At 41.9% G+C, this 72,089-nt stretch overlaps 1 protein-coding gene across 1 annotated transcript; it reads right to left on the bottom strand.

Annotated features, from left to right (window-relative positions):
• Window positions 1–27,171: 27,171 nt before the first annotated feature.
• Window positions 27,172–64,708, bottom strand: PDGFA (platelet derived growth factor subunit A). The gene is made up of 6 exons (XM_069084874.1): window positions 64,429–64,708; window positions 62,305–62,401; window positions 54,559–54,663; window positions 49,166–49,353; window positions 30,007–30,133; window positions 27,172–27,965 (listed from the first exon to the last, which is right to left on the bottom strand). The coding sequence occupies exons 1-6, from the start codon at window positions 64,489–64,491 to the stop codon at window positions 27,955–27,957; spliced, it is 591 nt and encodes a 196-aa protein (XP_068940975.1). The 5' UTR covers window positions 64,492–64,708; the 3' UTR covers window positions 27,172–27,954.
• Window positions 64,709–72,089: the final 7,381 nt, after the last annotated feature.

Genomic DNA, 72,089 nt, shown 5'->3' with positions numbered 1-72,089 from the left:
GAATTCTGAAGATAGTTTGCCAGGCATTGGGGAGTGAACAGGAGATAAGGAAATGAGACCCAGAACTTCAACTGTGAAAAGATAGTTTGAGTGGATAGTAGAGTTTAAATCTTTAATCAATCTGAAGGATTACAGTATCGGGACTATAGAATGAAGGCACACAATACCACACAGGAAACTCGTGACTGGCTAAAAGAATTGGTTGTACCTCTAGACCTCTGTTTCAAGCAGACCTGCACAATGTACAATCCACCAAAGGATTTCAGGGGCTGTGAAAACTGTAGGGTTGTCGCAGTGTACTCTCTCCTGTTTGTCACGTGACCCAGGGCAACCAACCATCCTCAGTCTGTCTCTAGTCTGAGCTATCTGTGTCTGAAAGAGTTTAGCCTGTTTTAATTTTGGTCCCCACCTACTGCCAAGTTGTGCAGGTCTTGGTTAGAGGATACTCAAGGGGGACTTTGAGGTATGGGAGAAGAAGGAACTCAAAATAGTTGATCTCCTCTTTGATAGTATAATAGGAGACAATCTGCTCAATTGGTTAATATTTTTCTAAATAGTGATAATAATAATAATAAAGCAACTAGAATTTTTATAGTGCTTTAAAGTTTGTATGGGGCGGCTAGATGGCACAGTGAATAGAACACCGGCCCGGGAGTCAGGAGGACCTAAGTTCAAATCTGGCCTCAGACCCTTGACACACTCTCTGTGTGACTTTGGGCAAGTCACTTAACTCCAATTACCCTCCAAAAAAGCAAAAAAAAATTGTAAAGCACTTGACAAATATCATCTCATTTGATCCTCACAACAACCCTGGGAGATAGACGCTATTATTAGCCCCATTTTATAGATGAGGACACTGAGGCAAATAGGAGGTGTGACTTGCCCAGGGTTATGCAATTAGTAAGTGTCTGAGGCAGGATATTATACCTATTTTGCAGATGAGGAAACTCAGAAAAGTGAAATGGTTCTCTCAAGGTTGCAAAATAGTTATTAGGGCCTAAAAGCTTGAGGGGATGAAATGCATATTGGTCTTAACAGTAACAGCCTCCCCTCCTCCCACAGTGTTAAGCAGGTAGGTAGCCCAATGGAGAGAGCACAGGGTCTGGAGTAAGAAAGACCTGAGCTCAAATCTACCCCAAATACTCACTAACTGCATTACGCTGGGCAAATCACTTATACACTGTCTGCCTCAGTTTCTTCATTTGTAAAATGGGCATCATAATAGTATTACCTCTCAGGGTTGATATGAGGTTTAAATGAGATGAACTATTTGTAAAGTACTTGGCACATAATAGGTGCTTTATTGTTTCCTTTTGTTTATTATATGTTTTATATTTTATCAATATATAGATATATAATATATAGTATATATGATATACAATATACAAATTTAAAAATTGTATTATATTGGGGTTTTTTTGTTTATTATATGCTTGTTTCCTTCCCTCCCCTTCTCTTTGCCTAATTCCATATATTTAAACATATAGCAAAGTAAATTAGTTAGAACATAGTGCTAACGAAGGCTCCATCTTAGATCTAACTTAATTAATCAAGCATCATATCCTCAGTATATATCCTCAATGCCATGCACCCAATAGGGGCTTCATAAAAGATGAAAAACAGCATACTCCACGCTCTCAGAAGAAAACACTTTTATGATTTGAGTTTTGATTTTTGAGTACTGGGTTAATTAAAAATATATGTGCAGAACCAGGGGTAACCCAGCTCCCCTGGGCATAACCCAAAGTGGGGTTCAATGAAGAATACCAGAATCATCTCTGATGAATGAAGGAAATTTTACTCTGCTAAAAAAGATTAAAGCAGTTATCACAGAGAGGTCAGGCAGGGTTCACCAGTGTAAGATGTTCCTGTGAGTTATGAGAATGCTTCTGTGTCTACTTTCAAGTTTGAGACTTGTACCAGGTGGTGGCTGCTGCTTTTAATGACAGTACATGTTTCAGCAAGCCTGCGGAGGCCTCCCTCCTTCCCTCCTCTCTCTCCCTAAAAATGCAGCCGCCGGCAAAGGAATGGAGACGTGTGGGTCATTTTTATTTTCCTCCAACACATCCATCACCCATCCTGGCAACCTCTGTAAAGAATATTTACCTTGCATTGTAGGTGGGTTAGATTAATACCATTATTAGCTTTCCCATTATGTATTAATATTCCACTGAATCTATTATCTCATCCATATGACCATTCAAAGTTATTGATTACAACCCGTCCAGGTCTACCTATCCTGGGTGAGTCTCGTGTATGATTTCCCATTGCAAATCACTTAACGTTTAAGTTCTCTAGACAACTCTTGAAGACCATAATGAGAAATGAGAAATAATGAGAGTAATGAGAAAGAGGCGAAGCTGCCCTGGTAGAGAGAGTTTCTTCTTCCAAGTGTTCCTTTCCCTGTGCCAGTGAAATCATGGGCCCTGTGTCTATCTCTATACTTAATGTTGAACTATTCCAAAGACATCTCAAAATCAACATGTCTAGAATAATGTTCATTATATTGCACCCTCCCCCCAAAAAATCCCACTCCTTTTCCCAACTTCTCTAATCTTATAGAAAGTACCATCAAACTTCTAGCCATCTAGGCTCACAATCTCAGAATCAACTCCTTGCCCAACTCACCCAACTTTCCAATCAGTTGCCAAATCTTGTGGATGCTACCTCCACGACATTTCTGGAGTTCGCCTATTTCTTGTACTCACATGGATACTACCCTAGATAAGGGTCAAGCTTTCCACAAAATGTCCACTCAGTGGGTTGAAGGGCTTCTTCTAGCTCTCCTGATATCTTGCCTATAGCAATGCAGTAAATATTTTTGCCACCTGACTAATCCATCTTCTTCTAAGCTGTAGACCAAATTGAGTCAAAACATCTCCATGCAATAATACCAAACTTCCCAGGTCAGCCTCCTCAAATGGAACTGCTATTGTATGTGCCAGAGGATTTCCTGTGCATGCAAAGATTCCCAGGATCTATCAATGACCTATGGGAGAAAACATAAAACTGAGTCTCTGGTTTTTAACCCAGATAAATTGCCAGCAAGCCCCATGAAAGAATATCCAAGGATTTGGGGAGGAAAGTTTGGTGTAGTAGTAAGAATGATGGATTTGAAATCAAGTCAATTTGGATTTGAATCCATGCTTCAACACTCACTTTGGGACGACCAGCAAGTCACTGTAGCCTTGTTGATAAAATGGAAATGATAATAATACAATACTTGATTCTGTGGTTGTTGCTAAAATAAAAAACAAACACTATGTAAATATCAGCTAATATTTATTTTGAAGTAAGGGCATAAGGAGGGGTCCTCAACTATCTTGCCAAATTAGAGTAGCTAACATGTCCCTCTACACACCCAAGGTCAGGGGATCTTAATCTTTTTTTTTTTGTATCATTAACTCCTTCGGCAATCTGATAAAGCTCTGATCCCTTCAGAGATGAATGTTTTTAAGTGAATAAAATACAGATAATTACAAAGGTAAGAAATTCTACTAAAATATAGTTATTGGGTTCTGAGCTATTTGGCATTAATATGGTAAGCCTCCTAGGGTTTAGTCAACCACCAGATTGACTAAAGGGCATACTGGTCAATGTTAGAAATGATCAAAACTTCTGAACTAATCAATGAGGACTTGGTCCCATAAGTAGTCCCTACATTTCCAGACTGGCTAAGATAGGGAGACTCAGTCTTCAATTTTAAAAAAGTCTAGATGACTAATATTAATGGAAAGCACATCAGTGGGGGCTCATAAGTAACATAACTAGAACCCCAGACCTTCAATTACTCCTAAAAGCCTGATGAGTAGTTGTCCTCTGTTTTCTGGGAATCCCAACCTGTGCCCACAGAGTAATCTAGTACTGTAGCCCTAGTAGGACATTATATTTCTTAACCTACAGCACCTGGAACTGAACACAATCCAGATGTGGCCTGACTAGGAAAGAGTACAGAGGGATAGTTACTTCCTTTCTGGAATCTATGTTTCTCGTAATATAACACAATATCACATCAACATTTTTTGGCTGCTGTATCATTTCAGTCACGTCTGACTCTTCATGACCCATTTGAGATTTTCTTGGCTAAGATACTGGAATAGTTTACCATTTCTTTCTCCAACTCATTTTACAGATGAGGAAAACTGAAGCAAACAGTGAAGTGACTTGACCAGGATCATACAGCTAGTGAGTGTCTCAGGCTGGATTTGAACTCACAAAGATTAGTCTTCCTAACTCCAGGTCTGGCACTCCATCCATTGTACCACCTAACTGCCCTACTACATCATACTGCTGACCAATATTTGAATGCTCAGATATTTTCTTTCATTGAGCTTTTGTACTTCCTTTTTTGCTTGGCCAATTCTGCTTTATAAGGAGTTCTCTTCAGTGAATTTTTGTATACCTTTTTCCATTTGGCCAACTCTGCTTTTTAAGGTGTTATTTTCTTCTGTATTTTTTGTGCCTCCTTTACCAAGCTGTTGACTTGTTTTTCATGATTTTCTTGCATCATTTTCATTTCTTTCCCCCATTTTTCTCTACCTCTCTTATTTGATTTCTAAAATCCTTTTTGAGTTCTTCCAGGAATTCTTTTTTTTTTTGTCTGAGACCAATTCACATTTCTCTTTGAGGCTTTGGATATAGCTATTTTGACTTTGTTGTCTTCTGTGTTTTGATCTTTCCCATCACAATAATAATTTTCTGTGGTCAAGTTGGGTTTTTTATTGTTGCAGTTTGCTCATTTTTCTAGCCTATTTCTTGACTTTTAATTTTATGTTAAAGTTGGGCTCTGCTTCAGGTTTTTTATGCTATTGTTTTCAGAGCTAGTTTGGGGGTGAGGGGGGTCCGTAGGTTTTCAATTCTTCCAAGGTCCAATTGTCTGACCCCTCTGACCAGTTGCAGGCTGAGAGCTCTAGAAGCTGCTCCTGTCAATTCAGTTACTCTCAAAACCTGCTGCTGATTTGCCAAGGTTTCACCTGAGCTGAACCATGCACCACTCTTCACCTTGGTATGACAGACCTTTCCTAATTACTTTCTAAGTTGTCTTGGACTGGAAAATTATTTTATCTCACCTTTTTGCTGGTTTTGCTTCTTCAGAATTTGTTTAGAGACATTATTTATTAAGGTTGTTTATAGGGGAATTTGGGAGGGCTCCTTTACTCCATCATCTTGGCTCCGCCCCTAAGAAGCCAGATATTTTTAAAACAATCTAACCCCGTGCCATAATTGTTCACAATTTTTGAATTCAAGTGTAAGATATTACATTTATTCCTATTACATTTTATTTTATTGGATTCAATCCAATGCTCTAGTCTCTCAAGATTGTGGTTTGCAAGCACCTTGGGGGTTTGTGATGATGATCCAAGGAGTTCTAGCTAAAAATTCTTTAATGGTACCTTAAGTAGTAAATAATTTGTTTATGAATATTATCAATAATATATTAAATTTCCCTGGAGATTCACAGCACATCTTTTTGTTGTTATTCAGATAGGTTTGAGGAACCAACAACATTGGAAATCACTGATTTAAGGCATTAGGAGAGAGGGAGGTACATTCAGGGATATAAAAATATAACAAAGATTTTTCTTTAATCCTTTGCATACCTGATGGCTTGCACATGGCAAATGTTTAATCAATGTTTGTTGAATTGAATTCTATTGGGGGGAAAAAGAACCTAATTGCTGGAGTCTAAGACATAAGAGAGATTAGGCTTGGGATGAATTTCAAACACTAGAGCAAACAGTCTCCTAATACTATGTTAGGTATACAATGAGGAATGAATGTCAGATTTTCCATTGTAAAATCTCTTAGCAATTAGAAGTCAAGTGAAGAGGATGGCATCTACCCCTTCTTTTGAAAACTATTTTGTGGAAAGCCTTGTCGTTGCTTCATTGTTTTTCAGTTGTGTCCAATTCTTGGTGACACCCTTTGGGGTTTTCTTGGCAGAGATACTGCTGTGGTTTGCCACAGCTCATTTTATAGATGGGGAAACTGAGGCAAAAAGGGTGAAGTGACTTGCCACACAACTAGTAAGTGTCTGAGACCACATTTAAAATCAGGTCTTCCTGATTCCAGGCCCGGCACTCTATCCACTGGGCCACCTAACTGCCCTTGATTGAAAGCTTACTTAACTGCACATAAAACTTTCCAATCTAGCTTTCTCTATTATAAGTTCCCAGGATTCCATCTCATGAACCCTATGTTCCTTCCATCCAAACTAGGCTACTTTCTATTCTCCTTCAAAGCTCAGCTTGAGTATCCCTCCCTACATTCTGATCCAGCCAGTTGTTAGTACATTTCTTTCCTCCCTGAAAATTGTTTTATGTATTTTCTATTTACTCGTCCATGTACATATCATTTCCACAGTCAAATGTAAATTCTTTCAGAGCTTTTTGTAATAACATTAGTAATAATAATAATAACTAGCATTTCTATAGTGCTTTAAGGCTTTCAAAAAGTCTTACATAACTTGTCATATTTGGTCTTCACAACAACCCTAGAAGGGAGTCCTAATACCATCTTCATTTCACAGGAAATTTCAAGGAAATTTAGGCAGACAAATTAAGGGATTCTCCCCCAAGTCACATAGCTAGTAAGTAACTGAGGTAAGATTTGAACTCAAGTCTTCCTAGTTCCAAATCCAGAGCTCCATCTAAAGCACCACTATCTAGGGTTTGGGTCTAGAAGAATGTCATATATAAAATAAATATTTGTTGAAATGAACAGACCTTGTTGGGTCATAGAAATAGAGAGAGAGCTTGTGGAGATCCAAGAAGACAATACAATCTCTCCATTTTATAGATGAGGAAATGGAGGCCTAGGGAAGTCAAATGATTTCCCCAAAGTTACAGAAACAGGATTTAAACCAGACCTGTGCAACTCGGCAGTAGATAGGGGCCAAAATTAAAATAAGCTAAACTTCTTTGGATTTTAGCAGCTCACTTTTCAAGTAAAGGTATGACAATTATTTAACTTTCTGTAAATAAACCACATTTAAAAAAAAGAAATTTCAATTAATCAATTGCACTCATTACTTAAGATTTTACTTATCATGAAATCACTCCTCTCAGACTAGACATAGACTGACAATGGTTAGTTGCCGAGGGTCATGTGACAAATAGGAGAGAATGTGCAGTAGCAACCCACCTGCCAAGTTATATGATGGGCACAATAGTGATTATTGGAAGGCAGGTTAAGTGGGGCATAGACAAAGCACTTATTACGTCTTTACTTCCTTTTACATCCTCTACATTTTTTGAGGGCTACCCAAAATCCTTTGGGAGGCCATGAGCAATCCCTGGCTGTATGCTGTGCAGGCCTGATTTAAACTGAGATCTCTCTGACTCCCAGGACCAGTTTACTTTTCCATGGTGCTGTTTTATAATCTCTTTCTAGGAAGACAAACAGATCTAGAAAACTCAAATGTGACCAGAAAGCTGCTGTTCTTCCTCCCTGGCCATCTGCATCTCATTCCTGATGATAAGAGGATTCTGGGAGTGACTGGTATGATGGTCACCCCCAGTCTTCTACCTCTTAGCCTTCCTGGGATGCTCCACACTCCACTAGAGTGGGGGAAGGTGAAGGGAAGGCAAGGGAGGGCACGCCCATGAAATAATGCCTTGGCAGAGCTCTCAGTAGCTATTCCCCTGGGGTTCAATTAGACCTATCAGTTTCCCTCCTGCAAATGGACCTAAGTGATTTTTTCTCAGTTCTACCCAATTGGACAAGGAAAATGCCTGATTCGCAATTCCAAGGGCATTTGGTGTATAATAACCCTGATGTTGCTGTTTCCTGGGGAATGTAAACAACTTAGGCACAGTGAGAAAACAGAATGAAAATTTTAAAAGGACAACTCACCATGACTGCAGGGAGACAGTCTCTTAGGCCAAGGTAATAGGGGTTGGTTGGCATGAGCTGTCCCTCTCATAGCCCCAATCTCGAGTCATGTCAGAGCAAAGGCTGCCTCTGGGGCCCTTGGCCAGAGTTCAGGGGAGGCTTGCTTGAAATGGGCCCAGGGAGGGGGCCCCGGGTGCGTGGCAGAACAGAGGGACACTCAGCGTCTGCCCCTGCAAGCAATTTTCCTGAGTAACGCTGCCCACTAATTGGCAGGCTACGGGCAAGATAATGAATACTCCACATTTTTTGGCTGCCTGGGCATAGTTTGAAACAAAGTTACCGTTTTATTCTGCAAAACCACACTCTTCATGTCTGGGTGCCTTCATCTTGTAATATGGCATGAAGGGGAGATTCCGACTGGAGATGTATCACAAGCTAGAGAATGCCTGTCCCTTTGAAATTAGCCTTATTCCCTTCCTGGGCTTACCTTACTTTTCTCTCTAGGCATCATTGTTGATCTAGGTTGATGAGCTTTTCTTTTAAGATGGGCTCATCTTTTCATTCATTCATACAACAAATGTACAATTGGGGGCACAAATATAGTATAGGACAGGACCCCAGCCTTCAAACAGTTTACACACTAGTCAAAGAGATAGGACATAAGCTGGAAAAACATTTGTGCCAGATATGGTGGCACATACCATTTGTCCCTGCTTCTGGAGACACTGAGGTTGATGGATCACTTGAGTCTGGGAGATATGAGCTACAGAAGGACGAAGACCAATCTGGTGTCTTCACTAAGTCCAATATGGTGAGCCCCCAACTCCTCCCCAGCAGAGGGCCCCCAGGCTGCCTAAAGAGGAATGAATTAATCTAGGTCAGAAAAATGGGGCACATTAAAGCTTCTGTTATCAATCAGTGTTTGAATGGACCCATGAGTGGCTTTGCACATCCAGCCTGAGTGAGATAGGAAGGTCCAGTCTAAAAAAATTATAAAAAAGGAAAGATATTTGAAGGTGGCGGGTATGTGGTACTAGAGACAGTCCATTGGGCAGGCAAGGCATTCAATTCTGCCTCAGACATTAACTAGCTCTGTGAGCATGAGCAAATCACTTAACTTTTCTAGCTAGAGAATCTTAACCTGGGATCTAATACACACACATATGTATGTATGTAGCTATGTTTATGTGTGTATATGTATAGATTTCAATATAATTTTGTTCCTTTGTAACTTTATATATTTTATTTTTTGTACTCATAAGCATTTTATAAGTTTTGCTAGACCACCAGAAGCATTAATAACAAAAAGTTAAGATGTGTGGCATCTGGGGCTCAGTTTCTCATCCACAAGGTAGGTGGTCTGACTTGTAAGGTGCCTTCCTTCTCTGAATCTATCATCCCAAGACTTGTATGAGTGGACAGACGCCCAGCAGAACCAGGAAAACTATGAGCAGAAAAGACATCTACACTGAAAAACACCAATCATGACTTTAAAGGACTAATTATGAAACAACTAACTCTCAGAAGGAAGTTTGTAAAGCATAGATGGAAAACAAAATAGATGTGATCAATGTCTTGATTTGTTTTGCCTACCTTTGTTCCTTTGATTTATAGGAGAGGGTAGATAATGATTTAAAATTATGTCTAAAATTTTAAGAAATGGCACATAACCACGTGTGGCTGGTACATAGTCCGTAATCCTTGGTGCTGGAGAAGGCTGAGGTTAGTGGTCCAATGGCTTGAGTTTGGGAGTTCTAAGCTGCAGTAGGGCTTAAGCTGATCGGGTGTCCACACTAAGTCAGGCACCAATTATGACGAATCCCTTTGATCAGGGGAAAAGGGGCACCACCAGACTGACTAAGGAGGAAGAAACTGAACCAGGTCAGAAAGGAGTGGGTCAGAACTTTCCCATTGATCAGCAGTAGGGTCTGTGAGTGACCACTGAACTTAATGGCCATGGCTGAGATAGGGAGATCCAGTTAGAAACAAAAAGTGAGGAGAGGAGAGGAAGAGAGGGGAGGAGGTAAGAGGGAGAAGAGAAAGGGAGAGGAGAGATAAGGAAAAAAGAGGAGAGGCGAGGGGAGGAGAAGAAGAGAGAGGACAGGACAGGAGAGGAAGGGAAAGAATAGGGGTGAAAAGGAGAAGTAATGAAAAAGAGGAGAAGAGAGGGGGGAGAAGAAGAAGAGAGAGTACAGGAGAGGAAAGAACAGGAGAGGAGAGAAAGGAAAGGAGAAGAGAGAGAAGAGGAAGGGAAAGAATGGTAGAGGAGAGGAAGTGAGAGGAGAAAACAAAACAGAAAACAATATACAAATGACTTCAACCATGTAAATGGAAAAAAAAAACCCAGAACATGGTGCCAATGACCAACCTTGGCCCAATGGAAGGGTTAAGAAAAGATACCTTGTTCTCTTTGTAGATGTAGAAAATCACAGTACATGGGTGGGATGGTTGGTTTTGCTGAATCCTCCTTATACCTGTTAAAAAGAGATGGCTCACTGTGGAAGGTAAAGAGCTATCTGGAAATGCAAAGTGATATGGAAATAATGAATATCAATAAGATATTAAAGTGAAGAATGGTTAAAAAGAATCCATTCATCAACATACATTTTTTAGTTGCTTACTATGTGCCAGAAACTGGGTTAAGCACTAGAGATGCAAAGAAAGGTATCAGTCCCTTCCCTCAAGGAATGTGCATTCTAATGGAGGGGGCATGTAAATGACTAGACATGCAGGAAACATAGAGAAGATGGAAGATAATGTCACAGAGGAATACAAGTGATTAATCCATCAACAAACATTTATTAGGAACCTACTCTGTGCTGGGTGTTGTTCTAGAAGCTGGGGATACAACTACAAAGAATGAAACAATCTTTCTCTCTCAAAGCTTACATTCCAATGGGGGAGACAAGTACATATACAAATACAAAAAGCATAAATATAAAATGATTAGATACAAATATATACAAAGTAGTTGAATATAAAGTCATTAAAGCCAGAGCACTTTGGGAGAGACAGTACTAGAGGGGGGAAGGTTTGTGAAATCAAGGAAGATTTCCTATAGAAGGTGATACTTGAACAGCATCTACTAGAAAGAGAGGAGTCTAGGGGGCCAGGGATAAGGGCAAGACTGCATTCTAGGCATGTGGGGGCTGCCAGAGACGGAATGTTAGGTATGAAAAACAGAAAGCCAGGCTGATGGGATCACCAGTCTTGTAAGGTAAAAAGATTGCTATGAGCTGGGGCATTCAGGGAAGACTTCCTGGAGGAGGTGAAACCTGATCCCTATATGGATGAATGGAGAACAAGAATGTCCAAATTACCTGCAGCCTGGGGTAGAGGGACAGGCTTACCCCACAGCCAAAGTCATAGTCATCATGAAAAGCATTCACATTGGAAGTCACAACAGGGACGTAATTTGCCTCTGAGAGGAATGTAGAGATCAATGTTATGTTATAATAGCTATGTTATATTATGTTATTTTATATTAAATGCTATATATTATATTATGTTATATTATAAATAGCTATTATTTAGCCAATGTATATTTTCAGCATTAGCTGCATTTTTCAGTTTGCATATTCAGTAGCTAAAAAAAAAATTTCCAAGGCGTCAGTATTCACAAGAATGGGCCACTGAAACCTTTCATTCAAACATTCCCTTCTGCAATAGGGACCCAGCCGGCCACAGGCAGCGTCTTGACAGAGTAACCAATCGTACCAGTGCAACATCGTGTTAATTAACTGATCCTTGGGAGAAGAAAAAGAGAAGAGCCGGATAAAAGTATCCAACTTGTGCAACCTAATGTCATCTCCCATTTACATAGCACTTTAAGGCTCCACACATCTCATTTGATGCTCCTGACAAGCCTTTGAAATAAGAGCTATTATCATCTCTGTTTTGTAGAAGGACCTGAGGGTTCAGGGAAAATTAAGTCTTCTGAGCTCAGTCGCACTGCTAACAAGGGTCTACGGTGAGATTTGAACTCAGGTCTTCATAACATGAGATTCTGAGAGATTGCCGGGTCAAACAACGCATTCTAGCTGGCCACTTTAAAAAAAATTTTTAAAGGGGAGCAGCTAGGTGGTGCAGTGGAGAGATCACTAGCCCTAGAGTCAGGAAGACCTGAGTTTTGTTCCAGTCTCAGATATTTACTAACTTTGTGACCCTGGGCAAGTCACTCAATCCTGATTGCCTCTAAATAAATTTTTTTTTTAATCTGACGAATAGAAACTGACAAGATGACCCAAAAAGTACTGTCCTAAAACTCTAAGAAGTTTTGTTTGTTTGTTTGTTTGGTAGGGAAGAGGATTAGGGAAAGGGAGTAAATTAAGCGAACCAAGTAGTAATTTGTGCTAATATTTAAGATTTAGAGCCAATAGGGACCATAAAGGCCATCTAAACCAGCCTCTTATACTAAAGATAAGGGAAGTGAGACCTATAAAGTAACATGCCTAACATCATGAAGATATTAAGTAACAAGGGTAGCATTTGAACCCAGATCCTTGGACTCCACAGCCAGGCGTACTGTCCACTGTATAGTACTACCTCTCATGATTTCCTGGTCTTTTCAGGTTTCTGGGCCTATGTGCTGAGTCCAGACCTTATTTTTCAAGGAGAGCACACACACAAATAAAACTGGCACGTAACATAGATATCACTACTTAAGTTCTCAAACATGCCCAGGATTCAGAAATCTGGTCTGGTCTAATTCTAAAGGAAAGCCAGTTAAGAGGAAGATTCCTTGCCAGACCAAAATGCTTGTCAGGTTCTAGGAGAGAAGCCAGCAACCTTCTTAGCCTTGCTGCTCACTCTCAGGGGCTAAAGTATGGGATCACAGAGACTCTACCAAAGGAAAAAGGAAATAAGGATTCAAGTCCCAGCTCTGCTACTGACAACCTGTGTGACCCGGAGAAAGTCATCTGACCTCTTTGGGCTTCAGTATTCCTCACCTATAAAACGGGAGTGCTGGGCTATATAGCCACTACAATCGCTTCCAACTTTAAATCTACAATCATAACCACCTGATGAGCCTGTAATAGAGGTGATTCCTATAAGCTCTAGATTAGCATGAAGTTCTACAAGATCAACTCTGTGATGTCTTCATTTACATCTTCAAAAAATGTATGGTAATGCTTTAACTCAGAGCGTGACTCCAGTGGGGGAAATGGGGTTAGGGAAGGGAAAAGATCTGTTTTGGCAGATGAGATTTTGAGTGTTGATCAAATCAGACTATCTAGGACATGGCCTACATCCTATTGTATCTGTTCACAGGATCAACTTTCCCAGTAAATTTCTCTGTAGAATTGGACAGTCCAAAGGTATACCTAGGTGTGGTAAGTACAGCATCTGTGTAAGGAAGGAAAGAAGCAAGCATTTTTATGTACCTACTATGTGCCAGGCATTGTACTAAGCACTTTTGTTTGTTTGTTTTTTGGAGGGGGGAAGGCAAGGCAATTGGGGTTAAGTGACTTGCCCAAGGTCACACAACTAGTAAGTGTGTCAAGTGTCTGAGGCCAGATTTGAACTCAGGTCCTCCTGACTCCAGGGCCAGTGTTCTATTCACTGTGCCACCTAGCCACCCCTTATTTAATTCTTACCACAATCCTGGGAAGTAGGTGCTATTATTATTTCCATTTTACATCAAGGAAACTGAGGCAAGGTAAGATTAAGTGATTTGCCTAGGGTCTCACAGTCAGTAAGTATCTGAGGCCAGATTGGAGCTCAGATCTTCCTGTCTCCAGGCCCAGTGCTCTCTCCATTATGCCATTTAGCTGCCTCAGAAAGAGGAGACATCATTTACATGAGACCTTTCTTGATTTTCCTAATTGTTAATGCTCCCTTCTGATAAAAAAAAAAAATTGCTTTACATTTACTTCGTATACACTTTGTATTTATTTTTCTGAGTGCATGTTGTATTTCTCTAGTCAAATAGAAACTCCTAAAAATTATTTGGGGCAGCTAGGTGGTGATGTGGACAGAGTGCTGGGTCTGGAGTCAGGAAGACACTTCTTCCTGAGTTCAGATCGGAACTCAGACACTAACTAGCAGCATGACCCTGGACAAATCCTATTTGCCTCAATTACCTCATCTGTAAAACTAGCTAGAGAAAGAAATGGCAAACCATTCTGGTATCTTTGCCAAGAAAACCCCAAATGGGGTCATGAAGAGTCATACATGACTGAAACAACTAAACAGTAACAATAACAAAAATATTTAAAAAGAAAAAAAGAACGTAAGCTCCTTGAGGGCAGGGACTTTTCATTTTTGGTTTTGTAACCCCAGGAAGCAGGGTTTCTGGCACATGGTAGGCACATAATAAATGCTTACTGATTTGAAGAAAGAAAAAGGATGGAGGGTAAAAAGAAAAGCAACAGAGAATGTTAAAAACAGATGGAGTTGGTGGCGCAGTGAGTAAACCGCCGGCCCCGGAGTCAGGAGGACCTGAGTTCGGTTCCGGCCTCAGACACTTAACACAAAAAAACTAGCCGTGTGACCTTGGGCAAGTTACTTAACCCCAAATGCCCTCCAAAAGGCAAAAAAAAGAAAGGAGTTAAAAAAAAAAACAAATGAGTATATATGAACCTCACCCTTTGATACTGACTGCTTAGCCTGGTATATTGAAGCTGTTGCCACCCTCTGCTCTAGGAGTTACACAGTTAATCTGTATCAAAAAACTAGTTCTGCATTGATGAAAGAGAGAAAGAAAGAAAGAAAGAAAGAAAAAGGAAGACAGAGTACAAGAGTGTAGATGATTCACTTCAACCCATCACCACTGACATAAGGACCACTTTGGGTATGAAAACATATGATTTTGAACATCTTTGAAAGACCACACAGAGGACCAGTGATAACGAATTCTACCCACTGCCTAACACAGAGGAGAGAGACTTGAGATGCAGAGTGAGATATTTTTGGATAAGGTCAAAGGTAGAATTTTTTTTTGCTTGATTCTGCATATTTGGTACAAAGATTTTCATTTTTTTTCTTTCTCAGTGAAGGTGGAAGGAATTAGAAGGGTTAGAAGGAGTTAGAAGGGTTAGAAAGTTCCAACCCGCATTGGTAGGAGTTTGCTCACCAAAGAGTTGTTTATACCAATGAAATTACAGGCCCAGTCTCTGTCCCAGCACCTCTGTTGTAACCCTTGATTGTATGTGAGCTCCCTGAGATGGGGGATGGTTTAATTTTTATCTTTATGTTCCTAGGGCCTAACAAAGTACTTGGCCCATAGTAGGCACTTAAGTAAGACTTAGGGCTTGATTGATTGATTGATTGATTGACTGCAACTCTGAAATCAGATAAAAGTCTAGTGTCACACTGACCAAGGCCTCAGAATCAGCCTGTTTGATAAAAGAAAGGATCTCCAGCAGCAGACCTGACCTGAAGTGTGTGTACTTCAGGATGTGTCTTATCCTGTGACATCGTTACATGTGAGAGGACCCAGACTTCCAGTCCACACCCCCATCAATCACCATCCCTAATTCCCTACTGTTTAGTGGGAACATTGGGAGGGGAAACATTGCATCAACTTTACAAGGTCTGTCACAGGACCTTGGAAGAGAGAGACCTCAACCAACTAGGACCTATGACTAGAATGCTCCATCTGCCACATCCCCAAACCCAGTGATTCAGTATTATCACTTCCCAAGGCAATTAACCCTTTCTTATATGCTTAGCCCCATCTAGGTCAATCCTAGCACTCCCCAGTCCCTTACTTCCTTTGCTCTCCTTTTTCCACAGTGCCCTCAAATTGGAACCCCCAAGAGATTAACAACTTTCCCTTCATCATTCACCTCATCCTTTCATCTTCTTGCACTCATAGAAATCTGACTCTCTCCAGAAGACGCTGGTCACCCTCCCCAGCACTCTCTGTTCCTTCTCTAATGTTATTCCCTGTCCTCGTACTGAGCCAGTAGGAGAAGATGGCCTCTTCCTTGCTCCCCACTGCCACCTTTTTTTCAGCGTGGAGTGTTGGCAGTTGCATAGAGGATCACTCCATACACGCTGTGTCACTCCATACCTTCCTATTATTCAGACAAGATTCCTGTTACTATCATCTACAAGCCCCTAGGTCACTCTCTCTCCTGGCTTACAGGCTTTTGGTCCAGCCCAACCATTGCCCTCATGCTGGGGACTTCAGTAAACACAAGGGTATGCCCTCCAAGCATATCCTGAAAGCAGTGTCAGCATCCTAACACCTTTCACGTAGAGCTTCAGTAGGGATGGTCACACCTTACATCTCACCATCGCTCATAATCATGCCACCTTCATGATTCTGAACTCTGAAATTACCTTCTCTGATCATCACCTCCTGTCCTTCCAGTTCTCCTTCCTATCCATCATCTTTAATTCAGCCTCCAATTCCTTAATCACTCCCTGTTTTCCCAATCCATCACTCAAGCTCTAGATTCCCTTTCTTCTCTTCACCATTTTGACCCTCTAGTTAAGCAGTTCAACCACAGTGTATTTAGGGAACCTTGTGGCCTCAAGGTCACATGTGACCTTCTAGGTCCTTGGGTGCAGCCTTTTGACTGAGTCCAAGTTTTACAGAACAAATCCTTTTATCACAGGGAATTGCTCTTGGATTCAATCAACGTTACTACACACTGACCTCCACACTTTGTTCCCTTTTCCCTCTTCTCCCAACTCCCTTTATGCCTTACCAGTACCCAAACCTGGTTCATCCCCACCATCCACTTTTTCTTCTCATACTACTGAGTTGCTGGTGACTTCGCACAGCCCTCCCTCACTTAAATCCAATTCACTTGCAAGTCATGGCATCACCTTCCTGATGTCATGGTTCTCTTTGAGAATGAAGGACAAACAACTGAGTTGCAGTATGCCATCGTCCCTCCACATTGCAAATTCTTATTAGATCATTTCAACTGGGCCCTCACTGCTACAATCAAAAATTGTATTGGCTGCTAGCTCTGCTCTCTTTCTCCCGAGGGCTACTCTAAAGCATCTCTCCTCTCTTTATGCCCCCAGCCTCCTCCACTCCTCTCTGAGCAGATATCCTGGCCTCCTACTTTACTAAGGAAATAAAGGCCATCTGCCAAGAGCTCACTCTTCCCCACTCCATATCAAAAGATCTCTCTATATCTTCACCCATCTTGTCCTTCTCTACACTTTTCTCCTTATGCAGCTAAGTGGCACAGAGGATAGAGTGTTGGGCCTGTAGTCAGGAAGACTCAGGTTGATTTATGAGTTGTGTGACCCTGGACAAGTCATTCAACCTCTATCTTCCTCAATTTCCTCAACTATAAAGTGGAGATAATAATCGTATGTATCTCCCATAGTTATTGAGATATTTGTTAAGTGCCTGGCACATAGTAGACCCTTAATAAAGCTTTCCTTTCTCTGAGAAAATCAGTGACCCTTCTTTTTTTCAAAGCCACACCCCAAACCTATGTGATCAATCTAATCCCCTGCTAAGAGATTTTCCCTCTCTCTCACCTACAATCTATTCCCATACTTTCATCACTTCCTCCCTACTCTAGGGAATTTTCTCTGGCTGTCCTAGCTCCTCATCTCTGTCTTTTGGCTTCCCTGGTTTCCTTCAAATCCCAACTAAAATCTCACCTTCTAAAGAAGACTTACCTGACTCTTAATTCTAGCACCTTCCCTTTCTGCTAATTTCCCATTTATCCTGCCTATATCTTGTTTGCACATAAATGGTATCTTTCCCATCAGACTGCAAGCTCCTTGAGATCTGGGGCTGTCTGTTGCCTGTCTTTGAATCCCCAGAGCTTAGCACAGTGCCTGGCACACAGTAGACACTTAATAAATGCTTACTGACTGATTACTTATTCACTAATTTTTTCCCCCTTGCCTACAGAAATGCTTAGGCATATTCCATGCCTGAAAAACCTTCATTTGTATCCACCATTTTCTCAAGCCATCCCCCTGTATCTTTCCTCTCTCTTACTGACAAAATCCCAGCCACAGCTATTTAAACGTGTAGCCTGGAGATCTTTCCCATCCTCAATCTGATGTCCTTTTTCTGAGTCGTGGTCCTTTTGGAGCTCTCATGAAGATGACCATTCTCTTCTTCCTGGTCCTGCTTGACTTTTCCAACATGGCTTTCTCTTGATCCATCTTACTTCCATTTCATTTCCATTTTGCTATCCATATCTTCCTCCCTCAACATGGTGACACTCCAAGATTCTGCCCTGGATCTTCTCCTTTTTTTCTCTCTACTTACACTCTGTCTTTTGAAGATGTTATCAGCTTTCATAGGCTTAAGTAGCTTCTCTTCCCAGGAGACTCCCATATCTATATATCCAGCCCTAACCTCTTTCCTGAATTCTAGTTAGACCCTGACACCTTCTAGCTTGATGTCTCCTTCTGGAGCTCCCATCGGAATATGGTTCAAATGATACTCAATAACTTCCCCCCAAACCTACCGCTCCCACCAAACATCCTTAGTTCTATTGGGGACATCACCACTCTCCCAGTTATGGCCATGGAATCATCCTTAACTGTTCCCTCTTCCTCATCACCCAAATCGATTCAATTACCAAGTCTTGCCAACTCTACCTCCACTTCTCTGACATCTACGTATCTATTCTTGTTTCTGCACTCACACAGTTAATACCCTAGTTCAGGTTTTCATTTCCTCTTACCTAAACAACTATAATCGCCTCCCTATCTAATAGTTCTCCCTATCTTGCCTCTCCCTAATTCAACCCATCCTCCATGTATTAATAATCTTCCTCTAATATAGGCCTAACCATATCCTTCCCTTGCTCAAAAATTTCTGTGGCTCCCCATTACCCCTAGGATGAGATAGAAATTTCTTAGCCTCACAGCTAAGGTGATGCAATGTATAGAATGCTGGACCTAGAGTCAGGAATAATCAACTTCTGAGAGCAAACCTGGCCTCAGATACTTACTAGCTGGGTAAGTCCCTTAACCTGGGCAAGTCACTTAACCCTGCTTGCCTCAGTTTCCTTATGAGTAAAATGAGCTGGAGAATAAAATGGCAAACTAGTCCAGTATCTTTGTGAAGAAAACCCCTAATGGGGTCACAAAGAGTCAGATATGCCTGAAAAATTATTGAACAACTGAGTAATCTACCTCATATCTGCCTTTCCAAACTTATGACATAACTGCTCCTATTCACCAACATGATATTCCAGTGAAACTGGATTACTATGCAGTAATCCAGACACCCTTAATCTGACACTCTCTCCCATCTCTGTGCATTTGTACAAGCCCTCATGTACAACCATGCCTGCAACGTCCCTTCTCCTCATCTGTCTCTCAAAATCTCTAGTTTTCTTCAAGGTTCATGCCAAGTGGCACCTATTCTTGGAAACCTTCCCTAATTTCCTCGATTACTGGTGCTCCCTCTCCCTTTTCAGTTGTCCTTAGCTTACACTTATTTGTGTAGACATTGTGTCCCCTCAGTAGAGTATAAGCCAATCTTAGGTAGTACAGCAGATGAGTCAGGAAGACCTGAGTTCAAATCCAGCCTCAGACATTCACTAGCTGTGTCATCCTGATCAAATCACTATACTTCTGTCTGCAGGTCTAGCATTCTATCCACCGTGTCACCTAGCTGCTTCTTGTTACTGGACTTAATATGTTGTGGTTGTTCAGTCATGTCCAATTCTTGGTGACCCTGTGAACCATAGCACGCCAGGCCCTTCCGTCCTTTACTATCTCTCAAAGTCTGTCCAAGTTCATTTTCATTGGTTCCATGACACTATCTATCCATCTCCTCCTCTGCCATCCTCTTTTCTTTTTGCTTTCAATCTTTCCCAACATCAGGATCTTTTCCAATGTGTCCTGTCTTCTCTTTATGTGGCCAAAGGATTTAAACCTCAGCTTCAGAATTTGACCTTCCAGTGAATAGCCTGAATTAATTTCTTAAATTATTGACTGATTTCATCTCCCTGCTGTCCAAGGGACTCTCAAAAGTCTTCACTAGTGTCACAATTTGAAAGCATCACTTTTCAGTGCTTAACTTTCCTAATAGTCCAACACTCACAGCCATACATTGCTTCTAGAAAAAAACACAGTGTTAACTATAGAGACCTTTGTCAGCAAGGTGATGTCTCTGCTTTTTAGTATGCTGTCCAGATTTACCATGTATTTTCTTCCAAGGAAAAAGCATCTTTTAATTTCACGGCTGCAGTCACTGTCTGCAGTGACCTTTGAGCCCAAGAATATAAAATCTGACATTGCTTCCATTTCCTCTTCCTCTATTTGCCAGGAAGTGATGGGACCAGTTGCCAAGATCTTAGTTGTTGTTTTTTTATGTTAAGCTTAAAGCCAACTTTTACACTCTCCTCTTTCAGTCTCATCAAGCAGTTTCTTCATTTCTCTTCACTTTCTGACATCAGAGTGGTATCATCTGCACACCTGAGACTGTTGATATTTCTCCCAGCAACCTTAATTCTGGCTTTTGATTCATCCAGCCTGGCATTTCACCTAGTGGATTTCGCATACAAGTTCAATAAAGTGACAGTGTATAGTCTTGTCATACTCCTTTTCCGATCTTAAACCAATCAGTCGTCCCACGTTTGGTTGTAACTGTTGCTTTTTGGCCTGTATACAGGTTCCTGAGGAGACAAGTAAGTTTGTCTAGTACTCCCATTTCTTTAAGGATTTGTCACATTTTGTTGTGATCCACACAGTCAAAGAGTACAAGAATATTGCAGACCTATATAAAGCATTTCATCTCATTAAAACTCTAAAGATTCATGCCACATACTGCCATGATCAATTTAGCTCAAGACTATTTGGTCCAGCCAAACTAGCCTCTTGACTGTTCTTCCCACATGATACTCCGTTGCCTGCTTCCATATCTTTGCAGAGACTATGCCCCATGGCTGGAAAGCATGGCTGCCTCAAGGGCTTCGGCACTCAGCTCAAGAGTCCCCTCTGCATGAAGTTTTTCCTGGTACCCCTAGCTGCTAGTAACATCCCTCCCCCCATTCATTTATATCTGTTTTATATGTGATCTCTGTGTATCTCTATAGGTATATGTTGTCTCCTACAGTAATATGTAAGCTCCTCGAGGACAGGAACTACTTTGGCTTTCTCCTTGAATCCTCAGAACCTAACACAGTGACTGGTACATGGCAGGAGCTTCTACATGGAAAGAGAGAGAGAGACAGAGGAGAGGGAGGGAGACAGAGACAGAGATAGAGAGACAGAGAGAAAGGGAGAAAGGGTAGGAGAGAGAGAGAAGGGGAGAAAGGGAAAGAGAGAAAGGGAGAGGAGAGAGTTTAGAGAGAAACATATATACATACACATATGCATTTAGACATATATACACACATAGGCATGTATGTGTGTATGTGTACATATATGTGCAGAAGCCTTGCGATTTCATTGGTAACTTCAACTCATTGTCTTAAGAGAACTTTGTAGAGCACTGAGAAGTAGGATCATGCCAGTATGTGTCAGAGACAAGACTTAAATCTAGGACTTCCTAGCTCTGAATCCAGCTCTCTATCCACTGTCACACTGCCTGGTTCATATTCTCTCTCTGTGAAAATACATACACATACATATATGTGTGTGTGTGTGTTTACAATCCCATGAACTTTGACCCCAGAATACTAAAATTTGACTTTTGACTTGTCTGTCAGTTCATTGAGCACATTCAATCTCATCTGCCTTCATATCCGGGAATCACAAACGCAGATGTAAGAGTTAAACTCATGTTTCCAGCCCCCATCTCTCTCCAAGTTTCAGTACCTCTATTTCCCACTTCCTATCAGACATTCCACATGGATATCCTGTCTTCACTTAAAATGAAGCATATCTAAAATGAGATTCCCCTTTCTGTCTGGAGTCCGGTCCTAAATTCTCAATTCCTGTTCGTGGCCCATCATTCCCCCAGTCACCCAGATGCAAAATCTGAGTCATTTTTGACTGATCCTTCTCATTTATAATGGATAGGTCACTGGTCCTGGAGTCAGAAGAACCTGAGTTCAGTGAAATTTTACTTCAAACATTAACTAACTGTGTGACCTTAGGCAGGTCACTTAACCCCATTGCCTCAATTTCGTCATCTTTAAAATGAGCTGGAGAAGGAATGGCAAACTGCCCGGTATCTTTGCCAAGAAACCCCCAAATAGGGTCACAGAGTCAGACACAAGTGGAATGACTGAACAAGAATCTTGGTTATCATGCACCTTAGGCAACCAAATTTTGTCATTTGTTCCTTGTCACTTGCAAGAGGAAAGTATGAAGTGTAAGGTAGTAAGACAAGTGTAACGTAGTAGAAGTCTGGGTTTGAAATTAAGAAGACCTGAGTTCAAGTCCTGCCTGACATACACTGGCTGTGAAATCAGCTGTATGCAGAATGGAAAGAGCAATGATTCTGGATTCAGAGGACTCAAGTTCAAAACCTTCCTCTGCCACTTAATATCTGCCTTGAGCAAGTCGATCTCTCCGTACCTCAGTTTCCTCAATTGAAAAATGAGGGTGTTTGGAGGTAGCTTAGGTGGCCTTTTGGTGTTTTCCAGGTTTGGATTTATAATTCTATAAATTCACTTAAGTTTCTAGACACCCCCAGGTTACTCTAAAACTACAACTTATTATTGGTAATCTGCATAGATGAAGGGAGGTTCCCACATTGAAGTCTCCACAGCAATAAAATCACAGGTCCAAACCACATGTCTCCTGCCTGTGCTATCCTTTCAATTTTTTTTATTTTGGGGGAGGCAATCAGGGTTAAGTGACTTACCCAGGATCACACAGCTAGTAAGTTTCTGAAGTTGGATTTGAACTCAAGTTCTTCTAACCTGGTTCAGTGTTCTAACCACTGCACCACCTAGCTGCCCCTATCATTTCAATTCTAGTTGTTGCCAAAGTAAGTAAGACCCTAATCACTTGTGTCTGATGTGTGGCATTGACGTTTTTTTGGATTTCATCTAGCCCTCTGGCCCCCATGTATCAATCCTTTCTCTTCATTACTACCAAGTTAATTTGCCTAAAATGCCACTCTCAAAAACAAAAGCAAAACATTCAAGACTTCCACAACACCTCAAATTCCAAACTATCAGAGACCCTTCAAGACATTCTACAATCTTGCCCCTATCCCTCCACTACCAACCTTGTCTCCCACCATTTCCCAAGTTCTCTTAATGATGACTTCCTCTCATCTGGAATGCCCTCTCCCCTCTTCACCATTTAGACCAAGGGTTCTTAACCTGAGGTCTATGAATTTGTGTCATATATTTTGTTAAGTGAATGTCAACAGTTTCCTTTGTAACCTTTTGTTACTTTGTGCATTTAAAAACATTATTCTGAGGGGTCCATAGGCTATATCATACTGTCAAATGGGTCCATGGAATGATCTAAAAAGAGATTAAGAAGCCCTAGGCTAGACAAATAGTCTTAATCTGTTAGGGACCAGCTTAAGTCTCACTTCCACTTCTAAATACCTTATCTAACCCTGATTGTTCCTTTTCTTGGACAAGTAAACACTATATAGACTGGTGGTTCTCCAACTTTATCTCAAGACCCTTTTACACTCTTCAAAATTAATGAAGACCCTGCTCCCCAAGAACTCTGGGAGGGGTGTTTATAGATATGCAATATAATTATATATTTAATGTTTCATATATTTCTCTATATATTTGCCATTAGAAATTGAAACATGAAAACATTTTTATCTCATAGGCCCCCTAACAAGATCTTAGGGACCCCTAGGGATGCCCAGATGACTTTCAAACTACTGGTATAGAGCATGATGGGAAGTGGAAGGGAGTGGTGGAAAGATGGCTAGCTTATAAACTCGTTGAAAGGAGGAACTCATTTTATCCCCATCGTTTAAGAGTACCTCATACATACAACTCCCAAAACAGGTTACTATTTGGGTATGAAGTCCAGTATGACAATAAAGGGAAAAATGGGAGGTAGGAGAAATGGCACTGGAGTCACAGGATCCAGGTTCAAATCCCATTTCTGTTATTTAAATACCTACTTAACTTTGAGCAAATCACTTTCTTTCTCTGGAGTTCTGTTTAATTTGTAAAATCTGGAAGTTGGCATAGATGACCTCTAGGGTCCTTACTATGAAGCTATGAATGTAGGCTATAGAAATGATGCTGTGATATGAGAAGGGTGGAGTTTGAGGGAGTGATTTACAAACACACACACACATAAATCTTGAAATTTTAATCCATTTTCAGCAGATGTTTGGGAGGTTTTAACGATGTAGACTCAGAGTGCTGTAACAGTGGGATCATTTAACTCAATCCCAGTTTTTACAGATGAAGGAAACTGAGGGCAGCACAAAGGAACCAACTTGCCTAAGGCTATACAAGCCAACAGCATGGTAGAGAGCCAGGTTCAAATTCTGACTCTTAACACTTACTACCTTTGCGAATAAGCTTTGTGAATGAAGACCTGAGTTCAATCCTGCCTCAGACACTGGCTAGTCAATCCTAGGAAAGGTGCGACCTCTATTTCTTCACCTGTAAAATGAGGATAATAGCACTTACCTCACAGGGTTGTTGTGAGGATCAAATGGCATTACTTAAGCGCTTTGTAAACCTTAACCGTGGGCATGGTGGTCTGCTAAGAAATATTTAACAAAATAGATAAAATACAAGAATGGGACATAGATAATGTTAATGTGTGGTTTTCAAAGTCAACATGTGGACTAAGGGAATTCTTATAGATGGCTTAACACCTTCCACCCTTTCTATTTGAATTTGACACCAGTACTTAAGATTCCTTCCAGCCCTGATGACATAGGACCAGAAAGGCTAACTCTAGAAAGTTGTATATCCCCAAGATCTCAGTTTTAGCTAGCCCTGACTATTCCCCCCAGCCTCCTCTTTCTTCCTCTCAAAAAGTGGCTACCCTTACCCTTTTAACCTTGGCAGAGGGAGTTCCTCCTAGACCTAAGGGTATTTTCTATTTGCCTCCTCTCCCATTATTTATCCAAGTCTTTGGACTCAGCAGTACTTGGTTTAAGATACTGAGGCAAGTCATCTCAGATGGGATGATCTGTTAGAAAGGAATGTTGGGAATGTAGACAAAACCTTAACAAAAGGAAGCAGCAACAGCATCAATGACACTGAATTTTTTAAAAGTCATCATCTCTGTAGCCAAATCAAAGACTGGTCAATGTTTGCTTATGTCAACCACAGGACCACAGGGCTCAGACACAAAGACCATATCCCCTAATTCCTTGTAAGAGCCAGTAATGAAATTAACCACCGACTCCAACTCTGTCATTGAAAGGGCTACCCCAGGACCCTTCATTCAGTCTGTAGCTCTCCTCCCTTTGAAACCATGACTCTTTATGGCGGCACCAGTCAAATGCCTGACTTGGGTTACATTTTCTCTGGGAACTAAATATACCATGGAGCTAGACAACTCCCTGCCACAGCAAAGGGACCACAGGGTGTCCCCACAACACAAAGTGGGCCCCTGGTTTACTCCAGCACCTTTCTTCGTTTTTCTGACATTTTCCCCAAAAAACCTATGAGGAGAGCACACCATGCTTTTTCAGCTACATGATTTTAATGGGTAAATGAATTCTTTCATTAGATAGCTTGCAAAAAAAAGAGAGAGAGATGAGCAATATTATTGGCATCTCACTGAAACATAAATATATAAATTACACTTTTACACATTAAAAAAAACTTTAGACATATACATTCATGGGCATAGCACTGTGAATGGTACCCAGCTGAGAGTAAGCACAGGTGGCCAACAGAACTCAGGTTTCCACTCTCTGGGAAGAGAGCGTACCCCTCTGGGCAATCTGACTGGCATCTGGGTAAGGCTGAATTCTGACTTCATGCTGCCATTAACAGCCTGTTCCCACAATTGCTTTTCTGTTGCTTGAAATGTGATCGTGCCAGAGTGGGCAAGAGCAGGTTCAATCTTTTCCCCAAAATTTGAAAGGCTACAAGCGTTGGTTCCCCTCAGCCTCTCCCCACCCCCACCCCTTCCCCATCCTACCCCAATCTCTTAGTGTTTACATCTCAAAGCTTCAGTTCATTCACATTCAGAGGCATTCCATTCAGGCCGAAAGCCTAATCATAAAGACATGCTACTTTATAAGTTCCTCTTTCAAAAACAAAAACAAAACCCCTTTACTTCACTAACACATACAACAGAGAGAAAGGTTCCATCTCTTAGGAGACATTTCATATGAAATGTGATAAACAAAAATTAAAAGGAAAATGGTCACATGACCTAACCTACTTGGAGGTTTGAGGGAAGAAATAAGGCAGCTTAACGAGCCACCAGGGTACTCAGAATGGTTAACTGTCTATGTCTACCTAAGGCCATAAGCCGAAGAAAAGTGGAAAATAAAATCAGGCTTTTGCCTATACCCTCTTAGCATGCCTGACTCAAACGTGGGTGGTTTTTTTTTTTTTCCTTTTAAGTTAAATTCAGCCAAATAACCCCTCTGACTAAAGTTTTCACTTTCCCTCCCGAAGGCTTTTGGCATCAGATAGACAAGAGCCTCAGTCAACTAACCAAATGTTTGGTCTGTGTGACAATAAATGAACAGTTGGGTCAATTTCTTTCATCAAATTGAACTGACCAATGATTCTGGAATTTTAAATATGACCACATCCTCTTTAATTTTCAAAGCAGTGGGTGGGACCTGAAGCCAAATGGGTTCAGCTGAGCCCTCCAGAGAGGACCCAGTGGAATCCCCCATGAGCCACTGGTAAATGAAAGAAGCATATGCATGTCAACCAGCCTTCAATGGCAAGGCGAGCTGGGTTTGGGACAGAATTTGAAGTTGTTTGGGCTATTCTACTAGAAAAATATGACCATAAAATATTGGGGGGTGGGGGAGGGGTTGGATTCCTTTGGAGGTGAGTTTTTTGTTTTGTTGTGATGAGGGTTAGAGTCTTGGGGGAAGGGAGGGAAAAGGGGATGGTTTCAAGAAAACATAGCAGGATTTCTCAGGTATATAAAACTGTTAATTTTAGATAAAAATACAAACTTCACCTTTACAAAAAACACATTTTCTGTTGAATACACGCAAAGCATAACATCTTACCAAAAATAAAGAATTTTAAAGTTCTGTTCAAATATTGGCAGCAGGTCCACGTCTCTGCTGTGACAACATTGTACAATACAGATACAAGAAGAAGTTGTACATTTTCACCCAGCCAAACATGTCAAAAATCAACTTTCTATCTCATATATTGTAAAAAGAATGGTAAATTGCTAACACAGATATCACTGACTAGTCACCAACTGACAAAAGCCTGGAAGGGAGGATTTGGCATGGATGTTTCTATGATTGGTTTACGCACATCATTTTACTGAAATGGCTTAAATTAAAAAGGGAGGGGGAGGAAGGAGAAAAATATAAACCCAGAAACATTTAGAAAATTATGCATAGGTAGGTATACCATGTTTATTTTAATACATCTCATTAGTTTGCATCCTGCTAGGAGAAATACCATCATACTGCCTGCCTTACTGTTACAGCAGCCTTTTTCATGTGTTATTGGTAAATGGAGTCCAAGAGATTTAAAAAAAAAAAAAAGCTAGGCAAAGAATAAAAAAGAAAAGCTTAATAATCACTTTATGGTGTAAAAAAAATCCACTTAAGGCTCTCAAAAGGTTTTTGTATAGACTTAAAACACTACGGAGAGAGGATGTATTGTGTCTATAGTGTTCGCGTGGCGTTGGATACATTCCTGGTTGTTGCTGTTGTTTTCTTTTTGTGTGTGTGCCTGTAGTCCATCAGTGTCCATCCATCTTCATCAAGAAAACAGGCCTATTTCTTGACAAAAAGCACCTTTGACCACTCTTGACAGAAATCCATTGTTCATTTAGATTTTTGTCACATATTTGTAGGACTTTTGGGTCTCATCCATTCAGTCAACCTTTTATAATTTTTTTTGTATGGGTTTTTGTATAGTTTTTTTCTTTTTTTTTTTTTGGACAAGGAAGCTTCTTATTGTTTCACCGAGTGCTACAATACTTGCTCTGATGTCACATTAAACAAATGTACATTGTCTCTTTGTTCTCATCAAGTGTTCTTTCAGACAGTTTTTCACAGAGGAGAACGAATAGAGTATACTGTCAATGAAGCACCATACAGAGAAGGTTCAGGAATGTAACAAACCATGTACATCCGTGTCCCAGAGAAGGTTTTCTAGCTTATTTTCACCTCACATCTGTTGGGGGAAAAAAAAGGATAAAATAACTTTGGGATCAAGAGTCATTACTTCTTATCTTTTTATATCTACATCACCAACCAATCAAGAGACATTATAAATAGAACGATTAGCCCAAATTTAAATAGCACAGAAGGTTGGTTAATAGGATTTAGTGGCTTCTGAGACCTGTACAAGTAAAATCCAAATCATCTCCTAAAAAGTGAAAAAAAAAAAAAGATCCTAGAGTCAGAATAAGGAGATCTGGACTATTCACATCCCAACTCTATCTCTTTATGAACTTTATCCATGGCAGCCATTTTACTTGGTCCAACTGTCTCTTATGGTTGTGAAACTGGTATGATCTCCAAAGTCCCTTTAAGTTTTAGAATACTGTAACATGGGAATTATGAAGACAAGAGCTCCTTAATTTGGTAGGCTCCTCATCCCCTCCCCAACTCCATGTTTTAGAATTAGAGAAGAGGAAGTCTGAGATCCTCATAGAAACAGTCATGTCTAGTTGTCTTCAATGAGACAATCATTGCCAAGGAATGCCATGGGGTGGGGGGAGGGGGATGTAAAAAACATTTAAAGCTCCTTTCTTATTCTAGGATTCTATGATTTAGGGTATTAAATCCATGGGTCTTTTCTTCCAAAGTAGACCAAAGTGGATGTAGAGAGCATCCCAGGTCTAAAATGAAAATTTTCCAGACACTGAACTTTTAAATAGCCCAATCCTTTGAAACGGAAACCATTTTCAACCTTGCGATCCATTCATGCATTGTTACAAGATGCTTTGACCCTCCAAATCAGTAAAACAGAGAAACAAAAGCCAGAAGAATGATACTTCAGATCACAGAAGCTTAAGTATTAATCAAGGCCTTTACAAAGGCAAGAAAGGCAAAGAGTCAAAGGATGGAAGAAGCCAATGGTTCCGGGGAGCTTAAAGGGAAAACACCAGCGGGGGTAGAATGATTAGAGCCAATCATATCTAATCTCCACAGCTTTCTGGTAGCAAGTGTCAGGATTGGAAGAGTGATTCAGTTGGTGTGATAAAGAGTGTGATTGAGTTGCTCATTGTTTGTGGGATTACAGCGTATTCAGTTTGTAGGTCCTACCTGATTATGATTACCAAATGGCTCCAGTGGGCCTTAAGTTGGTTTTAACTTTTTTCTTTTCCGTTTTTTACCTGTTTCCCTAGGCCTTCCTGTTAACATAAGGGTAAGGAGGGTGAAAGGCCCTAAGGGAATGCTGTTTGCTTGAAAACTGAAGTAATAAATACTTGAGATGTTTATCTTTCTGAAAGAAAACTTGACAATCTTTTGCATTAAGGTATTTCCTTGTATTTTTTTTTAAATGACCTTAGGAGTATATTATAAAACCATTCTGCATGGGAAGCAAAGACTCACAATGAAAACCTAGACTTCAGGTGACTGAGGTTGGGAGCCTGAAGCTAATTACTGCCCCCCCCCTTCCCTTCATCCTTTCTCTACCATCCTGAAAAGCCAACTTTCATTAAAAGAAAAGGAAAAATCAAAAACAAAAATCTTTCCACCTCAAACCCTCATTCCAATCCGGTTTCAGTCATATCTTTAGCTGTACCCTGGATGAGACTACAATCTCCCTCCCCCAGCCCACCACTCTTACTCTCATACCCTCACCTCTCCACCACAAATAATCTTCAATTTCAATTTCTTCATGAGTTAATCTTTTTTTTTCTTGCCTTTTGGAGGGCAATTGGGGTTAAGTAACTTGCCCAAGATTACATGGCTAGTTTTTGTGTGTGTGTGTGGGTGTTAACTGTCTGAGGCCAGGCCAGAACCGAATTCAGGTTCTCCTGACTCCGGGGCCAGCGCTTTACTCACTGTGCTACCTAGCTGCCCTCATGAGTTAATTTTTATGTTAAAGTACAATTGGCATATATACTCAAAAGTATGTCACCCTTAATTCCAGCATTCACCAACTATATGTAACCAACTTTGTTATACCACCCTCCCCCAGCCCCTAACCCCCCTAAAAGAAAGATGTAAAAGGCACCCACACCAAAAAGGTGGTCACTTACCAGTTTCTTCTTCTCGATAATCTGAATTAGAATTCGATGACATACAGGTGCACTCCAAATGCTCTTCTAACCTCACCAGGACTTCTTTTAATTTTGGTTTTTTCCTAACGTATTCCACTTTTGCCACCTGCAAGATAAAAAAAGCAATAGAGCACAGGCCCTGGAGTCAGAAGGACCTGGGTTCGGATCCGGCCACAGACACTTAACACAAAAACTACCCGTGTGACCTTGGGCAAGTCACTTAACTCCAATTGCCCTCCAAAAAGCAAAAAAAAAGATAAAAAAAAGCAAATAACAGTGAGACCCATATTGGTGCTTTAATCTTCTGCAGTCACTTAATGAAAAAGAATGAACTTCAATAAGATTTCACAGTTAGCTGCTCATGGAGCACCAACCAGAACCCATCACTCCTGAAGAAACAGTTTTATTCACTTCCAAAGAAGCTAGTTGCCTTCCAGCAAAATCCCCACCACTTCAAAAAAAGCAAATCAAGACCAAAAATATTCTAATTGTGAAAAATATTTAAGATCCAGTTGGGTTTGTGTGCATGTGCTTTAAGAAAAAGCAAGATGTTGGGGGTGTCTAGGTGACGCAGCGAATAGAGTACTGGCCCTGGAGTCAGAGGACCTGAGTTCAAATCCAGCTTCAGACACTTGACACAAAAACTAACCGTGTGACTTTGGGCAAGTCACTTTACCCCAATTGCCCTCCAAAAAGCAAAAGAAAAAAGAAAAAGCAAGATGCAATAGAATAGAAAACATTCCGTTGTAACCAGCAGTGAAAACTGGCAAAATGGATGAAGGCATCTTTTTGAAGGTAGTTCTGCAAATACATTAATATCTTTGTAACTTGCACATCAGGCCACATTATTTTCATTTAAATCAGCCAGCCAATGAAAATAACAAACTAAGGTTTGTTGACCTGACCAAATACATTAATAACCTACACAGGGAAAAAAAAAAATCAGGATTTCAGTTTTCCCAACATTCCCCTCCAGCTTGTTTTCAGAAATTTAGGCCAAAGACCCTGGCACATAAGCCCAGCCTGATGAAATTGGTTCCCAAGAGGGCTGAAACAGACAGGGCCTTCCTGGGTTCTAAGATCTGGGGCAAGCCTACATTCATGGCATTTTGAGTTAATGCCAACCCCAGATTGAGATTTTTTATCTTTAGATAAGAAAAATCCATGGAAGATTTTGAATGAATCAATCAGCTTAATTGGCCCCAAGTGGCAGCTAAAAATGAAAATAAAACATTTAAGATTCCAATTACCCTTCAGGGATAATGCTAAAATAAAATTATTTTCTTTGCCCCAAAGAAGTCGAGGTACAAAAAAATCCAGTGGAAGACTTTAGGGAATTGTGGGATAAAAATCATATTGGCACATCATAGCTCATGGGCCAAATGCCAAACAATTCAGCCACCTTCATCTCCTGGGCTTTTAAACAGAGTCCACTTGTCTTGCTGCAATATTGAATAGGGTCCTGCAAAAGTCACATTCACAGGCTGGAAAAACCAGGCACCAAGATGGCGCTAAATGAACTTCTGGAGAGCCCTTGCTATCCGGCAAAGCATGTCCTCATCAAGAGTAATACCAAGCCATCTGTGAGATCATTATCTTTCACATGAAAAATTGAGGGCACTGAAATCCCCTCAGTATGCTATTCAAGGCCCTCTAATGGGCCCCCTTCTTATGCTAACCTAATGACATTTCCCTCTAGTACACAGGTTCTTAACCTGGTATCCATGGATAGGTTCTAGGAAGTCGGTGAACTTGAATAAAGAAAAGAGTGTGTGTGTGTGTGTGTGTTTTGGGGATTCCTTTGTAATCCTACATATTTTATTTAATGCATTTAAAAACATTATTTTAATCAGGAGTCCAAAGGGATCCATGACATTAAAAAAATTAAGAATCCCTGTACTAGATAAAAATACAGTTGGTAACCATAGGAAGAGGCCAACTGGAGACCCCTGTCGCAGCATAATAAAATCCCTCTCATCCAGGTAGGCCCATCTCCTGTTCCTCATGGGTATGTTTATTCCAAACTTGTATACCTACCTTTCTAGAATGTGAGAGACAGAGACAAAGAAAATCTACTAGACATATTAAACTCAATATTAAACTCATTATCTTTCCCCACACACACTCCCCTCTTCTTAGCTTCCCTATTACTATCAAAGGCACCACCACCCTCCCAGTGTGCACAGGTTTACAACCTAGGGGTCATCCTGGACTCCTCAGGCTCTCTCACCCCTCCATATACAATCTATCACCAAGGCCTGTCAGATTTTACCTTCAAAATATCCCAAATAAGGGGCAGCTAGGTGGCATAGTGAATAGAGCACAGGTGCTGAAGTCAGGAGGATCTGAGTTCAAATTTCGCCTCAAACACTTGAAACTTAACTAGCTGTGTGACCTTGGGCAAGTCACTTAACCCCAACTGCCTTGCCTTCCCCCCTCCAAAAAAAAAAAGGAAAAAAGAAAATATGCCAAATACATCCTCTTTTTAAATCTGACACTGCCACCACCATCTTAATACAGGTTCTTGCTTGGACTGCTGGTTGTCTGTCTGCCACATCAATCAACTTCATTTTCCTTAATTACAGGTTTAACCATGTCACACCTGCCTCCTCCTCCCACCCCCACTTGAAAAATTCCAATGGCTTCCTATCATCTCCAGGATCAAATATAAAAATTCTTGTTTGGCATCCAGAGTTCTTCATAATGGCGACTCCCACCTTTCCAATATTCTTACATCTTACATATCCCACACACTCTGAGATCCGGTGACCCAGACTTCTTGCTGTTCCACAGAACAAGACCTTCTACTCTTATTTCCCAAGTCGGAGAATTTTCAGTGGCCATTCCTCATGTTTGGAATGCCTTCTTTACTCATCTCTACCTCCTGACTTCCCTGACTTCTTTCAAGTCCCAGCTAAAATGCTGTCTTGTACAGAAAGCCTTTCCCAATTCCTCTTAAATCTAGTGCTTTCCCTCTGTTGATTATCTCCAATTTATCCTGTATATAACTTGTTTGTACATAGCTGTTTCTATGTGGTCTCTCGCATTAATATAGACTGTGAGCTCCCTGAAGCAGGGTCTGTCTTTTTACCTTTCTTTGTAGCCTAAGCACTTTGTTTATGAAACCACTTACTACATCTATGACCCTAGGAACAACACTCACCTGACTTCTGTGGATCAAAAGATCAAGTAAATTAAAAAATGGAAAATGACAATTTGGGATCAGAATCACCTGGATGGCCAAGACTGTCTGCTTCGCTTTGTGCACGTAGGCAAAGCTAGAACAAGATTTTACTGTAACATCTCAAGGTGTCCATGAAGTCAACATACACATGTTATATTAATCGTTAACTCAGAGATGGTGCAAAGGGCTTCTGAGGGAGACATGTGAAAAGGTATCTGCCATGTAATATAACCCAACATGGTATCACGCTAAAGGTTTGGGGAGTGGTAGCTGTTTTGTGTCCTATTTTGGAGATAGGAGTTATGAGGCAACCAAGCCCATTTTATATGAAATTTCTCTAAGAATAAACTTTCACATGGACACTCACCCATAAGGCATGCTGCCCTAGACGACAATAAGGTTATTTTTCTCTTGTGCCATATTTATATTTGTGCTGTATTCCCTTGCTGGGAAGCTCTACCCAAATGATCTTTGCAACCTCTAACCAGCATTGGTCCTTCAAACCAGAGAGCTGGATTTGAAGCCTGGGCCCAAAAGAAACTGGGGGAGTAGGGGCATAGCAAGAGGGTCCCCATCCAACCTCAAACTTCTATGTATTCATACTAAGGTTGTACCTATATCTCCAAACCCAAATGATCCCTGGAGGGTCCACGTACTGAGGAAAGAACAGGTCATGGACAATAAGAACATTTCTAGGGGGCTAAGCAAGGAACTTTCAAATGTCTCTTCAATTCTATATTTCCACCTTGCCCCACTGCCAAGATCTTAACACAGCCTGTAGGAAGGTAACTCATGCTGGTGACCCATAGGGATGAAAGCAACAAAGAAGACTTTTGAAAGGTTTCTACAGATAAGGGGGAAAAGAGACTTTGCAAAGTATAGTGGCACCATCTCAAAGGTCTGAAGAGCCACCTTCAGATATTCACCTTCCGCCTTACATGGGTAGAAGTGGGTGAATATGGGGCGGCCCGGTGGCACAGTGAGTAAGAGCACCGGCCCCAGAGTCGGGATGACCTGGGATCAAATCCGGGCTCAAATACTTAGCACCACACCCAGAAATAACTGGCCGTGTAACCTTGAGCAAGTTACTTAACCCCAATTGCTTTAAAAAAAAAAAAGTGGGTGAATATGGATATGCAATATTTTATGCCCATTCAGTTGGCTAGCATGTTGGTTGCTTTAATTAACTATGTTTCCCTTTGTTAGTGAGAAAGGCTTGTTGGGGAAGAGATATAAAAAGGAATATATTCAGTCAATATGTCTGCTATGTTGAGGAAGTATCTAGTGATAGATAAATAGAGAAAAGGTCTTCACAATCTATACTCAGAATCACAGACATACAGAAGGGCCCTTTAAGGTATTTTATTCCAAATCTTTAGCTTTCCCTCCTACTCCTTTTTACTCCTGATGTAGTCATCAAGTAATCCTATGGATTGTATGAACAACAATTCAAGTAAAAAGGACAATCAGTCAACTAGCATTAAGTACCTAATATGTTCCAGGCTGGGTAGGGCAGCTGACTCTGTGAGTTTCAAATCTGGCCTCAGACCACACAAGCTGTGTGACCCTGGCCTGGACAAGTCACTTAACCCTGCTTGCCTCAGTTTCCTCATCTGTAAAATGAGCCAGAGAAGGAAATGGCAAAAACCATTCCAGTATCTCTGCCAAGAAAACCCAAATGGGATCACAAAGCATCAGACATGACTGAACACGATGTTCCAGGCATGGTGCTATGCAGTGGGGTTACAAAGAAAGGGAAAGAAAGAAAAAACAGTCCCTACTCAAGGACCTCACAATCTAATATGGGTGGATCAAGCGCAGTTGACCAAGAACTTCTTATCTCATCAGTCAGTCTGCTCTCCTTAAACTTTCCCCTCAGGAGTCATTACTACCTACACATCTATCTTCTACATTAGCACTCCTGTTTTAACATCCATGTGAGTGTGGTACTGTGAAAAAAAAAGTTAGATTTGGAATCAGAATGGAAAATGTCAGAATGGAGTCCATATGTAAATCCTGCTTGGGCCACTTGCTATCTGTGTGTGCCACTTATTATCTGTGTATCCTCAGGCAAAATCATTTCTTTCTGGGATTGCTTTTTCATCTTTAAAATGAAAAGGCTGGCCTAGATCAGTAGTGTGCCAGTAAATGTTTAACAGCTAGCTCCAATACAAAAATGTGTGCAGAGCACTCTTTTAAGTTTAAATTACATTGTTAACATTTCCTCCATGACTTTCTTTAGTTTTAGACAATCAACAAAATCATAAATCAAGCCCTGATTTCTATGTAGTATGCACCAATTTCCAGAGTGTAAAATGCTCACACTGAAAATTTAACAAAGGATTAGCACAGAACATTCCTGGACTATTTGGACTTTCCACTTCTGTCCAATGCTTCTCCTACCCCACATCCCTAAAAGGATGATTAGGGAAGGAAAGATCAAGCATCAAGACCCTTGTCACAGCAGCCCAATTCCAAAAATGAACAAATATCACAACAATCAATTGCAATTTTGTAGTTTGAGACTTAAACATTAATACACAATATAAGGTAGAGGAAGAAACGGCTAAAATTTACTGTGATGCGTGAATACAGTAGAATATATTGCCAAACCAATGAAAATCAAGAATGCAGAGAAGCATGGAAAGATCTACATAAACTGATGCAGAGGGAAAAACAATATGCATGACAACAATTGTATAATAAAATAAGCAGAATAATGTACGCAGTGGCTACAATATATACCAATGATTACATTGTAAATAAGCAAAAGTAGAAAAATGTTGTATGATAAGCAGAAAAACGAAAAAATATGCACAATAACTACATTTTGGAAGCAATAAGGAAAAATGCAACCAAAAAACTTGACCCTGAAGAAGAGTTGAGAAGATGTACCCCAGTCACAACTCATTGAAGACAGGAGGGACTATGTGCATAGAATATTGCATTCACCTTCAGAAATGGTTGGTTTATTTCTGATGGACAGCTTTTCTTATTCTTTGTTACAAGGGATATTTCTCTAGTTGGGGGAGGGAAGAACATAGAAATAAGAAAAATAAAAACAACAGAGATCAATATAAATAAGATTTTTTAACATAACTGAGAGGCTAAGTATTAAAAAAAAATAGTAACAACCACTGAACCAAGAAAGGGTGACTTTCACTATTGATTAGAGAAATGCAAATCAAAACAACTCTTATCACACCTGTCAGATTGGCTAACATGACAAAACAGGAAAATTATAAATGCTGGAGATGTGGGAAAATTGAAATACTAATGCATTGCTGGTGGAGTTGTGACCTGATCTAACCACTTTGGAGAGCAATGTGTAACTATTCCCAAAGGTCTATAAAAATGTGCATTTTTCCAGTTTTGTAGTTTGAGACTTAAGCATTAATGCACAATATAAGGTAGAGGAAGAAATGGCTAAAATTCTAGGGCTGTATCCCAAAGAGATTGTAAAAATGGACACACATGTACAAAAATATTTATAGCAGCTCTTTTTGTGGTAGCTAAGAATTAGAAACTGAGGATACCCATCAATTGGTAAACTGCTAAACAAGTTGTGGTATATGAATGTAATGGAATGCTATTGCGCCATAAGAAATAATGAGCAGGCAGACTTCAGAAAAACCTGGAAAGACATATATGAACTGATGCTGAGCGAGGGGAGCAGAACCAGTAGATCATTCTACACGGTTACAGCCACATTGTGCAATGACTAACTTTGATAGACTTAGCTCTTCTCAGCAACGCAAAGTTCCCACATCCAGGGAAAGAATTAAGTTGTCTGAATGCAGATCAAAGCATGCTATTTTCTCCCTCTCTTTTTAGTTTTGCAAAAAAAGCAAGACTTTTTCATGGTTCATTCCAATGGTTATAATTCTTCTCTACAACATGACTAATGTGAAAATGTTTAATATGAATGTGTATGTAGAGCCTATATTGGACAACAAGGTGTCTTGGGGAGAGGAGGAGGGGGAGAAAATTTAAAACTCAAAAGCTTGTGAAAACTGAATGTTGTAAACAAAAAAAAATAATTAGGAAACAAAATAAGGGTAATTTTCTTTCCGATAAGAATCTTTTAAATTTCCAAAGAGTACATATTTATTTTCTGCTATTGGCTCTGTGAATACCTAATATTCCTGTGTTTTTTTCCCTTTCCTTCTCAGCCACAAGATTCATTCAAAATGAACACAACAACCCCTTCCCCCCAATTCAAACTTACTGAACCTGTCAAGAAAAGCTTCAGAGACCCAGCTCACCCCATCACTTCCCTTTTTATCAACAAGAAGGCTGTGCTACTCTTCTTTTGCCCTGCAAACAAAAGTGCTACACTCAAGACTGAGAGGCAGCAGGGTCCAGGTTAAAGACAATTTCCAAGGCTGTCAAATTTCCATATGAAAAGATTTAGAATTGGCTGGGCCACAGAAGAACACTTGGCTGGAATGTCAACAAAGGGTCAAGCAATGTTTCCATCTCCTTCCTGAGTATCTGATTCTTCTACACACACACCACCCTCTCCCCCAAAGTCCTGATGGGCAGGATTTAAAAATGGATGGGTCAACAGACTTACCCCACATCAAAGATCACATAACCTTCACACTTTTACAACAGCACCCAGAACAACATGCTCTTAAGGCCAATGGTTAAAGGTCAAGAGTTATAGGCAGCAACAGTCCAAGACAAAGGTGCCAAACACGATGGACAACTCAGCCAGACCAGATTAAAATGTGAATGGGAAATAACAAAAGAAATAAAAATACAGCAGATCATAGAGCCGTATGTGGTTTTCTATATCAATATGTGCCAGCAGATCCTCATGTATGGTTTAGTGTTTTCTCCCCAACCCTAATCCTATTTGAGATTGACACTGCCAATCTAAGAAATCAAATTCTTCTCTTAGTTTCCACTTAAAAACAAAACAAACAAAACCCCCAATACTTGATATATATTTCTGCAAGGAGCCCTTAAGACCACATGTTGGTCTAACCAAGCAAGACCATATTGTTTAAAAATTCTCCCTCCATCTAGCAACATATAATGGAAAACAGGATGAGGTATCACTGAAAACACTTGATTTTCCAAGTTGAAGCAGCTCAGGACACAACTATTCTCTGGAGTCACCTCAATGTCTTCTTCAACCCTAGTCTCTAATCCATGCTAAATTCAAGTTTTCTAGATCATCTTCTCCTTTTCTTCCTGTCTTTATCTTCATGGTTCCATTATCAGGGCAGCTGCAACCTTGTCTTTCTTTGTATTTCAACTAACTATCCTACTGACCCCTAAGCACAAGTCACTTCACCTATGAACCTCAGATTCCTGCCCAGCAAAAGGGTTGGATTACAGAATCACAAAAGTCCTTTTGACATTCTAGAATGCCATTCTATGTATGCATACCTGGTTCATATTCTTATATCTGGCTTGTCTAGTAACATCCAAGATCAAATTTCTGGATCTTCAAGTCAAAAACTCTCTGAAGGTCACCCTTGAGACAGCTGACAGTGAAGAGGAGTCATACGTATTCAATTCTTTTTTCATGAGGTTCTGTATTATTGGGTGTATTTTACATCCATGTCTCTGTCTTTAGACTTCTCACCGGTTGTTCAAAAAACTGACTTTAAGATTATTAGGCTGAAATGTTCTTTTTCATTAGGACTGCTCAATAAATGACTCAAGGAACACCCCAGCAATGAGAGGTGATGTGGAGAGAGCACCCCCCACCAGCAATCAGGAAACTGAAGCTGTCAACCCAGCTTGGCCTTGAACTCAGTATGTGACTTTGGTTAAAGTTCCTTCCTTCTTCAGGCCCTCACCTTCCACAGCTGTAAAATAGGTGGTTGAACTAGCTAATCTATCTCTAAGCTCCTTTCTGGTTCTAAAAATCCTCTAGTTTTAAAAGTGCTAATCTGTGTATGATGTTCAAAATATTCATACCTCCAATACACATAACTCAATTACCATTCGATGCCTAGGTTCCATACACCCACACACTCCCACCAATACTATCCCCATAATGATGGGGTTGAAATGAGCTTGCTCAGCAAAACCTCAGGTTAATTCTGATGCCAGAGCCCTCTCAAAAGTTTCATTGGTTTACAACTTTCGAACTGATAGTAAAACAACTGCAAATTGTATTTGTTATACAAGTCTTTGCATGGGGAAAAAGGGATACTGGGGAAAACTTTGGTGATATAAAATAAAACATCAATAAAAATGTATTTAAAAAGAAAAAAACTGCTGCTTTGCTAGAAAGTATTAAGGAGAATGAAAGAGAGACTTGGACACACTCCAAAACATAGAGGGACAAAAGAATCCACAGTGAAGTGTCCTTTAGACCTAAAAATTCTAAATACACACACACACACAACGTTTATCACTTGGTCCTTAATTCCAATTTTTTGGCCTTTATTGCCAAGCTCATTAATACATATTTCAAGTTGATTATGCACTTAGAACTCATTAATTTCCTGATATGTATCAAATGGCAGAGACGGTCATCAGGAACCAGTTGGATTCTTTGGAACCCAGTGCTTTGAGAAGCTTCTAAGTGTGACCAACAAAGGAGCCTGGCTAACTATTCCTTCCTCCTCCCAAAGGTCCATGGGACTTCCAGGCACAAATGGGTGGCAGGGTCATTAACTGATAAGCTTTCATCTAAACGTCCCTCCTCACACACCTGAATGCTATGCAATGTCACCAAGATACCAAAGTGAGAGGCTATGCTGTATTTTATTTGTCTGTTGATTTCATGATTACTTAAGGCCCACTAATAAAGCTCTATATACCCCTAGTTACATATAGCTATTTATATACACCCCTATATATAGCACTATGTACACTAGCCATATACTACAGATATGTAATTTTGAATGGATTTCAATGAAAATATAGACATTTTCTCAATGGGTGTCCTAGGACTTCACCTTTGGACCAGAAACCACACATTGAAGGCCTTAAGTCTGTTCTCACCCAAAACTCTACGGCCACAACCCTTCTGTTTATGTGTTGTCTCCCTTCTTCTTAAGGACAGGGACCACATCTCCTTTTCTGTTGATACCCCTCATCACACGCAATAAGAATTTAATAAATGCGTTGTCATTCATTCATTTCCAGGCAGAAGCTAAAGAGAGGCATGTTTATAGGGAATAAGGCCTACATTTTTTTTTTTACATAATTAGTAGTTACCATACTAGATTCAAGGCTCAGCTCTTCTAATAAGCCCAAAGCATGCCACAGATGGGAGCCCACAAAAGGAGGTAGCAAAAGTGCTTACTTTGAAGTCAGAGGATGTGGGTTCAAATTCTACAGCTGTTGGCCCTTATTGTACTACATGGGACAAATTATTTAACTGTGGACTCTAAGTTTGCTCAACCACAAAATCAAAGGGGTCGTTGACTACCAGATGTCCCATTCAACTTTAAATCTATGATCCGATGATTTTATTACTCCTCAATGACAATGCCCAATCTCAAAGAGGAGAAGATTAGAGTCAGAAAAAAAGGGTGCTGGGGGCAGCTAGGTAATGCAAAGGATAGAGTGCTGGCTTCAGAGTCAAGAGGACCTCAGTTCAAATTTGGCCTCAGAAATTTACTAGTTGTATGACCCTGGACAAGTCACTCAACTGATGGAAGGAAGGAAGGAAGGAAGGAAATAAGGGTGATGGCAGTTAGGGGATAGGAGTTGAACTAAAAACTATTCATTTCTCTCATGCTAACAGGGTGGTGTGGGGCAGAAAACACACTCAACTAGGAGCCAGGAGATCTGAATTATAGTCCTAAATCTGTACCATTTAGCTATGTTACCTAGGATATAGGTAAATCAGTTCTCCTCTCTCTGGGTCTCAGTCTCTTCACCTATAAAATGGGAGAACTGAGGGGAGAAAGGGGCTGGGGGATAATTAGACTAGATTTCCTCTGAAGGTAACTGAGTAGTTCTGTTACAGATCTGAAATTCTGGGTCACCATCAACAATGAATAATATCACCACAAACTAGGTTTCCTCACTCCCATCCACCCAGTTCTCTGCCCTCTGCCCCTTGAGTCACTCCTAGCTGATCTAGCTGAACAGATAGCTCTGGTCAGTAAAGGAACAAGGTCGTATGGAAAGGTGTGCCACAGAACTGTTTTTAAATCCTAACTACCACATTTGCCCACCAGCACCCTTCAGGGCACAGAAGAATTCAGTAGCATTATCTTTACAGCAGGCCAATTAAGGGGACAATATTCTCAGGCTACCCCAGTAACACATACCTGGGTAGGAAGATTAAGTACATGTTCATCAAAAGCTTCCAAAGCTCAGCTGATTCTATTACCATCTGTTTCCTACTTGGAAGGATTGGTAAGGGGAAGAGGGGAGAGACACACTGTCAAAATCAACCTGTAAATCAGTCAACAAGCAAACAGGCACTTACTAATTGTTTACTATGTAACAAGTCCTGTGCTAAACACTAGCAATACAAATAAAGGTAAAAATCAGTCCCTTCCCTCAAGAAATTCATATTCCAATAGGAAGATATGCCATTTCCTCCTCCAGATCATCTTACAGATGGGGAAACTGAGGCAAACAGGATTCAATTACTTGTCCAGAGTCACACACTTATAAAGTGTCTAAGGTCAGATTTGAACTCAGGAAGATGCATCTTCCTGATTCCACGTTTGGCATGCTTTCCACTGTATCACCTGGTTGTCACTGATTACAGACTATTTACGGTGTGTCCCCAAAGTCTGGACACACAGGACATCTCATTAACTATATTTTCAAGAAATGAAATTTTCAACAACATTTGATTTAATTAGCATAAATGAGATTTCGTAGGAAGACAGGAAATCTCATTAATTAATTTAATTAATCTCATTAATATGGAAAATAGTCCCCAATAGCTAATGAAAGCATTTATTCCACATGAAATTGTCATGGCTAAAATTTATACTAATAAAATGTTGTTAAAAATTTCATTCATAGGGGCGGCCAGGTGGCTCAGCAAGTAAGAGCACCGGCCCCCGTGTTGGGATGACCTGGGGATCGAATCCGGGCTCAGATACTTAGCACCACACCCAGAAATAACTGGCTGTGTAACCTTGAGCAAGTTACTTAACCCCAATTGCTTAAAAAAAAAAGTCTTAAAGGTTAACAGTGTAACTACTTCAAAATTTCGAACATAACACAGGATTCAGTGAGTTTATTTTGGGGCAGCCAGGTAGCACAGAGAGTAAGAGCACCGGCGCCAGTGTTGGGATGACCTGGAGATCAAATCCTGGGCTAAGATACTCAGCACCACACCCAGAAATAACTGGCCGTGTAACCTTGAGCAAGTTACTTAACCCCGATTGCTTTAAAAGAAAAATTTCATTCATTTCCTTTCTTGAAAATATGCATAGTTAATAAGATTTTCCTATGTGTCCAGATTTTAGGGACACCTTGTAGAAGACCATTTGAGAAAGGAAGATATTAGCAAGTAGAGGGAATAGGAAAGAATTCCTAAAGAAGGTGGGATTTGAGTTGAATCTTGGAGATAGTCAAGAAAACCAAAGGGCAGAGCTGAAGGAGCTGAGCCTTCCAAGCTTGGAAGATAGCCAGTGAAGTGTCCATCTCAGACACAGGGGATGGAATGTCATATTCAAAGAAGCATAAGTGGGCCAACATAGACAGATCACAGAAGGCATAATGGAGAATAAAGTCGAAGAAGGTTGGGACTGCAGAAATCGTTGTATTCCAAAACCTCTATTTAATATAAGGGGAAACTGAGGCCCAGCTCTGTCACTGAGATATGTAAGTCACTCCCCTCTTAGGGCCTAACAACCTGCAAGGTATATGGCAGTTGGGATCAAAGTAATCTGGCCAAAACATATGGGTAGCTCCCAATCTACGCACCAATGAAGGAAACGTCAGTTTGGAGATCTTTTTTTGTCCTTTAATGAGCCATTGGAGATTTCTTGGAGAAATGATGATGATGATAATTACAATTATCATCATCATCATAATTATATCTAATATTCAGGTAGAGAACTAATAATATTAGTGCCTTACATATACTATCAGATTTGATTCTCCTAACAACCCTGAGGTAGGCGATACTATTATCCTCATTGCATTGACAGGAAACTGAGACTCAGAAAGGTTACTTGACCAAAGTCTGAGTTTCTGAGGCAGGATTTGATCCTTATTACACATTCAATATTCTATTCACTGTACCAGCAGGTTGTTCCACCATTCTTTTTTTTTTTTTTTTTGGTTTTTTGGAGGGCAAATGGGGTTAAGTGACTTGCCCAGGGTCATGCGGCTAGTTAAGTGTTAAGTGTCTGAGGCCAGATTTGAACTCAGGTCGTCCTGACTCCAGGGCCAGTGCTCTATTCACTGCACCACCTATCCGCCCCCTGTTCCACCATTCTTGACCAGCCAGCAAACCCAGTAGCTATAGAGACTGGGCAAAGACCAAGAAAAGGGAATTAAAAAAAAAAAAAACAGAGATTCTTCAAGGCAGTAGAAATGGACAGAGGTCAGAGGATGTGGGCAGAGTGGACAACTCCACCCCTGGACTGCAGTGGGAACTGGCCAAGCCCTCTTATTAAATAGAGCCCAGTCATGGAAAATCAAGAAAGCCTAAAACAAAGACTCTTTCAGGGGAAACGATGCAATACATTTGTGGCACCGCATTCTATAAATAAATGTCAAACACTACCCCCTGCCAATCAGAAGAATCAATGGTCAGCGGGTGAACAGAGGCCCTTCTAAGTGAGGGCCCTTGACACAGGTGCCGTCCTGATAGAACAAAGATTAAAAGTCATCCTATCTAGGAGCCATAATCACCTTGTCAACAAACAGTAAGGAAGCAAGTTTTGGCCTGGCCCCTTGTGTAATGTGGGGGAACTGACCTTTATGCCTGGACATTTTTTCCAGTGTGACAAGTTCTTAGGGAACGGACAGGCCTATGAGCTCACTGCAGGGTTGTTGTTTGTTTTAAGGAGCTTTAGAATTTTAATCAAAAGACCATATTTACTCAAAAAATGTTTTCCAAAATGGGAGGCTGGGGAGGGGGAGGAGGGAAGGACTGACCATAGTGTCTAAACCTGATCATATCCTCAGCTGCTTTCCAGGAATAGCCCACATCAACCTCTAACCATCACTTCCCTACTACCTTCCCGATGACCCCGGGGGTAGGGTTGGCTAAGAAAGACAAAGGCATTCAGTTCTAAATATGGAACTTCAAGAAAAAGGCTGAATGAAATGCCCAAAACAATTCATTATATCAAAGCTCACCAGTGTCTGACATTTGCAGTGAATCAGTATGGAGCCTGTGTAATGAGTTCTGGTGTAATGAAACTCACTGGGGAAGACTAGGAGGGGTAACCAATATGAAGTCTCTACAATAAGTATCCTGTTCCCTGCTGACCTCTTGTCCCCTTCTATGTGAAGACTCATGAGGGCTTGGGGCCAGATGTTTCCTTCAGAAGGTTCTGTTTAGTATTGGGTGGGTGGCAGTTAGGATGGTCTAAGAGAGGGTGAGCAAGGAGGCCAAACTGCCCTGGGGTATGTGCTTAGGAAGAACTGAATGAGAAAATGGCTGTGGGATCAGTCTTCAAACCTGGGAAGATTTTAACTCCTTGAAAATAAAATTTTTAAAATATCAAAAGAAATGAAGACTATATGACTTGTCTTGGACAAATTGCCCATCACAGGTAAGGAAAGAGGCCTATTAATGTTTAGTTTCGTGCCCTCTCTTTCATTAATTCATGGGGAATCATGCTGTACCCATGTTAACAAGGATGGACAAAGACCCCAGGTCTGGAAAGGTACAAGTAAAGTACACCAACCCATAGAGTTAACACTACTGATGCGACACGCCAACATGGCTGGCATTCCATATCTAAAATGATGGTGCCCAACTTCCAATTCCCTAGTATGGTAGAGTGCCTTCCAAGGAGTAGTCACTTCAATGCTTGAAAATTATAGACACTATTTTCAGGTCAATAAACTGAAGAGTCCTCCATCAAAGTAGTTTTACTAAGGTTATTTTAAGGATTTAAGAAGAAACACAGGAGCAGCAAGATGGCCCAGTGGATAAAGCACGGGCCCTGGAGTCAGGAGGACCAGTTCAAATCTGACCTCAGACACTTAAGGCTTAGTAGGCATGTAACCTTGGGCAAGTCACTTTACCCCAATTGCCCTGCCTTCTCCCCTCCAAAAACAAACAAAAAAAAGAAAATATATAACAAACAAAAAGAAAGAACAGTGCTTAGTATACAAATGAATTTCCAGACCCTCTGCAGTGAAGTACAGAAATCTACAGAAATCTAAAATAATGTAGGAGACAGGTGCAAATGCCTAGGCCATCACTTGTAGTTCATCTGGGTGGGAGGTATAGGTTACAAAAGGAACTCAAGACAGGGGAGTCAAAGACCTCACATTAAAATACGCAGCAGCCTGAAGCAGCTGCACCAACTTGATAAAAACAAAGAGAGGTCAAGTTTCAAGCTACATCCCATGGGCTGTACAAGTAAGTCTGTGTGCCCCCAGAGCCAGAGGAAGAGGGGAAAACTGTCCTAGTAACCCCAGTGCTGGTTTAACCCAATGTCCAACATTTATAAATTTGAAAACACATGAGAGACAAACAGAACTCCTTTGTCTACATCTTCCAGATACCTCCTGTCATGCAGAATGATTTTAAGCACACCTTCCTCCTTTCCGTTGACAACTGATCAACCCTTCTCAAAGAAATGTACTTTGTAGGAGGGGATAATTCAGAAAGCCTGTCATGCCCCCAAATAAAATGTATCAAAAAAGAATTAAATCCAAGTGTAAAGGGACTTTTAGAAATAAGGGTCACACCAAAGTCGGATCAGAGGATTCCTCTTCCCCACCCTCCACCGTCAATCCTTTCTTTGGTCTTGATACCTATTGGTCAATTTGGCACAAGAAACTTTCACTCCGTATCTCAAAAATCACCATCCTCTTTTCAAATAAGACATAAAACCAAGGTAAAGTTTTCCATCTATGAATGAAAGTGACTTGTGGAGATATTAACCAGGAAAATAAAGGGGGAGGATCGGAAGCAGGGAAGGAGAAACAGGGACTCCAGTGCACAAACAAACCCCTGTGGCAAACCAAAAATAAAGAAAAATAGGATGGGGAGGCAGGCACAAGGGATGCCATTCTTAATTAAACCTGCTAATAGGATATTCCCATGTCTTACTAACAATTGAGTCATTTAAACCTTGGTGAGCCTCAGTTTCCTCCTGTGTAAAATGGCAGTGTTGGACTGACCAACTTTAAAGCCCCTTCCCCATCTCTGTCTCTAGGAAGATTTAGAGGGACTGGCAATCTCTGCAGAACAGGATCAGCTAGGCAACAGCTTTAGTGGTGACACTTCAATTACAAAAGACTCCTCCAGGAGCAGCTGCCTGATAAGGCTGTCCCAATAGATGGCCCCACTCCTTCCCCTCTTCCCCAAAAACAGCCTTCTAAGGCAGGAGATTGGAGCTTTGCAGGCAAGCACTCTCAAGGTCATTAGGAAAATGTCAGCCAGAAGCATCACATGTTTCACATCCTTTTCTTCCTTTTTTTTTCCTTTGCTTTTAAAGGCAGTTCTGAAAGATCTTGCAGCAGAGAGAAATAGAACTTACTTTCTCAACACACTCCCCAGAGATCAAGATAACCCCATGACACATTTTGATTCTTCCCAAATGCCTTCACAGTGCAAATAAATGCCTGCTAAATCATGTGATATTCAATTAAGAAAATACCATTTGAGGTGTCTTGATGAGTTGTTATTGGTCCAAAATGAGGCTGTGTTTAAATGGTGTAGATTTATGGGAGGAAGGATCCCTGGGATGGATGAAGGGAGAAGGGATGGTTAAATGATCAACAAGTTTAGAGCATAATTAATACATGAAGCTAGAAGTCTCAGAATATTTTCAGTAGACGCTTTGCTCATAAATATAGATCATACCCAGTTCAAAAGGCTATACACACACACAATCTCTGCTGTAGGGCAGCAAGCCCTTCTCCTGTCCCTGAAGCGAAGTTTTTGAGCTGTTTCAGGTGGCTTCATAACCTTGGAACCTTCACTGGTTCCTAATTTCCTTTCTGGGACACTTCAGCTCTCCAGGGAAATCACCACTGAGAATTCCTACACCTGTTCACACCTGGCCATTAGCCATAGCTTCTCTGCATTCATTTTAATGGGACCAACATTAAGAATCTCAAAGTTGTTTAAAGGTCTTGGGTCTTGTGCAAAGTAGCATCTATCCAAGAGCAGACTAAAGAATCATCCCATCCAGAGTTCAATGGGATGACATACACATTTCCACATGAGAAAAGTAACTTAGCCCAAACCCCCTCATTTTATAGAAGAGGAAAACTGAGGTCAAGAGGTTAATTTGTCTAAAGTCAGTAAGTAGAAATAAGTAGGAAAATATTTCTAGCCCCGTTGTAATGAAAATTGAGACCTAGAAAAGTTAAGTAAACTATGTGGGCTCAAACAAGAGATTCAATGACCCTGGACTCTATATCCCACCTCCCACCTGTAATTGAATGGTCACAGGATCATAGATTTAAATAGAATAGAAAGGGACCATAGAGGTTAGGTCCAATACTTCATTTTAGAGATGTGGAACCCAAAGCCCACTGCTGAAAGTTAGCAATAACATAGTAATTAAACGCAGGGCTTTCCAACTCCCAAGTTCAATGACCTATACATCACCCCCACACTGACCCACAATGTACAACAAGAAGCCATCCCTTGAATTGATTCTTCTTTGGCAAAGTTAAGCAGGAAATGTTAGGTGCCCTTTCCCTAAGGCCCTTGAAAGGCACAGTTTTCCTCTATGCACACCATCAGTGAGCTATCATGTACCTTGAATTAAGAGTAAGCTAAAAATGACCTCCAGAAACCTCCACATACACTCCCCATCCCCCACCGCCTCCCGAGATACTTAGGTATGAACCAAACATGGTAACAAAATGTTTCCTTAATTCTGGACAGCTTTCACTGATGTTGACCATCACTCAACAGGGAACAGAGAACATGGCTGGACCTTTGCCAGGCCAATACCCACTTATCAAGAGAAAACTAGTAAACAATGCATCCTCTCTTCGTTGGGGGTTTGGAAGGAAAAGGAGGCAATGTCTGGATCCCCACCTGGCAGGCCATGGAAGGGAGCTCAGCTTAACTCTTGGGTCTAGTAGAAATAGGTCCTCAGATAAAGACTTTTCAAAAGGCACTGGTAGTTTCAACACTATGAAATTCTCAAGACTTACAGTTAGTGGATTCCCCACAAACCAAAGACTCTGGAGATCCAGTTCCATTGTACTTCATGAAAATTAAGACTCAAAAAACTTAAGAAACTAGAAACTACAAGTATCCTTCCCAACACATCCTTTTAAACAACAGGTACTTTTTAGTAGCTAACTATAGACCAACCAACAGTCAGTCAATAAGCAGGCATTAAGCCCCTACTGGGGACAGACACCTTGCTAAGGGCAGAGTATACAAAGAAAGGCAAAAGACAGTCTTGGCCCTTGAGCAACTCACAGTCTAACGGGGGAGACGGCATGCTAACCATTACGTACAAAACAAGCTATATACAGGATAAAAAGGAAGTAATTAACAGAGTGCAGTCTTGAGAATTAAGAGGGACTACTGGCAGAGAATCTGGGCTGAAAGATAGAATTCTGTAATTCTGAAATATTAGAAGATTATGGCAATGGAAGATGAATCACAAAGCCAAAAGGCACCTTGAGAACATCAAGACCTCCTGTTTGCACTTTTCATGAGACTTCCACTTCAATTAATCATATGACTTTAGATGGGTAAGAAACAAGATTTGGCTTATGCGCAATTGTCCAAAAATATATCTCTGTTGTAATGCAAAGCCGTCCCTGTGGAAGACCCTTTCCCATCTCCCTCCCCAAACTGTGCCCAGGAAAGAAGGGGGAGTGAGCAAGTCCCCTCACCTTTACACTTCTGTGGTGGATCCGTGAAGGCTGGCATTTGACACTGCTGGTGTTACAGCAGCCTGTGCATCGTCTGACCTCCACACACGGGGGCCAGATCAGGAAGTTGGCCGATGTGGGATCAATCTGACTCCGAGGTATCTCATAAATTACTGTTCTCGTTTTGCAAACAGCAGGAACAGCTTCCTCTGCAAAAACAAGAGCTACAAGTGAATGAATAGTCTCTCTCTTTCTCTCTCTCTCACATACACACACACACACACACACACACACAACCAAGCACATCAAGGAGAGAAGGCAAAAATGCTTGAGTGGACAGTCTTCCCCTAGATCACTAGTTATGGGGCATGGTCTACATGTTCAGCTTCACCTCGTTCAGCCTGACCTACAGGATAGAGGACAATCTAGGTTCAAACACTCTGATGCTGTGTGACTTCTGGTCAAGTCACTTAATTTCTCTGTGCCTCAATTTCCTCATCTGTAAAATGGGAGGGTTGAACACAAGGGTTTCTTTAAGTTCGCTCCTAGCTCCAAATCTATGCTCCTATCCTGGTCATTCTCATGTAACCAGAGAAAACCCCACTGAATGAGAAGAACCCAGATTCCTGTTTGTTGAAGATGATTCAGAATGGCAATACAGGGTGCTTCCTAGGAGGCCAAGGTTTCTACAGTCAAGTAAACTTCATTAGAGATCATCTTATGACCTAGACAGCTTTATTAAGTAGAAAATACACTGAATGTCGAATCAAAAGGCCTAGCTTTGCACCTCATGTCCAAATCTGCTATCTGTACGTTATCACCTATGTGAATTTTAGCAAGTCACTACCCACCTCTAGACCTATTTTGCCATCTCTAAAATGAGATGAATAAACTCACCCCTTATAGCTTTAAATGTATGGTCCTAAATATTCTCTGAGCACTTTTATCCAGCACTTAACCGAGTTGTAGGTTAGATGAAAGCAGATGAAAATCTTTGCCCTGAAGGAGTTTATAATCTCTTTGATATGAAAAGAAACAGACCCATGAAAAAACTCAATATGATAATGTGTAAAAATAATTTGGTAACTGTAGTTATATGATAGAAGCCCCACAAGGAGTGGGGAGGAGACCTGAGTTCTACTTTTAGCTCTCATATTTGCTAGGTGTGTGATCCTGGGCATTGGCCAGATCTTGCAGGGGAAACAATTTGTCAGTGAGCAATTATTCATGAAGGGCTTATTATGTGCCAAGGACTGTTCTAGATACCAAGAATGGGGATATGAAAATGAAACAACTCCTGCCTTCAGGATGCTTACACTCTATTGGGGGAATACCACAAGCAAAAATGTACACTTACAACATCATTTCAAAAGGGAATGTTAGTAACTCAAGGAGGGGTCCTTCTCTACTGGATTAATGGCTTTAAATAGTCTCTAAGCCTTGCTTTATATCAAATTTTTTATTCAGTGTCAATAGCTATGCTCTACACTCTACAAGTAAAACCCTTGGCCAAAAACTGTTTTTGCTTAAAATGTCCAAGCTAAATTTTCACCTAAAAAGTAGAGGGATTAAAAAAAATTAAAAAGCCCACTTCAAAAGTATAACAAGATAAACCAGTCTTAATCTTACCAGTCTCTTTTGAAGAAAAATGGGCAAAATTTGGGGCATCTTCCATCTTGGTACCTCAGTTTCCTCCTCTGAAAATTAGGGGCATGAACGCAATCTGTAAGTTCCTCCCCAGATCTAATTCTAAGTGCCCAAAATGCTCAGTTTGAAGAGTCAGAGAAGATCAATGTAGGTTAAAGTTCTAAGAGGAAGACTTAATATAGGTAAGACTTCGTGGAGGTTGGGCAGAATTCTTGGGCATGGGAGGAAAGAAAAAAAAGATATTCCAGGTTAGGAAAGTAGGGATAAGGTGAAAGGTTGAATTAAGAATGTCTTAAAAAGAGGACACTGAGGAAAATCTGACTGGCACATTGGAGAGAAAGTGGAAATGGGAAATAAGTATAGAGAGGTCAAGACGTTGAACAGATTATAGAGAACTCTAGAGGCTAAGAAGAGGAGTTTGGACTGGATTCTGGAGGCAACATGAAACCACTGTAGAATTCTGAGGAAAAGAACGGCAAAGAAAAAGCAAGAGTCTAGCAAAATTTGCCTGGCATCAGTGTGCAGGATGAACACACGTACTATATATTATTCACACATAGATGCATATATGTACACATATATAGTGACATATATACATACATGAAATTTTAAATGGTTTTTTGCTAAAGATTTTCCTGAATTTCACTGAAACCAGCAATGGGTTGAGTAAAAGGCATGATAACTTTCAACACCTAGGGCTAACACTTCTGCTTCATGTAAGAGCCATCATTCCTAAGGAATAGACTATTTTCTGCTCTTTCTTTCCTAAGTGTGGCAGCTGAAATGGTACAGATTGATCTGTACAGCCTGGAACCCTGAGGAACTCTCTTTGAATGCCAAAAAAAGATTAACTGAGAGAGAAATCCCTCTAACCAAGCTCAAGCTTACACCTTAATCTAAGTGCATTACTGGGAAATGTGGCCAGAATTTAAGAGTCCTCAGATGTTCTTTGGCTAGTAGACATTATATAATAACATTTTTTTTTAAATGCTAGCCGAGTAAGACTTGAGTCAGAGTACACTGTCCATTATCAGTCAGACTTCTGACCCTAATTAGTTAGACTAACAGTAGGAGAAAATGACTGGTACTAACTCTTATTTACTTAGAAGTGAATATGAAATGTATTCGTGTTAAATGATGTCTCTACCACAACCCTAGAGGCAAACCACTATGTGTTATAGGTAAAGCTATTAAGTAAAGCCTAAATGTCAATTCTGATGGAAGGATGAAAGATTAATTGTTCATTCAGAAAATGAGGAGGAAGCAATATAGTTCCCTAGAAAGAGAACAGGACATTGGTTTAAATCCTGACTTTTTCTACTGACTACAGAGGTTAAGTAACCTTGGACAAGTCATTTCTCCTCTATGAAACTTCATATCCTTGATTATAAAATAATGTAGTTAGACTAGATAACCCTGAAAGTCCTTACCTACTCTAAATCTATGACTTCCATGTTCATTCACTGGGTTCACTTGAGAGGTAGTGGGTTCCCTTTTAGTGGAGGTCTTCTAAAATACTATACCACTCATCCTCTGTCCAATAGGATTCAGCCTTCTCAGTACTGTGTTTTTATCTCTATTGTTGACTGTTTCACATATTATCTTGCCTCCTCAGCTGGATCATAAGAGCATTGAGAGCAGGAACTAAGAATTTTTATTCTAAATCTACCATCTCCTTCAAAGGTCCTAACTCAGAACTGAACATCTAATACATTTTAACAGTACATATGGACTGATTAACTAATCAGTGTTTGTGTAGATGATACTCAGTGCTTTTAATATTATTCCATTTACAAAAACTTAAAGGAATGTTTTCCCCAGGACAGATCTACTGAATCAAGTGAGGTCCACACCTAAACAGAGGTATGCACTAAACTGCTTAATTAGATGGCTTCAGAACTGTTAGAATGACAAGCCTCAAAGAGTCATTGGTGGTTCATGTTAATTCATAAGGAACTATCTGGGGGAGTGCCCCAGTGAGTTATCTGTGTACTTGGTTCCAATTTTTAGATGGCATGTTTATCAAATGAGAAGTCAGGAGGGATAACTCTATACTAAATGTCAGAGTAATGATTCAAAAACATCTTTAATTGGCTCGGGCCATTGAACTAAATTTTTAATAAGCTAAAATCAAATATGGCTAAATGTGAATCCTTACACTTGGATTAAAAAAAATCAATTTCACAGATACAAGAGTTATTGCTATACTTGATACCCTTAAGTCTAGAAAGAAATTCTGCCTGTGTGGCAGCCCCATAAATTGAGTGCATTGTATGGGCATGAACTACAAGATCCTGATTGGAAATCAAAGTACAAAATTCTAAATTCCCACCACCAAGGTCCTATATGTTACCTAGCCCAAACCCCTCACAAAGGGTTACCAACACCGATGAGACAGAAGCCAACACCTTACATATACACATTCTCTTTTTGAAACAGCTGGCATTTTCTAAATGTAGCCAGACACCCACAACTTGGAAAAAAAATGGTATGAAAATAAATGTCCCGGAAATTTGTGCTGTTTTCTTGCACAATGACAGAGCTGATAAAGCCCCCACAGTCAGCCATTCAAGCTGCATTTTGGAAAAGATACGATTGGAAGAAAATGCTGAAAAAAGGCAAGTTGCCCACTTTTCCAGAGTGTCTGTACTACTGTGTACCCTACTGTTCTGAAGCTAATAGTTATAAGGACTCTGTGTGCTCCATGTTATAAATTGGAAATTACATACAACCACATTTTCCAACTGAGGTCTACTCTCTGACATGCTACAACAAGACAAGGCACTGAAAGAATTTCTTCACTCTCATCTGTCTTGGACGCATTGTTCACCAAAGCACTGCAACAGGGAGAAGGCTGTGGTTGGGGAGGGAGGCACCCACAAAAACAAATGGAGAATTTTCATTAAATCATCGAAAGTTAAAGCAGGAGGAGACCTTGGAAAGCAACACATCAGACCCCATACGCCCCTTCTAATCTGACCTGGTCATAAGATTAGTGATAGAGAAAAGATTCTAGGATCATAAGATTTAGAGCTAGAAAGGACCTTGGGAAGTTATCTACAAAAACCTTCAGATTTCACAGATGAGGAAATTGAGACCCAGAGAGGTAAATTGACTTAACCAAGGAGAAGAGAATCATCTATATAGAACCTACTTAATGCTAGGAATCCTGTTGGAAAGTAGGTGAGATGCTATCCACCACCTTCCCCCTCTCCCCCAATCCCCAACTTTACAAATGAGGGAGCTGAAGTTTATACAATTTGCCCAGGGTTCCATAGGTGGTAAGTGTCTGAGGCTGGATTTGAATTCAGGACTTCCTGATCTAGGCCCTGCACACTATTCACTGAGTCACTTAATTTCCTCAAAGTCACACAATGAGTAGCACTTAGGATTAGAATATGTCAGATCATGGACTCCAAATCCTCTGTCCTTTCTACTTCATCTTTAAAACCCAGGTATTCTGATCCCCAGATTCAGTTCTTACTTTTCCATTATGTCCCCCTGCCACTTTTTCAATGCCCCTTTAGCAACAATCCATACACTAGGCCCACCCCCATTTTATATTTAAAGCACTTTGCAAACTTTATACAAGACATCCCAGAGGTCTCAAGGTCATTTTAAGTTTCAAAAGCTATTTAAGCTCATTTAACATATGAAAAGCCTAAACAGTGTTCAAACTTTTGGAATGCCTCATATTGCTATATAAATAAATGTTAGTTGTTATTTTTACTATTGGGAGGAAAAAACAAGTCCTTGTGGTTTCTTACCAATACTTCTTTTTCTTCTAATGGGTACAGGACGCTTTTCCTGCACATGTTTGGGAGAATGGACCATATGAGTTTTCAGGCTTTTTTCTGAAACATCCTCGTATCCTAAGGAGAAAAGAGAAAGGAAAAATGACCAACCAGAACAAGGGACTAAGTGTGATCATGACTGGATTGAACTAAAAATAGCACATGTGGTATAGGCAGCTATATTTCCAATTGAGCCTCTTGGCTCCAAGACCCCTCCTGGATACTGTGAGTGACCACGGTCAGCTCCCGGGTGGATGAAATCAGTCACACAAGACATATTTTAATTATCTCCACTTTCAAGTGAAAGACCAATAATCAACAAGATGATTAATGGATATCTGCAAATATGACTTGTCAAGATGGAAGACTGAAAAATGGATTTCACAGTGATCCAACCTATTTGCACAGAAGACAAAAGGACCTAACTCTCACTAGAATCCGGTTTATAACGGCTCTTGGCATGGCAGATTGCAAAATGAAGCCTTGGCCTATCCAGTATCCAAGAAAGTGGGTGTGAGTGAACTACATAGGCAGGAGTATTTCTTTGATCTCTTTCTAGTTTCTCCCTCCAGTAATAATTGTGTCTAGAGGGGTCTTTTAATTGAGCTAAGTTGAGGCAACGGTGTGTGGGGATGGTGTGTGGCCACCAAGCAAGTCCCCATGCTAAAGGGCCAAGAGATCCAGTGGATATCCATCTCACAAGATGTGGTATCATGACTCTCGTCCATGGGACCAATGTTTCTTCTATAAACACTTCCACCATCTAACATTCTGGAAATCACTACTAATTCAAGAACAAGAAGCAACAAGTCTCTCAATTGTTGAAAATATCCCTAATAGGTTGTCCTAACTTTCGAAAGGACATCAGAAGCCATTCTGGGTTCTTGGAGAGGATCTAGACTTGTCTAGTTCCCTAAATAATCTTATCAAATGGGTTAAAAGGCCATGAGAAAAACAAAGTCAAAGAAAGATTGGCATTAATTTTATCATAAAATAACCTAATAACTATTCCGTGATTGGGTCCTGCTAAAGTGAAACCATTTCTTAAAGGCATGTAAGAAAAATGAGTTGTTATTATTTATTTTTAAGTAAGTTGGTCATGAAAGGGGGAAAAAAATCAGAAAACACATCCTCTGTCCTTTTCTATTGCAGGTGAGAAACTATACAGAATATTGATTATACTCTAGGTCTGGCTGAATGTGTTAATTAGGTTTGCTGAACTCCTTTTTTTCTATCTTTTTTATTCTTGGTTACAAGAAATGGGAAGGGGAAAGGTACATTCAGAAATAAGGGTGATATACAAAGATATCATTAAATTCAAAATTATAAACAGATGCAGAAAAAATTAAAAAGCAAGCCAAAAGCAATAAAAATCAACAATTCAATTGACAAAATTCTTCTACATGCTACACAAGGATCATAGTGCCCTTTGTGACATAAAGGGATGTTTTATACATTTTGTTGATGCCTGCAAAGACAAAAGAAATATTTTTTTAAGTGCAAGTGGATGTGGCATCCCCCCCAAAAAATGTCAGTTGCACTGCATGATGGCTAAAAGTGTCTCTACCCTTCTGAATTAACTTTTGAACTGTCCTAACTTCTGCAACATAGGCAGCTGAAAACCTGTTTCATACTCTGTTTGCCTTAAGACTTGCACCATTTGTCATATGGATCCTCCAAGTCTCTCCACACCCCCATAACTCCTTCAATGAACAATATACAACTATGTGCTCTTGTGTAACAACTTGCTAGCTGCAGCCTCCGGCAACTGAAAAGGTAGTGTCATAAGACACCTGAATAGTTATCTCACTGGTAACACACGCCCTAGGGCAAAAGAAGTCATGAAATGATATCATTGACTTTTCCTGTTAAAGAACTTAAGATTTGTTCAGTTTCATGATCACAAAGATCCACAAAGAGGCATTAATTGGTACTTAATTGGCATCTATAAGTATCTTGGCCAACCCATAGAACTTGAAGGCTAAAAGGTGAGACCACAGGCTAATCTGGACCTAGAGAGTCCAGAACTAGGATTCTGGTTCTGCCATAACACTGCACTACTTATGCCACTTTATTTCTCTGGCCTCTAATTTCCTCATATGTAAAAAAAAGTCTTAGATTAAGTCTACAAACTTTTTATGGATTTCAAATTCTGTGAGATTCTTCATTGGTCAATCAGCTAACAACCTATGCTCCAACCCATTTAACTTTGACATTTGCATTAGAGGAAAATAGAATATTTTCTATGTATAACATTCACAGAAACTGAAAACACTAGATTTTGTATTCTTTTTTTTTACTTAACCCTGTATTTCCAGTCTAGTTATTGTTTTCTAAAGACCTAAAGCAATCAGATCAGAATTCATGTTGATTCTGTTGATGCAGAAAGTTATTTCTTATCAACCAATCATTTGAGAAGCAATTCTTTCTTAATGGAAGAGACATTTCTGAGTCGTCCTCATAGCAGCCATCTTGCCAATGCCAAATCTTCCTTACAATACCATCTAGAAAGTATCACTGTCAATTTCTTTAATAAGCTTTTACTCATTTTTTTGTACTAATTTCAATAAACATGGGCGAACAAAAAAAAAATCTGTTTAGCAATGTCCTTTAAGACCACAAAGGACTTTACTACAGGGGAAAGCTTTCTCTCCATTATGAAGGGCAGAAAGTGCTTCCAATGTGACATAGCTCTCACCTACTCAGGAACAACTCAGGCCGGCAGGAATATCACTAGTCAACAAGATGGGTGGCCAAGAACCCAAACTGAGTAGTGTCTGATTGTTGTTGAGCCAGGGAAAAGATGTCTTGACTCACAGATCCTGAGAGGCAACTTCACCCACATGAACTTTCAGGATGTGTCATGGAGCAAAGTCAGAACAACTTTCAGTCGGGCAAAGCTCTCCTCTAAATCACTTTTTAAACTGTTTTCAAGACAGTTAATCAAGTGGCTCTGCTTTAATCTTCGGTTCATTGATGTACTAACAACACTGAGATGATGGCTAGAAATTCTCAGCAATTAGTCCATTAATGGGGCTGAATGGGGATATTAGCTTCACCATGACACCCTGGAACAGTGCCAATCTGACTAGGGGAAAACCCAGATCTGTGACAGCAACAATAATATTGTTCAGTTTAATTAATCAGAGCAAATGTGTCCTAAAATTCCAGACTATCATTTATATATTTTAAATAAATAAAGAAAACTCACACAGGCCAGAGTTTGATGGCTTTCACATGCTGTTAGGAGCCCAAAGCTCAAACAAAATTCTAGTCAACTCCTTACCTTATCAAAATTAAAGCCACAGCCCAACCTCCAAGAAATCAAGAACAAAGGATAAGTTTCTAAAGCCCCATTAGGCCCTGGTAGACAGAGCTCTGCCACCTTCTACCTACAGGATCTTGAACAATCAATTAAACACCCATCTGCCAGAGTGGGAACAAGGAAGGGAAAGGGGAAAAGCATTTATTAAATACCATGTATCAGGTGCATTTCTAAGTACTTTACAACTATTATCTCATTGGGATAATAATAAAAATAACTAGCATTTTTACATATTCCCATTTTACAGCTGGGGAAAAACAAAAGTTCAATGACTTGCCCAGGGTCATGAAATTAATGACTATCTGAGGTCTGTTTGAACTCAGATCTTCCAAACTCCTGGGCCAAACCATTATCAATCCATTTCACCACCTGGCTACCACTGCCAAGTACAAACAACACGTGGCTTCCTGGACATTCTCCCATCTTCAGGAAGAGTAACAACTTTTCCAGAACTCAGTTTCCTTATCAAGCAAAATGAGGGGAGTGGACCCCCAATGAGGGACCTGTCGAGTCCCTTCTGTCTCCAAAGCCAGGGTCCCATTAGAGCTAAATAGCATTATTTTGGGGAGGAGAATCCTTTCTGGTGCCCACCTTATCCTTTTTATTTTTTTCTTTTTAATCAGACTCCAGTGAAATATTTTGGTGAGGAAGGAAGTTGAAACTATTGACTGAAATGAATTTAACAGCAGGAATAAACCCACACATAATCCCCCAATGAATAATCAACTGGCACAACAACAGAAATAGGAAAGCAACCTCCAAGCTACCTGTGGATTCCCTTCTAGGCCTGTTCCAGCCCTGCTGGAATCAAATGCAAAAAAACAAAAAAACTCCCCTGAAGGTCAGCAGTACTTGTCATAACTCTCAACTTATTTTAACTACACCAAAAACAAACAAAAAAACATCTTTGGAAAATTTCCTACAGTATTGTGATCAAGCAAGGTCCACAAAAGTTGTCATGTCACCTACATTTAAGTGATTCCTTCCAGCATCCCTCTCCTGTTTATTTATTGCCCAACAACATTAACCACTAGACTGTCTCTCACAGTGCCCCCTTCTAAAGAAGAGAAGCCTTAAGGTATTTACCACGCCTCCACCCAAGGGTCCCATGTCCTTTCATTGGATGAAAATCTAATATGGGGCAACCATCATTGGCTTTGGATTCTATTCAGAAGACTGGGGTTTGAATGTCAACTTCCTTTGCTACTTTAACTGCCTTTGTGTGAGCATGGATAAGTTGTCTCACCACAGTAACAATGAAGGAGTGGGGCAGCTGTAGTGGATCAAGCACTGCCCCTGGCATCAGGAGAACCTGAGTTCAAATCCGACCTCAGACATTTGATATTATTTCCTAGCTGTGTGATACTGGGCAAGTAACTTAACTACAACTGCCTCACAAAATAAATTTAAAAATAATAATAATAATGAAGGAGTTATACCAATCATCTCTTAAGGTCCAGGTCCCTTTCCACTTCTAATTCCCAGGATTCCATGAAGGTTGTCCCAAAGGGGCATACCTTAGGCCAACACAATACAGCACAAATACAGACTTTGGAGACAAAAGTACCTATGCCTTAGCTAGCTGCCTCTGTGACTTGGGCACCCTAATCTTCCTAGGCCTCAGTTTCCTAATATGTAAAATTGACCAGGGAAGGCTTCAGCCTCAAGGCCACAAGGTCCTCAAGAGCCACCCTCTGACTTTACTTCACAGAACCAATCCCCCTACTTTGTTCTGTAAAACTTGGACTTGATCAAAAGGCCAAACCTGAGGACCTAAAAAGCCACATGTGGCCTCGAGGCCAAAGGTGCCCCAGCCCTGATTTAGACCATTAAGCATTAAATCTAGGATCCCATGAACTGTTCAGAAGAATTCCAAATATCCTTCTCATGAAAGGTATCCCAAGAACCAGATTACTTTCGTCCACTGAGATTACTTTTGACAACTAAGGGAGACAGAAAGAAGGGCCTCCTTAAAGTTATCTTCTGCTAGACTCTAGTAAGAGGTCCAAAATATAATCCTTTCAAAATACTATCTTTAAAAAATTGGAGAACATTCCTAGATCAGCCATCATCTGAGGAGGTAAGGCCTGTGCTTTTTTTCCCCTTATGCTAGTGTACAGAGAGGGCTTAAAAAAATAGTAAAGGATCCCAGGTGGGCAGACTGGTGATTCCTCAAAGTATCCTTCATTCCTACTCCTCCAGGTGTGAAGCTAGCCACCTCTGCAAAACCTATCAATTTAACAGGCTGGGTTTAGGTTTTAAAAGGTGTTAATGGGGGGGGGGGGGGGGGGGATGTGCAGCAGAGAGAATAAGAATAGTTTAAGTAGGAAATGAGAATGGTTTATTTCCCTGCTGCTTCTATTCTCTTCCAAACTGGTAGTCCACCCCCACCAAAAGATGAAAAAAAAATTACTTCCTTTAGTGGAAAGAAATCAAAGTCACACAAACTCCCTGTGGTCTCCTTTCTCTCCAAAAGCACATACAGTACCACCAAAATACCAGCTGAGACTCCAGTTAAATTGAATGAAACAAAGATATAGAAGTTCAATACTTGTTGAATGGAATAGAATCAAGCTAAAATTCTCTTTCAAGTGTTAAGAGATATTCTACCTCAGAACTGATAAGGATCAGCCAATGAATTTCCTGGGTCAAGAAACTCCAGAAGCCATCTTTCTTACTATAAAAATGGTCTTGGCATGAAATGAAATAGTTTAGGCCTCTCCACTCCCATAATTAAGTACAAATTTCCAAATGAGTGCACCATATGATTATGCTTATTTTTCCTCCCTCAGTGTTCTCAGAATAGTTTGCAAGAAGAGAATACATTCAAATACTAGACTCTGCAATTCACTCACTTGTAGCCTTCTGACCAGTATCTGCCACTACATATGCATAAATAACTTTGTTTCCTCTAGCTTCAGAGAGAGGCTGACTCAGGAATCATTTTTTTCCCCAGTAAGGAAGAAAATATTCTGAACGACCAAATTCCCCAAACCAAAGAAGCATGAACAGCCTATTATATAATGTTCTGGAGGGTCTGAAAAGGAAGAGGCTTTTTTCAAAGCCCTAGCGACAAAGTATCGCCTAGTTCAGCCACATTTCAGTACCAAAACCAGACTGAATTGGATAAGCACGAACTTGTTCCATCTTTCAGCAATTCACCTCTAAGGCTGAAGCTATGTTGCAGTTTAGTGATCAAGGTAAGAGACCCCTCCCCATAAAGGTGAGGAGCTCACCGTTCCCCCACCCCCACACTCCCATCTCTCCTCCTTAGGGTAAAAAAAAAAATTGGCCATAGAAAAGTGCCTGAGTCTGAGGCAACTTTTCCACAGGGCTCCTTGCAACTTCCAGAAGTAAGCCTTACAAACAACAGTAACAATAACAATTAAAGGATTCTATGGACTAGAGAAGCACTGAGGGAGATCTGAAAATAGCCCGAAAAACAGCAGATGTGGCTGCATGCCTTTTTAAATGTGCTAAGAAAAGGGGGGTAGAGAAAGGGACAAAGCTGCATTTGTTTAAACCACAAAGGCCAGACCCACAATCAGTAATATGGCAACAGCTTGCTGTGATTACAAAGAGCACTTTAACAAGGGGTAACTACTCCCCACCGCCGCCGCAGCGGCTGCACCCCCTCCCCCACTTCGCAGGCCACCCCACCTCGAATTGCAGCAACAAACAAGGTGTATGTGCGATAGGAATCGACCAGTGATTTGCTCCAGAGAGGTCGCTGATTGGCAGGCATCTCATCTCTAGGAGCTTGTTTGCAAACCCAGTGGAGGGGAAAACTACTCTCTTCTGGCCCTTTCAATGAGTGCCCCTAAGTTTACAGTTCTAGCGTGGGGGGTCATGTTTTGACGGCCGGTTTCCTTAATACTGCTCCTCTAGAAGCCATGAACTGGATTGGGGCTGGCGGGTGAAATCACCCGCATGTGCTATGACCCTCCCCCTTTCTCCTTCACAAAAAAAAAAAAAAAATCCCACTGCCGAGCCTTCAGGAGCCAGAGCATCAATACTCCACGTAATTGAACTTCTATTGACACTGACTACATTTTCCTTAAAGACACAATCCTTCTTTTGAGGAAAGAGCCCTGGGCAGGCAAGTCACTGAAGTCCAAGCAGCCTGGGAGAGAAAGTAGTGATTGGGGAAGAAACTCCTGACTCATCGGCATGTTTTTATAGCTCCCGGATTGGATTCTGACCTTTCGGTCTGAGTTGCCTACTCCAGTTGGGACACCCAGGGGAGAGCCCTGCAATCCCTGCCATAAGCAAGCACACGCGTGTTCGCAGCTTGGGGGGGGGGGAATGTGTCCCGCCCACTCACCGCCTTCCCTCAAGACCCCCCCCCCCCCTTTTTTTTCTAGCAAAGCATAGGAAAAGAGGAATTAATTTACCTACGGATTCTATCTCCAGGAGGCGCTGCAGGTCGCGGATGCTGTTAATCTCACTGTGAGCCAGTCTCTCGATCACCTCCCGGGGGATTTCGGCTTCCTGGGAATCAGACCCAAACACCTAATCATTGCTCTGCCCGGTTAGAAAAGCCTTCGCCAAGGCGGGTGGCACCTAGAAGCAGTGGGGCTTATGGGCGTGTGCGTGCCAGCCTTTGGGCAGTGGCAGCCTTCTAGCCCAGTGGATTACTCTTCAGTCTGGTTGTGCCGGGCACTTGTCTATCTCTCGCTCCCTTCCAGTTCTCCCCCATTGCCTAAGCCCACTTTAAGAAATAAAAATTCATGTAGCGGATATGCAGTGCCCTTACAAGCAGCCCATTAATTTCTGCAACCGGTTGTGCAGGCCGAACGCCCCCTCTAAATCTTAATACCACACGTTACACCCCAGCTTATTTCAACAGGGAAGAAAGGGAGACGCAAGGGACTTTGGAGGTGCATAATAACCCACCCCCACTAAAAGGACTTTTCGACCCTTCCTCGCACTGGTCCACCCACCCAAGAACACACACTTTTTAAAAACACCACCACCACCACCTCCTAATGTGGAACAAAAGCCCCAGCTCTGACTATTTGAATCTGGGGTGTCAATTACAGAAGGACCAGTGGGGGCTGAAGAGTCCCGGAGGCCCCAACGTGTTTAAGGTTTAAAATAGAGAAATTAACATCCAGAAAGATGAAGTTGAAATGCGTCACGGATGGGTAACTGAAAGCCACAGGCAGTTGTGTTTTTTTTTTTTAACACTTTAATCAGAAGAGGAGTTTTAAGTTTCTCGCCCTGGAATCCCTAATCATTCCCTCGGAGGAGAGATCTGCCCCCCCACACACATCTCCACGCCCCCTCCCAACCCCAACCCCCACCTTTTCTCACATAGCACCCCCACCCCACCCCCTGTATCACCACCTCCTTCACGGCAGCTCAGTTGGGCCTGAAGAATTGACAAGGTTTATGTATTTAAATAAATTGACCAATAAAAGCTATCAAGATGTTTGGGGGTTAATATCAATATCTTCCCCCAACAAAAAAGGGGGGAGCACCCACCAGGCCATGGTCCCATAGGTCTCCACACCTACTCTTTTCCCCCAGCAAAGCCCTTTATTTAAAAGGGGTCACCCTAGGGGCTTCATAGTAAAATTCCCACGTAAGAGCTTTCGGTGAAGAGGACATTTCGGGTTTTTGGAAAATCATTAATAAAGAGGCTTCCACTAAGGGCCCCTGTCATTCTCCCGGGCATTTGGCCCAAGGGGAGTGGAATGGGGAATCTCTGGCTGGGAGGGAGCTGCACAGAGCCGGGGAGAAAAAGCCGCGCCCGCCACCCAAGCCCCCAGCCAGCCCTAGCCGGCTTCCAACAGCCACCTGTAACCAGGCCCCGGGCGGGACTAAGTCTGTGCCCCTGCACGAGGGGCTCGTCTACCCTGGTGCTGCCTCTATTCGTCCAAGCCCTCGGCTCCGATCACAGCCACCTCTACCTGTGCGAGAACCGGGGCGAAAGAGCTTCCTCCTCTCACACCCTCCTTTCCCAAGTACCCCTCACACCCCGTCCTCCAAAGTCTATACACATACACACCCCTTTTCTTCCACACCCCGTTACCGCAGCACCCCCACACACACTGGGCGCAGCTTAGGGGCTCTCTCAGGAAAGAGACGAGAGCCCAGCCTGCTTATGCCTGTCTATAGACCTCCCCTAAGTTTTTCTCTTTTCCTAAGACAACCCCCATTTTAATCCTTCCCCTCAGTTTCCCCCCCTTAATGTAAAGCAACGCAACATCCTGGAAACTCACCAAAAATAAATACTTTGAGAGCTTCTAGAATAAAACGTGCTGGGGGGGGGGGGGGGGGGGAGGAAAAAAATACACCACCACAATTTTAAAATAATATCTGCAGAGCAAGATATGCAGTGCAACTCCCTGCCAATGATCCGCCTCTCTTCCCAGAAGGGTTTGGGGGAGAGTCTTTAGCCACCCCAGCAAGACGCCCCCAGGTGCCTGAATCCTAGGGAATGGGAATAGAGGCAGCACAGGAGAAGCAGCGAGGGGGATAAGGAAGGTGGGTATGGGGCGGGGGGTACCTACCTCGGAAAAGGCATAGGACAGGTATCCAAACCCTAGGAGCAAAACACAAACCCAGGTCCTCATCGCGTCCGGGTGCACTTTAGACTCGGTGGGAACGCAGAGCTGCGGTGGAGGAGCTTCAGCCGGGCTCCAGTGGCGGCGAAATTCAGTACCATCCCTCAGGGAGAAAGACACTGGTGTGTGTGCGCGTGTGTCTGTGTGTGTGCGCGCGTGTGTGTGTGTGTGTGTGTGTGTGTGTGTGTGTGTGTGAGCGAGTGTGTGTGCGCCGCTCCGGGATCCTCCTCGGCCGCTGGGGTGGGGGGTGGGGGGGTGGGGAACTGGTGGAGGGGAGGAGGAAAGGGGGGTTGGGTTTATTATTATATATATTTTTTGTAGCTCCCGGATCTGGGGCTGCTGCCGTTTCTCTCACTCCCTCTCTCCCTAGCTGTTTTTTTGGCTTTAAGAGCAGACCAGCCGGTACTTCTGCATATTTGCTTAGATCAGACCCGAGTGAAACCCAAGGAATGGAACCGGAGCACCGCCGCCGCCGCGGCAGCTGAAACGCCCATCACCTGTCTGCTTGAGCCGGGGCTCTCCAGCTCCTTCCTTCTTCCTCCCCCCCCCCCCCGACTCTACACTCCCGCCTCCGACTTGCAGAGACGACGAAGAGCCCCCTAAACACTTCCCCTCCCCGCCTGAAACACCGCAGCTCTGCGCTGGGGCTGGGCTGTATTCCGAAACGCTCTAGGCTCTCCCTCAGCCAGTCTGCCAACAGCCGGGGCCGGCCACTGCCTGGGACCTGCTCGCTGGATGCCCGTTTTCCCACACCACCACCACCCCACAACGTCCCCCTCACTTCTCCTCCTCCTTCTCTTGGTCCTCCTCCTCTCGCCTCCCTCCCCCTTCAGCTTGAGGTGGGGAAATACAGACAGCGCCGAGGGAAAAAGGGCAGCGCCAGATGGCAGCCTTCGCTGCCCGTTTTAAGTCCTCCTCCTTCTCCTCCTCCCCGTTGGCCAAAAGGAGAAAAAGGTTTTAAATCCCTGGGGCTAGACTGGATCAGACAGAAAAAAATTTTTTTTTCCAAAAAGGGAGGGTGGTAGTAAACTCCTGGAGAGGTCTCCGGAGGTTGTGTTTGGTCCGCGCCTAGGCGAGTGTGTGAAATCGGGCGAGCTACAGAGGAGGTGGTTATACCATTGGCACCCTCCCTCCCCATGCACCGCCTCCCCTACTTTTCTTACCCCACCCCCTTCCTCCTCCCCTCTCTCACTCCCCCCCTCAACTAGCCTTCCCTCCCCTTCCCTATAGTATTCCAGGCACCAAACCACCAACAAGTAGTGGGGGTTGGTTTCCTGCTGCGGCAATGCATTCAGTACTGCAACCCAGGCTCCAGCAGTGCAGCAGTCCCTGCTGCAAAGCAGAGAGAGAGGGACAGAGAGAAACAGAGAGGGACAGAGAGAGTGAGAGAGTGAGAGAGAGAGAGAGAGAGAGAGAGAGAGAGAGAGAGAGAGAGAGAGAGAGAGGCACAGCCAGGCTTTGGGCAAGGGCAAGTGGGGAACGGGGCCGGACCCAGGAAAGAGGGTGAGTGGAACGAGAAGCCAGGGTTGAGATGGGATGCTGGAAGGAAGGGGAGACACTGTTCTTCCCAAGTCCGGGTTTTCCTGACTTCTCCCCCCCCCCTCCCCACCCCCCGCCGCCCTTCTCTTCCCCACTGCTCTGGTACCAGCCGCAATCCTGCGGCACCCGGGAGGGGAGGGAAAGGGAAAATGAGGGAGTAGATCGGTCGCTGTCGCTATCAGCCAAAGCCTTCAGACAAGCCGGGAGCTTCTGCGCAAAGAGAAAAAAAAAAAAAGAAAAAGAAAATCCTTCACTCACTCTAATCTCACTCCGCCTTGCCTCCTAAAATGCAGAAACCTGCGCCATTATTATCAGCTGGCCCGATCCTTCACAACCCCTCCCCCATGTATAATTTCATGTATGCATATACACGTATGTACGCTACTCTGAAGATTTAGAGAGGGGTATCTAGCTTTAGTAACCGTACAGCTGCATTTGCGTTCTCAGAGCAGTGCGCAAAGGGGATGGTGGGGTGAGGAGATGCGGCTGCAGCTGAGAGCTGACCCTTCCCTATTCGCCCCCCATCAGAAATCTTAGGATAAAGTGAATGGGGAGAAATCCCTCCCTTCTAAATGCACATACACATATACCAGCCCTACCCATACACTACATCCCATATATTGTTCCTCCCCCGCCCCCCAACCCCAATTTTCAGGATGTGAGAAACTGTCTGCACGGGCTGAGAGCGGTGGGGAGGGTCAGGCACCGCGCCAGGCCGGGCAGCAACAGCCTTTGATGCTAGCAGCCAGCTCTGCGCCAGGGCAGCCGCCGCCCTAGGGTCCAGCCCGGTAGGGAGGGGAAGGTCCTCCAGCCTCCTGGGCCTGTCTACACCACACTGTCCCCGCTTTCCCTTTGGGGAACACAGGCAGCGTTTGGGCGTCAGTTCCACCAGAGTCCTCAGTAGAGAACTTGATAGGGGAGAAGGTGGGAGGCAGAGGTGAACGCCGGAGGCAGAAACTCCCGTGTCGATCATTCTGGGATCTGAGAAAAGCAGAGGGGACCCGGGGTGGCGCTGTCAGTAGCCTCACTACCCCCAAGCTGCCTAGGCCCAGGGCCACTGGCTCAGGTTGACCGATGAGCTTTGGGGGAGAGGAGGAAGCTTTAGGTGAGAGCAGTTTGAGAGACCAACTCTTCTTCAGCCTGGGGAGTTCAAAGTCAAAACCCTGCTGAACTCCTTGGCCACCACTGCTTCCCTCCTCCCTGAAGTTTAATATGTTACATATTAACCTGGGACTGGGGTAGATTCCTCCCTTCCTGTATATGATTTCTGCGTTGGGCTGGGACAGAACCAGACACCTCGAAGTTTATACCAACGGTCGTCCCCAATTATTCACGTTTGAACTCATCCATTAAAAACATTAATATTTTATCCCAGGGAGGAGAAAAGAACCTGCTATTGAGGTGGAAGGGGGCGGGGAACAGAGAAAAGGGTGTAGTTACTTGCCCTACTGAATACTCAAACCTAGGCGCTGCTGAGCTGCTTCTGGGTTCCCAATAGGAATTATTTTTTAAAGTACATTCTAGAGTACTGAAGTCTATACTAGGAACCGGTCGGGCGACCCCCACCCGGGATCTCAGTCCATTGAACTCATTGTAATTTAAATGGAGACCCCCTAGATTGGGGGAAAGAAATGCACCTTAATAGCGGCGGGGCACAAGAATTTTGCTCCAAAGAAAATCCAACAGTATTTAAGTGGATTAAGTCCCTTTACCCAACCAAGAGAGCGATAACCATCGCTTAGCTAGACAATGGGCAGTAAAGGCGCAACCTACCAGCCCTAGGGCCTTTCATCTCCCTGGCCTCCTAGTTGGACCATTTTCCCGCATTTCAAAAGACCGGCCCTAGAAGGCATTTTTTTTTCGTCATTCTGCTGGGCTACGGCCTGGAGCTTGCTTAGGGGAGGAACCACCTGCACTGGCTAAGGGTCCTTTTTTACTCTTCTTTTTTTTATTTCTTTACCTGTCGCTGCCTCTGTCTCCAGGTGTATCTATTTTTTTCTGTCTTTCTGTATCTTTCTTTCTGCGTCTAACTCCCCCTTCCCTCTCCAATCACCAACAACACCCCCGTCCAAACAGAAGTAGATTTTTTAAAGGTGGTGGGGGGAGGCGGTCGCAGCACTCTCCTGATGTAATAGATATTCTCAGGGTGGTCTAGAGAGAGGAGGGAGAAAAACTTTGAAAGACTTGGAAGCACTTAAAAGAAAGGTCTTTTTTAGGATGGAAAACATTTCATCCAGTGAGCAAGCATTTCCAAATGTTTTATGATAAGGAGGGGGTAGCCTTTAGAGGCTCATCCTCTTCCAATGATACCCAGATGGGAGGGGGGGAGTTAAGCTCTAGAGTTCTCCAACCCCGAGGGGATGGGGGTGGCCTGAAGGGTGAGGGTGGAGAGAGGGCACTGGGTGATATCACACCGAGGTGGAAAGTGATAGCTGCATTTTTTAAAAATGCCTGAGCCAGTTTTAATCATTGGCTAGCGATTAAAAATAAAACCACGGTCCACGTTGTCATAGTAATAACAACAACAGCGTTAGAGCTCTTCGCAAGGTTGTAAAAAACTTCTCTCAACAATGTGGGTCCCTCCAGTGTCGCTTCAGGGAAAGGCTCGGGGACTGCGGTGCCTCAGCTCAGAGGTGCAGAAGCCCCCGGAACTTGCAAGAAGGGATTGCATTGGTTCTGCAGGGGAGTCCTTGTTAGAACTAGAGAAGGGAAAAGTACCCCAAAGGGACAGGAATTTTATTTAGCCCCAGGATCCAGCCACCTGATTTAGCCTCGGAGATTCGAGCTTTCAGTTAATTAAGAGCTAGATCTTCCTTTCCTTCCCACCCTTCACCCCTGTCACTTTCCCATAGTAGCTTAATAGCAGATATTTATCTCCTATGTAGCTTCCAATTCTCACCTTGGCTTACCCTTCAAAATACCGTGTGATAAAAAGAGCCAGGTAAGGATTCTTCGCTCATTTCCAAGATTGGAAAACTCAAGATCCTAAGACTTAGGTGGGGAAGGTACCCCCAACTAGAATCAAAAGTCAGAAATCGTGAGTTTCTAGGATTTTTCACCCTGGATCTCCTCCTGTTCTCCTCACCTCCAGGCAAAACTCAGATCTTAGAAGAACTAAAAACTCACTGCTGTGGGATTCTATCAAGTCCTGCACCCTTTCGAAAAAGAGTTGGGTACAACGTGGGGAGGGAAATTTCCAGCTCCCTAAATGCTATTTGAGAAGCCGGCAGACTTTTCTGCTTGGGTTGAATCTATTTTGTGCACCAAAGTTCCACTCTTCCCCAGTCTATTAATCTATGGTAATTGATGTGGTCACATGTGCATTTCTCCTCTGGAGTCAAGTTACATTTCAAGCCGCTATTAGGCGGCTCAGATGGTTCAGTGCAAATATTTGATAATGAAGCTAAATATATTTGAGTCCGAGGAGGCGTGGCCCACGGATCCGTAGCTTTTGCTAGGAGACCAGAGCCTTTGGATTGGTTCCTCTAGCAGCTTAAGAGTGAAATACAATTTTAGAGAGAAAGGGTGGGCACTTCCAAAGCTGCCCCGGAAACAAAGCAGGGCGACACCTGGGCTTTGAATGGGAAAGAGGCCCCTACCTCTTCCCTGCTCCAACTCCTACCCCAACCCACACCTTCCAGGCCTCTACACGAGAATGCTAGCCCCTAATATTCCATATGGGGGCGGTGGGAGGAGGGGATTAGCGAAGCCAGGGTGGAGTGCAATGTCCTCGAGAAATTTGCTGGGGAGTTGAGGGACTTTTAAAAGCTGCTAAAGAGAAAGTGGAGTTTATAATGCTCTTTCTGGGGGGAAAAAATTGGAGTTTCGTGGGGAAAGAGGGGAAGATGATCTTTTTATTATTATTATTATTATTCAGCACGAAGATTACAAATTGCTGTCGAATAAGGCAAGGAATTTATTGGAGTGCCGGGGGTTTTTGTGGCAAAGGTTATATGCCAATAAAAGGCACAAAGCATTGTGCTCTGAATGCAATGGCAGGTCTTGGGCTAGCGAGAGAGTCAAGAGGCACCTCCAGGGATTAGTACCTCTCAAAGAGCCAGAGAGCTCCGTTTGGATCCTTGAAAGCACCCAGGATACATTTTATGCTCCTAGCATGTAGCAACACGCCAATTTCCCCATAATTAAGGTGAGTCAGATACTATAAATAGGTCTACTATGGGAAGTCAGCCCATCAGAACGATGACTATTATATCCCCAAGTTTCCCAGCAGAGCCTCCAAAGGGGGAGGGGGAGAAGTAGCTTGCAAAAAATCTGACATGGCACTAACCACCATAGATTTGAGAAGAGAAAGGAGAAGGAACATAGTTAGACGACAGCCTGGGGTATCTATATTAAAGTTTGGGGTACAACAATTAGAGCGCTGGGGTGAAGGATACAATCAAACTTAGTGGACACCTGTAGCATCCAGTGGGCCTGGAGCTTGGGATTTCCAGGAGGCCAATTTTATGCTTAAAAATCCATTTCTAGTCAATGAGATCAAGAAACTGAAGAAGATTCTGAACAATTTGTAATGACTAGACGAAACGTTTTTCCTTTATCTTTGGACAAGTATTTCTTAGTTCTGGGCAATTAATGGGAAAGTAGTCTTGGTTCACCTGGTAAACAGCTCCTTGAAGATCAAACGTGCTTTCTCCAAGTGTTAATTATGCTATCGTTATTAGTCATATCATCAAGGTGGATCAAGACTTTCCAGTTAGTGTCTCCCCCAGAAGTTTAGATAAGTTAAGTGGGGAAGTCTCCTCCAGAGTTCTGAGTGAGCAGGAATTGTTTCCTAAGGGGCAAGAGGGCAAAGGCTTTCCCCTCTAGTGGAAGACAGGGCTAAGGAGGGAATGAGGAGGTGTGGAGGGCCTCCAGTGGTGAGCTCCTGTTCCTGCACTGGGGGAGAGATGGAGGAGGGCAAGAGAAGGGACCAACCAAAGCAGGCCATTCTCTTTAACACCCTCTGGTGAAAACAGGTTTTTCTCCCACACCCCCTCTTTCTCTTCCTCAGGGCAAACTTCACATTTTCTCTGGTTGGCCCCACCTTCTCCTCAGTACCCTAAAATAAACCTTTACACCTAATGAAAATAAGTTCCAAATGAAAACAGGTGCTGTATTCATCTGAATATTCACCCCTACTCCCAACCACATTCTTAGTCTTTCTTTGCTTGTTCCTGAGAGGAGCTCTCCAGTCCCCAGGTAGCCAGCACCAGATGACCCAGCCTGTGACCTTATGCAAATTACCCGGCCTATTTCTGCAAAAGGGAGAGAAGACCAGAGACAGGATGAACTTGTGGGAATAGTCCTTGTAGGCACTCCTCATGGTCATCTCTTAAAATCTCTAGCTTTTACAAAGCTCTTTTTTACAAAGGCTTTTCTAAGACTTTCATATTTCCCCTACTTCTCTACCTTGTACTTACTTCCTACATATTCTATATATCCAGACCGTAAGCTCCTTGAGGGCAGGAGATGATTTTTGTTTGTTTGTTTTTGTCTCTGTATCCACAATATCTAGCTTGGCCCTTAGTAAGAGCTCAACAAATGCTTGTTGATTGACTGATGCTCTACTAGACACCCAGGGAAATATAAGAAAGCTTCACACTTGAACCCCGCTCTTAAGGACCTTACAATCTATTTGAGGACCTAATGTTCCCCAGCATATATACACATAGCATGTCAATGCTGCCTAATGTTTTGCTCCACACAATGTTAAGCCTTAATATTAGTACTACAGGATCTCAGAGGACAGGAGATAAGTCTAGACAGGAAAACATTTGTGGAGATATTTGATCATTTTGATCAGGACTTTGAAGGATGACTAGGACTTGCATAGCTGAATGAGGAAGGAAAGGACATTACAGGTGGCAGAAACTCTAGAATGAATATGGAAGGTTTTTGAATACTTTTGAGAGCAAGGATCTTTATTCAATGGTTGTTACTTAACCTAAAGACCCCTGACTAAGACATTAGTGATATCTAAGGGGAAGAAAAATAACACTTAGTCATCCTGTGGTTTTGGGTCCAGGAGGTAGAAGATAGACACACCATGACAGGAATCATTATAAAAA

The sequence above is a fragment of the Petaurus breviceps genome, unplaced genomic scaffold, assembly GCF_028583685.1.
Source record: "Petaurus breviceps papuanus isolate PSGF00001 unplaced genomic scaffold, PetGlider_PUasm1.0 175, whole genome shotgun sequence".
In the NCBI taxonomy this organism is placed as follows: Eukaryota; Metazoa; Chordata; class Mammalia; order Diprotodontia; family Petauridae; genus Petaurus; species Petaurus breviceps.
This window is presented reverse-complemented; position numbering and strand designations above follow the sequence as displayed.

Excerpts from the sequence above, each read along its gene's own strand:
- PDGFA (XM_069084874.1), bottom strand. The coding sequence starts at position 64,491 with ATGAGGACCTGGGTTTGTGTTTTGCTCCTAGGGTTTGGATACCTGTCC. Across the intron at positions 62,402-64,428 it reads TGTCCTATGCCTTTTCCGAG|GAAGCCGAAATCCCCCGGGA; the intron begins GTAGGTACCCCC and ends TCTGATTCCCAG. Across the intron at positions 54,664-62,304 it reads CCTGGAGATAGAATCCGTAG|GATACGAGGATGTTTCAGAA; the intron begins GTAAATTAATTC and ends TTTTCTCCTTAG.